This window comes from Rhinopithecus roxellana, chromosome 3 (assembly GCF_007565055.1).
Source record: "Rhinopithecus roxellana isolate Shanxi Qingling chromosome 3, ASM756505v1, whole genome shotgun sequence".
NCBI classification, from domain to species: domain Eukaryota; kingdom Metazoa; phylum Chordata; class Mammalia; order Primates; family Cercopithecidae; genus Rhinopithecus; species Rhinopithecus roxellana.
The window spans coordinates 121,048,232-121,120,320 of record NC_044551.1 but is presented as its reverse complement, the minus strand read 5'-3'; positions in this window follow the sequence as shown (position 1 = coordinate 121,120,320).

Below are 72,089 nucleotides of genomic sequence, written 5' to 3'. Positions count from 1 at the left end.
AATCCTTTCCCCATTTCTTGTTTCTCTCAGGTTTGTCAAAGATCAGATGGCTGTAGACGTGCGGTATTATTTCTGAGGACTCTGTTCTGTTCCATTGGTCTATATCTCTGTTTTGGTACCAGTACCATGCTGTTTTGGTTACTGTAGCCTTGTAGTATAGTTTGAAGTAAGGTAGCGTGACGCCTCCAGCTTTGTCCTTTTGACTTAGGATTGTCTTGGCAATGCGGGCTCTTTTTTGGTTCCATATGAACTTTAAAGCAGTTTTTTCCAATTCTGTGAAGAAAGTCATTGGTAGCTTGATGGGGATGGCATTGAATCTATAAATAACCTTGGGGAGTATGGCCATTTTCACGATATTGATTCTTCCTATCCATGAGCATGGTATGTTCTTCCATTTGTTTGTGTCCTCTTTGATTTCACTGAGCAGTGGTTTGTAGTTCTCCTTGAAGAGGTCCTTTACATCCCTTGTAAGCTGGATTCCTAGGTATTTGATTCTCTTTGAAGCAATTGTGAATGGAAGTTCATTCCTGATTTGGCTCTCTGCTTGTCTGTTGCTGGTGTATAAGAATGCTTGTGATTTTTGCACATTAATTTTGTATCCTGAGACTTTGCTGAAGTTGCTTATCAGCTTAAGGAGATTTTGGGCTGAGACGATGGGGTTTTCTAAATATACAATCATGTCATCTGCAAACAGGGACAATTTGACTTCTTCTTTTCCTAACTGGATACCCTTGATTTCTTTCTCTTGCCTGATTGCCCTAGCCAGAACTTCCAACACTATGTTGAATAGGAGTGGTGAGAGAGGGCATCCCTGTCTTGTGCCAGTTTTCAAAGGGAATTTTTCCAGTTTTTGCCCATTCAGTATGATATTAGCTGTGGGTTTGTCATAAATAGCTCTTATTATTTTGAGGTACGTTCCATCAATACCGAATTTATTGAGCGTTTTTAGCATGAAGGGCTGTTGAATTTTGTCAAAAGCCTTTTCTGCATCTATTGAGACAATCATGTGGTTCTTGTCTTTGGTTCTGTTTATATGCTGGATTACGTTTATTGATTTGCGAATGTTGAACCAGCCTTGCATCCCAGGGATGAAGCCCACTTGATCATGGTGGATAAGCTTTTTGATGTGCTGCTGAATCCGGTTTGCCAGTATTTTATTGAGGATTTTTGCATCAATGTTCATCAGGGATATTGGTCTAAAATTCTCTTTTTTTGTTGTGTCTCTGCCAGGCTTTGGTATCAGGATGATGTTGGCCTCATAAAATGAGTTAGGGAGGATTCCCTCTTTTTCTATTGATTGGAATAGTTTCAGAAGGAATGGTACCAGCTCCTCCTTGTACCTCTGGTAGAATTCAGCTGTGAATCCATCTGGTCCTGGACTTTTTTTGGTGGGTAGGCTATTAATTGTTGCCTCAATTTCAGAGCCTGCTATTGGTCTATTCAGGGATTCAACTTCTTCCTGGTTTAGCCTTGGGAGAGTGTAAGTGTCCAGGAAATTATCCATTTCTTCTAGATTTTCTAGTTGATTTGCGTAGAGGTGTTTATAGTATTCTCTGATGGTAGTTTGTATTTCTGTGGGGTCAGTGGTGATATCCCCTTTATCATTTTTTATTGCATCTATTTGATTCCTCTCTCTTTTTTTCTTTATTAGCCTTGCTAGCGGTCTGTCAATTTTGTTGATCTTTTCAAAAAACCAACTCCTGGATTCATTGATTTTTTGGAGGGTTTTTTGTGTCTCTATCTCCTTCAGTTCTGCTCTGATCTTAGTTATTTCTTGCCTTCTGCTAGCTTTTGAATGTGATTGCTCTTGCCTCTCTAGTTCTTTTAATTGTGATGTTAGAGTGTCAATTTTAGATCTTTCCTGCTTTCTCTTGTGGGCATTTAGTGCTATAAATTTCCCTCTACACACTGCTTTAAATGTGTCCCAGAGATTCTGGTATGTTGTATCTTTGTTCTCATTGGTATCAAAGAACATCTTTATTTCCGCTTTCATTTCGTTATGTACCCAATAGTCATTCAGGAGCAGGTTGTTCAGTTTCCATGTAGTTGAGCGGTTTTGATTGAGTTTCTTAGTCCTGAGTTCTAGTTTGATTGCACTGTGGTCTGAGAGACAGTTTGTTATAATTTCTGTTCTTTTACATTTGCTGAGGAGTGCTTTACTTCCAATTATGTGGTCAATTTTGGAATAAGTGCGATGTGGTGCTGAGAAGAATGTATATTCTGTTGATTTGGGGTGGAGAGTTCTATAGATGTCTATTAGGTCCGCTTGGTGCAGAGATGAGTTCAATTCCTGGATATCCTTGTTAACTTTCTGTCTCGTTGATCTGTCTAATGTTGACAGCGGAGTGTTGAAGTCCCCCATTATTATTGTATGGGAGTCTAAGTCTCTTTGTAAGTCTCTAAGGACTTGCTTTATGAATCTGGGTGCTCCTGTATTGGGTGCATATATATTTAGGAGAGTTAGCTCTTCCTGTTGAATTGATCCCTTTACCATTATGTAATGGCCTTCTTTGTCTCTTTTGATCTTTGATGGTTTAAAGTCTGTTTTATCAGAGACTAGGATTGCAACCCCTGCTTTTTTTTGTTCTCCATTTGCTTGGTAGATCTTCCTCCATCCCTTTATTTTGAGCCTATGTATGTCTCTGCATGTGAGATGGGTCTCCTGAATACAGCAGACTGATGGGTCTTGACTCTTTATCCAGTTTGCCAGTCTGTGTCTTTTAATTGGAGCATTTAGTCCATTAACATTTAAGGTTAATATTGTTATGTGTGAACTTGATCCTGCCATTATGATATTAACTGGTTATTTTGCTCGTTAGTTGATGCAGTTTCTTCCTAGCCTCGATGGTCTTTACATTTTGCCAAGTTTTTGCGATGGCTGGTACCGGTTGTTCCTTTCCATGTTTAGGGCTTCCTTCAGGGTCTCTTGTAAGGCAGGCCTGGTGGTGACAAAATCTCTAAGCATTTGCTTATCTGTAAAGGATTTTATTTCTCCTTCACTTATGAAACTTAGTTTGGCTGGATATGAAATTCTGGGTTGAAAATTCTTTTCTTTAAGAACGTTGAATATTGGCCCCCACTCTCTTCTGGCTTGTAGAGTTTCTGCCGAGAGATCTGCTGTTAGTCTGATGGGCTTCCCTTTGTGGGTGACCCGACCTTTCTCTCTGGCTGCCCTTAAGATTTTTTCCTTCATTTCAACTTTGGTGAATCTGGCAATGATGTGTCTTGGAGTTGCTCTTCTGGAGGAGTATCTTTGTGGCGTTCTCTGTATTTCCTGAATTTGAATGTTGGCCTGCCCTACTAGGTTGGGGAAGTTCTCCTGGATGATATCCTGAAGAGTGTTTTCCAACTTGGTTCCATTTTCCCCCTCACTTTCAGGCACCCCAATCAGACGTAGATTTGGTCTTTTTACGTAATCCCATACTTCTTGCAGGCTTTGCTCATTTCTTTTTCTTCTTTTTTCTTTTGGTTTCTCTTCTCGCTTCATTTCATTCATTTGATCTTCAATCGCTGATACTCTTTCTTCCAGTTGATCGAGTCGGTTACTGAAGCTTGTGCATTTGTCACGTATTTCTCGTGTCATGGTTTTCATCTCTGTCATTTCTTTTATGATCTTCTCTGCATTAATGAGTCTAGCTGTCAATTCTTCCACTCTTTTTTCAAGATTTTTAGTTTCTTTGCGCTGGGTACGTAATTCCTCCTTTAGCTCTGATAAGTTTGATGGACTGAAGCCTTCTTCTCTCCTCTCGTCCAAGTCATTCTCTGACCAGCTTTGATCCGTTGCTGGTGATGGGCTGCGCTCCTTTGCAGGGGGAGATGCGCTCTTATTTTTTGAATTTCCAGCTTTTCTGCCCTGCTTCTTCCCCATCTTTGTGGTTTTATCTGTCTCTGGTCTTTGATGGTGGTGACGAACTGATGGGGTTTTGGTATAGGTGTCCTTCCTGTTTGATAGTTTTCCTTCTGACAGTCAGAAGGACTCTCTGTTGGTCTGTTGGAGATTGCTTGAGGTCCACTCCAGACCCTGTTTGCCTGGGTATCAGCAGCAGAGGTTGCCGAAGATAGAATATTGCTGAACAGCGAGTGTACCTGTCTGATTCTTCCTTTGGAAGTGTCCTCTCAGGGGTGTACTCCACCCTGTGAGGTGTGGGGTGTCAGACTGCCCCTAGTGGGGGATTTCTCCCAGCTAGGCTACTCAGGGGTCAGGGACACACCTGAGCAGGCAGTCTGTCCGTTCTCAGATCTCAACCTCCGCGTTGGGAGATCCGCGGCTCTCCCCAAAGCTGTCAGACAGAGTCGTTCGCGTCTGCACCGGCTCCCGCTACTTCCCCTGTTGGTCTTCAGCTGTGCGCTGTCCCCAGAGGTGGAGACTCAGTTGAAAATGCAGAAATCACCGGTCTTCTGTGTCGCTCGCGCTGGGAGTTGGAGACTGGAGTTGTTCCTATTCGGCCATCTTGCTCCGCCCCCCGATATTTCCTTTTTAACCAGAGTCCAGAATGTGCTCCCGAAGGTCTCTTCATGGATCCGTCCATGACAGTTTCCAAGTTGCATAATGTAAAGAAAGCTTTATCTACATGAGATGATTACACTTATCACAGACTAGTTTCCTAGAAAGCTTCTTTCCAGTTTTTGTCTGAGGCTATTTCCCTTTTCAGCATCGGTATCAACATGCTCCTGAATATCACTTGGTACCTGTTTCTCCAAAATGGTTTCCCCGACGCTGTATGAGAAGAGAGGTATAACACTGTGACTGGAATGAACAGGTCACAAATCAGTTCTTTGGAAAGCTTCTCTTCATTTTCGGTCTGAACATATTTCCTTTTTCACCGTTAGCCTCAAAGTACTCCTGAATATCCCATCACACGCGAAACATACACAGGGTTAGGAAACTGCTCAAAGAATAGAGAGGCTTACCTGAGTGAGAGGAATTAAGATGACACAGAGTAGTTTCACAGAAAGCTTCCTTCTGGATTTTACCTGAAGATATTTCTTTCTCCATATTCTAAGGATCGTTCCCAAATTTCCTTCCTCAGACTTCACAAAAACAGTGATTTCAAGCTGCTACATCCAAAGAATGGTTTAACCTTATGAGACAAATCCACACATCACAAAGCAGTTGCTCAGAACGTTTCTCTGCAGGTTTCATCGGAAGACGTTTCCTCGCTCACCACCAGCCCTGGAGAGTCGCTAAATATCCCTTCACAGATTCTTCAAAGACAGAGATTCGAAATTGGGCAAGATAGAGTAAGCATTAACCCTGTGAAGTGAATGCACATATCAGAGAGCAAAATCTTGGAAAGCTTCTTCCTTGATTTTATTTCAGTATATATCACTATTTGCCATAGTCCTCGATGCGTTCCAAAATATCACTTTTTCAATTTCACAGGAACAGTGTTCAAACACTGCCTTGTGAGAAAAGAAGTTTAACTCCCTTAGTGGAATGCATACATCACAAAGTAGTTTCTCAGAAAGCTTCTGTCCAGTTTTTATCTGCAGATATCTCCTCTTTCACCGAAGGCCTGAATGTGCTCCCGAATGTCCCTTCGGGAATCTGTGCATGATGGGGTTTCCACACTGCATAATATAATTAAAGTTTTAACTATGTCAGACGAATAAATATATCTAACACAAAGGAGTTTCAGAGAAATCTACTTTCCAGTGTTTGTCTTAGGATATTTCCTTTTTCACCATAGTCGTCTCTATACTCCCGAATATCTCTTGGTAGCTTTTTCTCCAAAAGGGATTCCAGAATCCTCTAGGAGAAGAAAGGTATATTTCTGTGAGTGGAATACACACGTCACAAAGAAGCTCCTCAGTAAACTTTCCTCCAGTTTCTATCTGAAGACGTTTCCTTTCTCACCGTAAGCCTCAAAGTCCTCCAGAATATCCCTTCACAGACTAAACAAAAACAGTGTTATGATACAGCTCAATGTAAAGAGAAGCTTTACTGCGTGAGTGGAATTCACGTGACACAGGGCAGTTTCAAACCAAGCTTCCTTCAGGTTTCTCTCTGAGATTATTTCTTTTTCAGGATATTCTAAATTGCGTTTGCAAATGTCCTTTCTCGGATTCCACAGAAACAGTGATTTCAAACTGCTCAATCCAAAGAATGATTTAACTCTAGGAGATGAATACAAACATCACAAAAGAGTTGCTCAAAAAGCTTCTCCCTAATTTTCGTTGGGAAACAATTCCTTGCTTGACACAGGCCTCCGGTGACTTCTTACTATCCCTTCGCAGAACCCTCAGAGACCGACTTTCAAACTGGGAAATGGAGAGTAAGCTTTAACCCTGTGAAAACAATGGGCATGTCAGAGCGCAGTTTTTTCGAGTGCTTCTTTCTGCTTTTTATTGGACGACATTTCACTTTTTGCCATAGTCTTCAATATGCTCTGAATATCACTCTCTTCGTTTTCCAGGAACAGCATTCAAACTGTGTGTTATGAGAAGAATGTTAAACCTCCCTGAGTGGAATGCACACATCACTAAGCAGTTTCTCTGAAAGCTTCTCTCCAGTTTTTATCTGACTATATTTCCTATTTGAACATAGGCCCGATTATGATCCCAAATATCCCTACGTGGATCCATCCACGAGGGATTTTCCAAGCTGCATAATGTAAAGAAAGCTTCATCTATGTGTTAAGAATAAACATAGAAAAAAGCGCATTCACAGAAAGCTTCTTTCCGGCTTTTATCTGAAGATATTTCCTTTTTCAACATAGTCCTGAGTTTGCAACCAAAAGTCCCTTCGTTTATCCATCCATGACAGTTTTCAAGCTGTGTAATGTAAGGAAACCTTTAAATATGTGAGATGATTACACATATCACAGAGTAGTTTCCTAGAAAACTTCTTTCCAGGTTTTGTCTGAGGCTATTTTCCTTTTCATCATCAGCATCAACAGGCTCCCAAATATCACTTGGTACATGTTTCTCCAAAAGGTTTTCCCCGATGCTGTATGAGAAGAGAGGTATACCACTGTGAGTGGAATGCACACGTCACAAAGCAGTTCCTCGGAATGCTCCTCTCCAGTTTCGGTCTGAACATATTTCCTTTCTCACCATAAGCCTCAAAGTGCTCCCGAATGTCCCATCACACGCTAAACATACACAGGGTTAGAACACTACTCAACGTAAGGAGAGGCTTAACTAAGCAAGAGGAATTAAGATGACACAGAGTAGTTTCACAGAAAGCTTCCTTCTGGATTTTACCCGAGGATATTTCTTTCTCCATGTTCTAAGGATCATTCCCAAATGTCCTTCCTCAGATTGCACAAAAACAGTGATTTCAATCTGCTCAATCCAAAGAACGGTTTAAATACAGAAGACGAATACACACATCGCAAAGCAGTTGCTCAGGACGTTACTCTGCAGGTTTCCTCGCAAGATGTTTCCTTGCTCAACAAAAGCCCCCCGGCATCACTAAATATCCCTTCACAGATTCTTCAAGACAGAATTTCGAAAATGGGCAACATAGAGTAAGCATAAATTCTGTGAAGGGAATGCACACATCAGAGAGCAGATTCATGGGATGACTCCTTCTTGATTTAATGTCAGTATATTCCACTATTTGCCATAGTTCTCAGTGCGCTCCAAAATATCACTTTTTCGGTTTCACAGGAACAGTGTTCAAACCCTGCCTTGTGAGAAAAGAGGTATAACTCCCTGAGTGGAATGCATACATCACAACAGTAGTTTCTCAGAAAACTTCTTTCCAGTTTATATCTGAGGATATCTTGTCTTTCACCGAAGACCGGAATGCGCTCCCAAATATCCCTTCGTGGATACGTGCATGACGGAGATTTCCTAACTGCGTAATATAAGAAAGGTTTTAACTATGCGAGATGAATAGATATATCTAACGTGAAGCAGTTTCACAGAAATCTTCTTTCCAGTTTTGTCTGAAGATATTTCCTTTTTCACCATAGACATCCCCATACTCCCGAATGCCTCTTGGTAGCTTTTTCTCCAAAAGGGATTCCAGAATTGTCCAGGAGGAGAAAGGTATATTTCTGTGAGTGGAATGCACAAGTCACAAAGCAGCTCCTTAGAAAGCTTCTCTCCAGTTTCTATCTGAAGACGTTTCCTTTCTCACTGTAACCCTCATATCCCTCCTGAATATCCCTTCGCAGTCTAAACAAAAACACTGTTATGATACTGCTCAGTGAAAAGAGAAACTTAACTGCATGAGCGGAATTCACGTGACACAGAGGAGATTCACAGAATACTTCCTTCTGGTTTCTCTCTGAGGTTGTCAAAGTGCTCCCGAATTTTCCATCACAAGCTAAACATACACAGGGTTATAAAACTACTCAACGTAAGGAGAGGTTTAACTAAGTGAGAGGAATTAAGACGACACAGAGTAGTTTCACAGAAAGCTTCCTTGTGGATTTTATCTGAGGATATTTCTTTCTCCATGTTCTAAGGATCGTTCCCAATGTCCTTTCTCAGATTCCACAGAAACAGTGATTTTAATCTGCTCAATCCAAAGAATGATTTAACTCTTTGAGATGAACACAAACATCACAAAAGGGTTGTGCAGAAAGCTTTTCTCCAATTTTCGATGGGAGACATTTCCTTGCTCGACACAGGACTCCGGTTGCCACTTACTATCCCTTTGCAGAAACCTCAGAGGCCGACTTTCAAACTGGGAAATGTAGAGTAAGCTTTAACCCTGTGCAAAGAATGGGTATGTCAGAGAGCATTTTCTTTGAGTGCTTCTTTCTGTTCTTTTTTGGACTACATTTCACATTTTGCCATAGTCTTCAATGTGCTCCGAATATCTTTCTTTTGGGTTTCAGGAACAGGGTTCAAACTGTGACTTATGAGAGGAACATCAAATCTCCCTTAGTGGAATGCACACATCACCAAGCAGTTTCTCAGAAAGGTTCTCTCCAGTTTTTATCTGACTCTATTTCCCATATGACCATAGGACCGAAGGTGATCCCAAATTTCCCTTCCTGGATCCATCCACGAGGGAGTTTCCAAGCTGCGTAATGTAAAGAAAGCTTCTTCTATGTGAGAAGAATAAACATGGAAAAATGCAGATTCACAGAAAGCTTCTTTCCAGTTTTTATCTGAAGATATTTCCTTTTTCACCATAGTCCTGAGTGTGCTCCCCAAAGTACCTGTGTGCATCCGTCCATGACTGTTCTCAAGCTGTGTAATGTAAGGAAACATTTATCTCTGTGAGATGATTCCACATATCACAGAGTAGTTTCCTAGAAACATTCTTTGAAGGTTTTGTCTGAGGCTATTTCCCTTTTCATCATCGGTATCAACATGCTCCTGAATATCACTTTGAACCTGTTTCTGCAAAAGGCTTTCCTTGACGCTGTATGAGAAGAGAGGTATAACACTGTGAGTGGAATGCACACGTCAAAGAAGCAGCTCCTCGGAAAGCTTCTCCCCAGTTTCGTTCTGAACATATGTCCTTTTCCACCATAAGCCTCGAAGTGCTCCCGAATGTCCCATCATACGCTAAACATACACAGGGTTATAAAACTATTCAACGTAAAGAAAGGCTTAACTAAGCGAGAGGAATTAAGACAACACAGAGTAGTTTCACAGAAAGCTTCCTTCTGGAATTTACCTGAGGATATTTCTTTCTCCATGTTCTAAGGATCTTTCCCAAATGTCCTTCCTCAGATTCCACAAAAACAGTGATTTCAATCTGCTGAATCCAAAAAACGGTTTAAATCTAGGAGACGAATTCACACATGGCAAAGCAGTCGCTCAGAAAGTTACTCTGCAGATTTCATCGGAAGATGTTTCCTTACTCACCACAAACCTCCAGGCGGCACTAAATTTACCTTTACTGATTCTTCAAAGACAGAATTTCGATACTGGGCAACATAGAGTAAGCATAAATTCTGTGAAGTGAATGCACATATCAGACAGCAGATTCTTGGAACTCTTCTTTCTCGATTTTATTGCAGTATATTTCACTATTTGCCATAGTCCTCAATGCGCTCCAAAATATCACTTTTTCGGTTACACCGGAACAGTGTTTAAACACTGCCTTGTGAAAAAAGAGGTATAACTTCCTGAGCGGAATGCATACATCACAAGTAGTTTCTCAGAAATCTTCCATCCAGGTTTTATCTGAAGATATCTCCTCTTTCACCATAGGCCTTACAGTGCTCCCAAATGTCCCTTCGTGGATTCGTGCATGAAGGAGTTTCCAAGCTGCTTAATATAAGAAAGCTTAGCACTATGCGAGATGAATAGATATATGTAACATGAAGCAGTTTCACATAAATTTTCTGTGCTGTTTTTCTGAGGATATTTCCTTTTTCACCATAGCCGACCCTGTACTCCCGAATGACTCTTGGTAGCTTTTTCTCCAAAAGCGATTCCGGAATACTCTATGGGAAGAAAGGTATATTTCTGTGAGTGGAATGCACCCATCACAAAGCAGTTCCTCAAAAAGCTGCTCTCCAGTTTCGGTTTGAACATATTTCCTTTTTCACCGTAAGCCTCAAAGTGCTCCCGAATGTCCCATCACACGCTAAACATACACAGGGTTAGAAAACTATTCAACGTAAGGTGAGGGTTAACTAAGTGAGAGGAATTAAGACGACAGAGTAGTTTCACAGAACCCTTCCTTCTGAATTTTACCTGAGGATATTTCTTTCTCCATGTTCTAAGGACCGTTCTCAAATGTCCTTCCTCAGATTCCACAAAAACAGTGATTTCAAGCTACTTAATCCAAAGAATGGTTTAAATCTAGGAGACGAATATACACATTGCAAAATAGTTGCTCAGAAGGTTACTCTACAGGTTTCATTGGAAGATGTTTCCTTGCTCACCACAAGCTCCGGGTGTCATTTAATGTACCTTCACAGATTCTTCAAAGACAGAATTCCGAAATCGGGCAACATGGACTAAGCATAAATTCTATGAATTGAATGCACATATCAGAGAGCAGATTCTTGGAGCGCTTCTTTCTCGATTTTAGTGCAGTATAATTCACTTTTGCCATAGTCCTCAGTGCGCTCCAAAATATCACTTTTTCGGTTTCACAGGAACAGTGTTCAAACCCTGCCTTGTGAGAAAAGAGGTATAACTCCCTGAGTGGAATGCATACATCACAAAGTAGTTTCTCAGAAGGCTTCTTTCGAGTTTTTATCTGATGATATCTTCTCTTTCATCGTAGGCCTGAATGTGCTCCCCAAAGTCCCTTTGCGGATTCGTGCATGACAGAGTTTCCAAACCGCGTAATATAAGAAAAGTTTTAACTATGTGAGATGAATAGATATATCTAACGTGAAGTAGTTTCACAGAAATCTTCTTTCCAGTTTTGTCTGAGGATATTTCCTTTTTCACCATAGACATCCCTATACTCCCGAATGTCTCTTGGTAGCTTTTTCACCAAAAGGGATTATGTAATCCTCTAGGAGAAGAAAGGTATATTTCTGGGAGTGGAATGCACACGTCACAAAGCAGCTCCTCAGAATGCTTCTCTCCAATTTCTATCTGAAGACGATTCCTTTCTCACTGTAACACCCAAATCGCTCCTGAATACCCCTTGGCAGTCTAGACAAAAACAGTGCTATGATACCTCTCAATGAAAAGGGAAGCTTACCTGTGAGAGCAGAATTCACATGATACAGAGCAGATTCACAGAAAGCTTCCTTCTGGTTTCTGTCTGAAGTTATTTCTTTTTCCGGATATTCTAAAACTGTCTCCAAATGTCCTTACTCAGATTCCACAGAAACAGTGATTTCAAACTGCTCACTGCAAAGAATGATTTAACTCTTTGAGACGAATACAAAAATCACAACAGAGTTGCACAGAAAGCTTCTCTCCAATTTTCGTTGGGAGACATTTCCTTGCTCAACTCAGGCCTCCGGTTGCCCCTTATTATCCCTTCGCAGAACCTCAGAGGCCGATTTTCAAACTGGGAAATGTAGAGTAAGTTATAATCCTCTGAAAAGAATGGGCATGTCAGAGAGCAGTTTCTTCGAGTGCTTCTTTCTGTTTTTTATTCTACGACATTTCACTTTTTGCCATAGTCTTCAATTTGCTCTGAATATCAATCTTTTTGTTTTACAGGAACAATGTTCAAACTGTGCTTTATGAGAAGAGCATTAAAAATCCCTGAGTGGGCCGGGCGCGGTGGCTCAAGCCTGTAATCCCAGCACTTTGGGAGGCCGAGACGGGCGGATCATGAGGTCAGGAGATCGAGACCATCCTGGCTAATACGGTGAAACCCCGTCTCTACTAAAAAATACAAAAAACTAGCCGGGCGACGAGGTGGGCGCCTGTAGTCCCAGCTACTCGGGAGGCTGAGACAGGAGAATGGCGTGAACCCGGGAGGCGGAGCTTGCAGTGAGCTGAGAGCCGGCCACTGCACTCCAGACTGGGTGGCAGAGCAAGACTCCGTCTCAAAAAAAAAAAAAAAAAAATCCCTGAGTGGAATGCACACATCACCAAGCAGTTTCTCAGAAAGCTTCTCTCCAGTTTTTATCTGAGTCTACTTCCTATTTGACTCTAGGCCCGAATTTGATCCCAAATATCCCTTCGTGGATCCAACCACGAGGGAGTTTCCAAGCTGCGTAATGTAAAGAAAGCTTCATCTATGTGAGAAGAATAAATATAGAAAAATACAGATTCATAGAAAACTTCTTTCCACTTTTTTTCTGAAGATATTTCCTTTTTCACCATCGTCCTGAGTGTGCTCCCAAAAGTCCCTTCGTGCATCCGTCCATGACAGTTTTCAAGCTGTGTAATATAAGGAAACCTTTATCTATGTGAGATGATTACACATATCACAGAGTAGTTTCCTAGAAAGCTTCTTTCCAGGTTTTTTCTGGGGCTATTTCCCTTTTCATCATCGGCATCATCATGCTCCCGAATATCACTTGGTACCTGTTACTCCAAAAGGGTTTCCTCGACGCTGTATGAGAAGAGAGGTATAACACTGTGAGTGGAATGCACACGTCACAAAGCAGTTCATCGGAAAGCTTCTCCCCAGTTTCAGTCTGAACATATTTCCTTTTTCACCTCAAAATGCTCCCGAATGTCCCATCACACGCTAAACATACACATGGTTATAAAGCTACTCAATCTAAGGAGAGGCCTAACTAAGCGAGAGGAATTAAGAAAGCACAGAGTAGTTTCACAGAAAGCTCCCTTCTGGATTTTACCTGAGGATATTTCTTTCTCCATGTTCTAAGGACCGTTCTCAAATGTCCTTCCTCAGATTCCACAAAAACAGTGATTTCAAGCTGCTCCAATCCAAAGAACGGTTTAAATCTAGGAGACGAATACACACATCACAAAGCAGTTGCTCAGAAAGTTACAATGCAGGTTTCATCGGGAGATATTTCCTTGCTCACGAGAAGCTTCCGAGTGTCACTAAATATCCCTTCACAGATACTTCAAAGACAGAATTTCGAAACTGGGCAACATAGATTAAGCATAAATTCTGTGAAGTGATTGCATATATCAGAGAGCAGAATTTGGAAGGCTTCTTTTTGATTTTATTTCAGTTTATTTCACTATTTGCCATAGTCCTCAGTGCGCTGCAAATTATCACTTTTTCGATTACACAGGAACAGTGTTTGAACACTGCCTTGTGAGAAAAGAGGTATAACTTCCTGAGCGGAATGCATACATCACAAGTAGTTTCTCAGAAAGTTTCTATCCAGGTTTTATCTGAAGATAAGTCCTCTTTCACCATAGGCCTGAATGTGCTCCCAAATGTCTCTTCACACATTCGTGCATGTTGGAGTTTTCAAACTGCGTCAGAAAGTTTTGAACTATGTGAGATCAATAGATATATCTAACACGAAGCAGTTTCACAGAAATCTTCTTTCCAGTTTTGTCTGAGGATATTTCCTATTTCACCATAGCTGTCCCTATACTCCCGAACGTCTCTTGGTATCTTTTTCTCCAAAAGGGATTCCGGAATCCTCTTGGATAAGAAAGGTATATTTCTGTGAATGGAATATGCACGTCACAAAGGAGCTTCTAAGACAGCTTTTATCCAATTTCTATCTGAAGACTTTTCCTTTCTCACCATAATTCTGCTTAGTGAAACGAGAAACTTAACTGCGTCAGCGGAAGTCACGTGACACAGAGCAGTTTCACAGAAAGCTTCCTTCTGGTTTCTTTCTGAGGTTATTTTTTTTTCCAGGATATTCTAAAGAGCATCTCCAAATGTCCTTTCTCAGATTCCACAGAAACTGTCATTTCAAACTGCTCAATACAAAAAATAATTTAACCCTTTGAGATGAATACAAACATCACAAAAGAGTTGCGCAGAATGCTTGTCTCCAATTTTCGGTGGGAGATATTTCCTTGCTCAACACAGGACTCCCGTTGCCACTTACTATCCCTTCGCAGAACCCTAAGAGGCCGACTTTCAAACTCGGAAATGTAGAGTAAGCTTTAACCCTGTGAAAAGAGTGGGCATGTCAGAGAGCAGTTTCGTCGAATGCTTCTTTCTGTTTTTTATTGGGCGACATTTCACTTTTTGCCATAGTCTTCAATGTGCTCCGAATATCGCTCTTTTGGTTTTAAAGGAACAGTGTTAAAACTGTGCGTTATGAGAAGAACATTAAAACTCCCTGTGTGGAATGCACACATCACCAAGCAGTTTCTCAGAAAGCGTCTCTCCAGTTTTTGTCTGACTCTATTTCCTCTTTGACCATAGGACCGAAAATGATCCCAAATATATCTTCATGGATCCATCCACGAGGGAGTATTCAAGCTGTGTAATGTAAATAAAGCTTCATCTATGTGAGAGGAATAAACATAGAGAAAATCAGATTCACAGAAAGCTTCTTTCCAGTATTTATATGAAGATATTTCCTTTTTCCCCATAGACATGAACGTCCTCCCGAAAGTCCCTTCGTGGATCCGTCCATGACAGTTTTAAAGCTGTGTAATGTAAAGAAACGTTTACTACTGTGAGATGATTACGCATATCACAGAGTAGTTTAAAAGAAAGCTTCTTTCCAGGTTTTGTCTGAGGCTATTTCCCTTTTCATCATCGGCATCAACATGCTCCTGAATATCACTTGTTACCTGATTCTCCAAAAGGGTTTCCCCAATGCTGTATGAGAAGAGAGGTATAACAATGTGACTGTAATACACACTTCACAAAGCACTTCCTCGAAACCTTCTCTCAAGGTTCGTTTAGAACATATATCCTTTTTCACCGTAAGCCTCAAAGTGCTCCCGAATGTCCCATCACACGCTAAACATACACAGGGATATAAAACTAATCAACGTAAGGAGAGACTTAACTAAGCGAGCGGAATTAAGATGACACAGAGTAGTTTCACAGAAAGCTTCCTTCTGGATTTTACCTGAGGATACTTCTTTCTCCATGTTCTAAGGATCGCTCCCAAATGTCCTTCCTCACATTCCACAAAAACTGTGACTTCAATCTACACAATCCAAAGAACGGTTTAAATCTAGGAGACGAATACACACATTACAAAGGAGTTGCTCAGAAAGTTACCCTGCATGTTTCATCAGAAGATGTTTCCTTGCTCACCTTGCTCACAGAAATCGGAAAATGTTTCCTTGTTCACAGAAAACTCTGTTGGCAAACTGATCACTGAAGAGAAACGTGTAAGTCTGTGAGTTGCATTCACATGTCACGACGCAGTTTCTCAGAAGGCTTCTTTCCAGTTTTTATGTGAGGATATTTCCTTTTTCACCATAGCCTTCAGTGAGCTCCCAAATATCACTTTGCAGAAACCACGACAACAGTGTTAGCAAACTGTTCCAAGAAGGGAACAGTGGAACTCTGTGTGATGAAGTCACACATCAGAAGGTAATCTCTCAGAAAGCTTCTCTCTAGTTATTATCTGAGGATATTTCCTTTTTACCAACGGGCCACAATGGGCTCCCAAATATCACTTTGCAGATTCCACAAAAAGAGTGTTAGCAAACTGCTTCCTGAGGACAAAGTTGTAACTCCGTGAGCTGAATTCACAGATCACAAAGAAGTTTCTCAGAAAGCTTCTCTCACGTTTTGAAGTGATGATAGTTCATTTATCAGCATAGGTCTCGGTGCAGTCCAAAGTAGCCCTTCTCAGGTTCCACAAAGACAGTGTTAATGGACTGCTCCATGAAACATAAGTGTAACTCTGTGAGATGAATTCTCACAACACCAAGAAGTTTATAAGAAAGGTTTTTCTAGCTTTTATCTGAGGATATTTCCTTCATCACCGCAAACTTCATTGCATTAAGAAGTATCCCCTTGCAGATTTCAAGAAATCTGTGTTAACAAACTGATCACTGAAGAGAAACGGGAAACTCTCTGAGTTGCATTCACACATCGTAATGCAGTTTCTCAGAAGTCGCCTTTCCAGTTTTTATCTGAGGATATTTCCTTTTTCACCATATCCCTCAATGTACTCACAAATATCAATTTGCAGTATCCACGACAACAGTGTTAGCAAACTGTTCCAAGAAGGGAAGTGTGGAACTCTGTGTGATGAAGTCACACATCAGAAATCAGTTTCTCGGAAAGCATCTCGCTAGTTATTATCTGAGGATATTTCCTTTTTCCCAAAGGGCCCCCAAAGGGCTCCCAAATATCACTTTGCAGATTCCACAAAAAGAGTGTTAGCAAACTGCTTCCTGAGATCTAAGTTGTAACTCTGTGAGATGAATTCACAGATCACAAAGAAGTTTCTCAGAAAGCTTCTTTCACGTTTTGAACGGATGATATTTCCTTTATCAGCATAGGCCTCGATAAGGTCCAAAGTTGCCCTTCTCAGGTTCCTCAAAGACAGTGCTAATGGACTGCTCCATGAAAAATAAGTGTAAATCTGTGAGATGAATACACACAACACCAAGAAGTTTCAAAGAAAGCTAGTTTCTAGTTTTCATCTGAGGATATTTCTTTCATCACTGTAAGCTTCATTGTGCTAAGAAGTATCCCATTGCAGATTACAAGAAGACTATGTTAACAAACTGATCACTGAAGAGCAATGTTTAACTCTGTGAGTTGCATTCACACATCGCAATGAAGTTTCCCAGAAGGCTCCTTTCCAGTTTTTGTCTCAGGATATTTCCCTTTTTCACCATAGCCGTTAATAAGATCCCAAATATCACTTTGCAAAATCCACGACAACAGTTTTAGCAAACGGTTCCAAGAATGGAAGGGTGGAACTCCGTGTGATGAAGTCACACATCAGAAAGCAATCTCTCAGAAAGCATCCCTCTAGTTATTATCTCAGGATATTTCCTTTTTCACCATGGGAACATTTGGGTTCACAAATATCACTTTGCAGGTTCCATGAAAAAAGTGTTAGCAAACTGCTTCCTGAGGACTAAGTTGTAATTCTCTGAGATGAATTCACAGATCCCAAAGAAGTTTCTCAGAAGGCTTCTTTCACGTTTTGAACTGATGACATTTCCTTCATCAGCGTAAGCCTCAATGCCGTCCAAAGTACACTTCTCAGTTTCCTCAGAGACAGTGTTAATGGACTGCTCCGTGAAACGTAAGTGGAACTTGGTGAGATGATTTCACACATCTCCAAGAGTTTCCACGAAAGCTTCTTTCTAGTTTTCATCTGAGGATATTTCCTTTGTCACCGTAAGCTTCTTTGAGCTAAGAAGTATCCCATTGTAGATTGCAAGAAAACTGTGTAAGCACACTGATCACTGAAGAGAAACGTGTAAGTCTGTGAGTTGCATTCACACATTGCAATGCATGTTCTCAGAAGGCTTCTTTCCAGTTTTTATCTGAGGATATTTCCTTTTTCACCATAGCCATCACTGAGATCCTAAATATCACTTTGCAGAATCCACGACAACAGGGTTAGCAAACTGTTCCAAGAAGGGAAGGGTGGAACTCTGTGTGATGAAGTCACACATCAGAAGGCAGTCTCTCAGAAAGCTTCTCTCTAGTTATTATCTGAGGATATTTCCGTTTTCAAGACGGGCCCCAGTGGGCTCCCAAATATCACTTTGCACTTTCCAAAAAAGGGGGTTAGCAAACTGCTTCCTGAAGACTAAGTTGTAACTCTTTGAGCTGAATTCACAGATCACAAAGAAGTTTCTCAGAAAGCTTCTTTCACGTTTTGATCTAATGATATTTCCTTTATCAGCGTAGACCTCAATGCGGTCAAAATTAGTGGTTCTCAGGTTTCTCAAAGACAGTGTTAATTGACAGTTCCATGAAACATAAGTGTAACCCTGGGATATGAATTCACACATCACCAAGAAGTTTCAAAGAAAGCTTCTTTCTCGTTTTCATCTGAGGATATTTCTTTTGTCACTGTAAGCTCCATTGTGCTAAGAAGTATCCCATTGAAGATTTCAGGAAAACTGTGTTAGCAAACTGATCACTGAAGAGAAACGTGTAACTCTGTGAGTTGCATTGACATATCGTAATGCAAATTCTCAGAAGGCCTCTTTCCAGTTTTTATCTGAGGATATTTCCATTTTCACCATAGGCGTCAATGAGCTCCCAAATATCACTTTGCAGAAACCACGACAACAGTTTTGGCAAACTGTTCCAAGATGGGAGGGTGGAACTCTGTGTGATGAAGTCACACATCAGAAGGTAATCTGTAAGAAAGCTTCTCTCTAGTTATTATCTGAGGATATTTCCTTTTTCAAATGGGTCCCAGTGGCCTCCCAAATATCACTTTGCAGATTCCACGAAATGAGTGTTAGCTAACTGCTTCCTGAGGACTAAGTTGTAACACTATGAGATGAATTCACAGTTCACAAAGAATTTTCTCAGAAAACTTCTTTCACTTTTTGATCTGATGATATTTATCAGCGCAGGCCTCAAGGTGGTCCAATGTAGCCCTTCTCAGTTTCCTCAAAGACAGTGTTAATGGACTACTCCATGAAACATAAGTGTAACACTGTGAGATGAATGCACAGATCACAGAGAAGTTTCTCAGAAAGCTTCTTTCTTTTTTAAGATGAGGCTATTTGTGGTCTCGGAGTGGCACCGTGTCTCCTATTGCAGATTCTGCGAAAACTCCCCTGGCAAGCTTCTCGGGGAAAACAATGATGGAACTCTGTGGGCTGAATTCACCCACAACAAAGAAGTTTCTGAGAAGGCTTGTCTGCAGGTTTGTCTGAGGATACTTCCTTATTCACCATGGGATTCAAAGATATCCAAGACATCACTTCTGAGATTCCACGAAATGAGTGCTAGCAAACTCCCCAAGAAAGGGTGGTGTAACACTGTGAAATGAATTCACACATCTAAAAGCAGTGTCTCAGAAAGTTTCATTCCGCTTTATCTCGGAGGATATTTCCTTTCTCCTTCTACAATTCAAACACATCCAAAATATCACTTCTCAGAATCCCCGGAACCAGTCCTAGGAAAGGGCTCCAACAAATAGTGGTGTAACTCTGAGAGATGAAGTCACACATCAGAAAGCAATCTCTCAGAATGCTTCTATCTAGTTATTATCTGAGGATATTTCCTTTTTCAACATGGGCCCCAATTGGCTCGCAAATATCACATTGCAGATTCCACAAAAAGAATGTCAGCGAACTGCTTCCTGAGGACTAAGTTGTAACACTGTGAGATGAACTCAGAGATAACAAAGAAGTTTCTCAGAAAGTTTCTTTCACGTTTTAAACTATGATATTTCCTTTATCCGCGTAGACCTCAATGCGGTCCGAAGTAGCCCTTCTCAGGATCCTCAAAGAGAGTGTTAATGGACTGCTCCATGAAACATAGGTGTAATTCTGTGAGATGAATTCACACATCCCCAAGAAGTTTCTAAGAAAGTTTCTTTCTAGTTTTCATCTGAGGATATTTTCTTTTTCACCATAAGCTTCTTTGAGCTAAGAAGTATCCCATTGCAGATTTCCAGAAAACTTTGTTAGCAAACTGATCACTGAAGAGAAACGTGTAACTCTGTGAGTTGCATTCACACATGGCAACGCAGTTTCTCTGAAGGCTTCTTTCCAGTTTTGATCTTAGGATATTTCCTTTTTCACCATAGCCCTCAGTGAGCTCCCAAGTATCACGTTGCAGAATCCATGACAACAGTGTTAGCAAACTGTTCCAAGAAGGGAGGGTGGAACTCTGTGTGATGAAGTCACAAATCAGAAAGCAATCTCTCAGAAACTTTCTCTCTAGTTATTATCTGAGGATAATTCCTTTTTCACCATGGGCCCCAACGGGTCCCCAAATATCACTTTGCAGACTCCAAGAAAAGAGTGTTAGCAAACTGCTTCCTGAGGACTAACATGTAACTCTGTAAGCTGAATTCACAGATCACAAAGAAGTTTCTCAGAAAAGTTCTTTCACGTTTTGAACTGAAGATACTTCCTTTATCAGCATAGGCCTCCATGCGATCCAAAGAAGCCCTTCTCTAGTTCCTCAATGACAGTGTTAATGGACTGCTCCACGAAACATAAGTCTAACTCTGTGAGATGAATTCACACATCACCAAGAAGTTTCTATGAAATCTTCTTTCTATTTTTCATCTGAGGATATTTCGTTTTTCAGCATAATCTTCATTGCGCCAAGAAGTATCCCATTGCAGATTTCAAGAAAACTGTGTTGGCAGACTGATCACTGAAGAGAAACGTGTAATTCTGTGAGTTGCATTAACACATCGCAGTGCAATATCTCAGAAGGCTTCTTTCCAGTTTTTATATGAGGTTATTTCCTTTTTCACCATAGCCCTCTGTGAGCTCCCAAATATCACTTTGCAGAATCCACGAAAAGAGTGTTAGCAAACTGCTTCCTGAGGACTAAGTTGTAACTCTGTTAGATGAATGCACAGATCACAAAGAAGTTTCTCAGAAATATTCTTTCTTTTTTACGATGAGTTTATTTGTGGTCTCGGTTGGCAACGTGTCTCCTATTGCAGATTCTGCGAAAATTATGCTATCAAGCTTCTCAGGGAAAACAATGATGGAACTCTGTGGGCTGAATTCACCCACAACAAAGAGTTTCTGAGAAGGCTTGTCTGCAGGTTTCTCTGAGGATACTTCCTTATTAACCATGGGATTCAACGATATCCAAGACATCGCTTCTGAGATTCCATGAAATGAGTGCTAGCAAACTCCCCCAAGAAAGGGTGGTGTAACACTGTGAAATGAATTCACACATCAAAAAGCAGTTTCTCAGAAAGTTTCATTCCGCTTTATCTTGGAGGATATTTCCTTTCTCCTTCTACACTTCAAACCCATCTGAAATATCAATGCTCAGAATCGCCGGAAACAGTCCTACGAAAGGGCTCCAACAAATAGTGGTGTAATTCTGAGAGATGAAGTCACATATCAGAAAACAATCTCTCAGAAAGCTTCTCTCTAGTTATTATCTGAGGATATTTCCTTTTTAAACATGGGCCCCAAATGGCTCCCAAATATAACTTTGCAGATTTCACAAAAAGAACGTCAGCAAACTGCTTTCTGAGGACTAAGTTGTAACTCTGTGAGATGAATTGAGAGATCACAAAGAAGTTTCTCAGAAAGTTTCTTTCACGTTTTGAACTATGATATTTCCTTTATCAGTGTAAGCCTCAATGCGGTCCAAAGTAGCCCTTCTCAGGTTCCTCAAAGAGAGTGTTAATGGACTGTTCCATGGAACATAGGTGTAACTCTGTGAGATGAATTCACACATCACCAAGAAGTTTCTAAAAAAGCTTCTTCCTAGTGTTCACCTGAGGATATTTCCTTCGTCACCATAAGCTTCATTGCGCTAAGAATTATCCCATTGCAGATTTCAAGAAAACTGTGTTAGCAAACTGATCACTGAAGAGAAACGTGTAACTCTGTGAGTGGCATTCACACATCGAAATGCAGTTTCTCAGAAGGTCTTTTCAGTTTTTATCTGAGGATATTTCCTTTTTCACCATAGCCTTCAATGAGCTCCCAAATATAACTTTGCAGAATCCACAACAGTGTTAGCAAACTGTTCCAAGAAGGGAAGGGTGGAACTCTGTGTGATGAAGTCACACATCAGAAAGCAATCTCTCAGAAAGCTTCTCTCTAGTTATTATCAAAGGACATTTCTTTTTTCACCATGGGAACCAATGGGCTCCCAAGTATTACTTTGCAGATTCCACGAAAAGAGTATTAGCAATCTGCTTCCTGATGACTAAGTTGTAACTCTGTGAGATGAATTCACAGATCACAAAAAAGTTTCTCAGAAAGCTTCTTACATGTTTTGAACTGATGATATTTCCTTTATCAGCATAGGCCTCAATGCGGTCCAAAGTAGCCCCTCTCAGGTTCCTCAAAGATAGTGTTAATGGACTGCTCCATGAAACATAAGTGTAACTCTGTGAGTTGAATTCACACAACAACAAGAAGTTTCTCAGAAAGCTTCTTTCTCATTTTTATCGGTGGATATTTCCTTTGGCCCCATTGTCTTCAAAGGGATCCAAAATATCAGTTCTCAGATTCCACACAAACAGGGGTAGGGAACGGCCACACGAAATACAGGTGTAACTCAGTGGGTTGAATTCATACATCACAAAGAGTTTCTCAGAAAGCTTCTTTCTTTTTTCACATGAGGTTATTTGCGGTCTCGGTGCGCCACCGAGTGTCCTATTGCAGATTCTGCGAAAACTCTGCTAGCAAGCTTCTCAGTGAAAACAATGATGTAACTCTGTGGGCTGAATTCACCCACAACAAAGAAGTTTCTGAGAAGGTTCTCTGTAGGTTTGTCTGAGGATACTTCCTTATTCACCATGGGATTCCACGATATCCAAGACATCACTTCTGAGATTCCACAAAATGAGTGCTAGCAAACTCCCCCAAGAAAGGGTGGTGTAACACTGTGAAATGAATTCACACATCACAAAGCAGTTTCTCAGAAAGCTTCATTCTGCTTTATCTCGGAGGATACTTCCTTTGTCCTTCTACTCTTCAAACCCATCCGAAATATCACTTCTCAGAATCCCCGGAAACAGTCCTAGGAAACGGCTCCCACAAATAGTGATGTAACTCTGAGAGATGAAGTCACACATCAGAAAGCAATTTCTCAGAAAGCTTCTTTCAGTTTTTGATCTGAGGATATTTGCTTTGTCACCATCAGCTGAATAGCGCTAAGAAGTATTCCATTGCAGATTTCAAGAAAACTGTGTTACCAAACCGATCACTGAAGAGAAACGTGTAACTCTGTGAGTTGCGTTCACACATCGCAATGCAGTTTCTCAGAAGGCTTCTTTCCAGTTTTTATCTGAGGATATTTCCTTTTTCTCCATAGCTGATAATGAGCTCCCAAATATCACTTTGCAGAACACAAGATAACAGAGTTAGCAAACTGTTCCACGAAGGGAAGGGTGGAACTCTGTGTGATGAAGTCACACATCAGAAAGCAACCTCTCAGAAAGCTTCTCTCTAGTTATTATGTGAGGATATATCCTTTTTCACCATGGGCCTGAATGGGATAACAAACATCACTTTGCAAATTCCACGAAAAGAGTGTTAGCAAACTGCTTCCTGAGAACTAAGCAGTAACTCTGGGAGAGGAATTCAGAGATCACAAAGAAGTTTCTCAGAAAGCTTCTTTCACGATTTAAAATGATGATATTTCCTTTATCACCGCAGGCCTCAATTCGATTCAAAGAAGTCCTCCTAGGTTTCCTCAAAAACTCTGATATTGGACTGCTGCAAGAAACATAAGTGTAACTCTGAGAGATGAATTCACACATCAACAAGAAGTTTCTAACAAAGCTTCTGTCTAGTTTTCATCTGAGGATACTTCCTTTGTCACCGTAAGCTTCATTACGTTCAGAAGTATCCCATTGCCGATTTCAAGAAAACTGTGTTAGCAAGCTAATCACTGAAGAGGATCGTGTAACGCTGTGAGTTGTATTCACACGTCTCAATGCAGTTTCTCAGAAGGCTTCTTTCCAGTTTTCATCTGAGGATATTTCCTTTTTTACCATAGCCCTCAATGAGCTCCCAAATATCACTTTGCAGTATCCACGACAACAGTGTTAGCAAACTGTTCCAAGAAGGGAAGGGTGGAACTCTGGATAATGGAGTCACACATCGGAAAGCAATCTCTCAGAAAGCTTCTTTCTAGTTATTATCTGAGGATATTTCCTTTTTCACCATGGGCCCCAATGGGCTCCGAAATATCACATTGCAGTTTTCACAAAAAGAGTGTTATCAATCAGCTTCCTGAGGACTAAGTTGTAACTCTGTGAGATGAATTCACAGAACACAAAAAAGTTTTTCGGAAAGCTTCTTTCACGTTTTTAACTGATCATATTTCCTTAAACAGCATAGGCCTCAATGCGATCCAAGTTAGACCTTCTCAGGTTCCACAAAGAGAGTGTTAATGGACTGCTCGATGAATCATAAATGTAACTCTGTGAGACGAATTCACACATCTCCAAGAAGTTTCTACGAAAGCTTCTTTCTAGTTTTGATCTGAGGATATTTTCTTTGTCACCATAAGCTTCATTGCGCTAAGAAGTATCCCATTGCAGATTTCCAGAAAACTGTGTTAGCAAACTGATCACTGAAGAGAAACGTGTAACTCTGTGAGTTGTATTCACACATCACAATGCAGTTTCTCAGAAGGCTTCTTTCCAGTTTTTATCTGAGGATATTTCCCTTTTCACCATAGCCCATATTCAGCTCCCAAATATCACCTTGCAGAATCCACGACACCAGTGTAAGCAAACTGTTCCAAGCAGGGAAGGGTGGAACTCTGTGTGATGAAGTCACACATCAGAAGGCAATCTGTAGGAAAGATTCTCCCTAGTTATTATCTGAGGATATTTCCCTTTCAACCATGGGCCCCAATGGGCTCCCAAATATCACTTTGCAGATTTCACGAAAAGAGTGTTATCAAACAGCTTCCTGAGGACTAGTTGTAACTCTGTGAGATGAATTCACAGATCACAAAGAAGTTTCTCAGAAAGCTTCTTTCACGTTTTCAACTGATGATATTTCGTTTATCAACGTAGGCCTCAATGCGATCCAAAGAAGCCCTTCTCAGGTTCCTCAAAGACAGTGTTAATGGACTGTTCCACGAAACATAAGTGTAACTCTGTGAAATGAATTCACACATCACCAAGAAGTTTCTAAGAAAGCTTCTTTCTAGTTTTCGTCTGAAGACATTTCCATTGTCACCGTAAGCTTCATTGCACTAAGAGGTATCCCCTGGTAGATTTCAAGAAAACTGTTTTAGCAAACTGATCACTGAAGAGAAACGTGTAACGCTGTGAGTTGCATTCACACATTGCAATGCAGTTTCTCAGAAGGCTTCTTTCCAGTTTTGATCTGAGGTTATTTCCTTTTTCACCATAGCCCTCAGTGAGCTCCCAAATATCACTTTGCTGAATCCACGACAACAGTGTTAGCAAACTGTTCAAGAAGGGAAAGGTGGAACTCTGTATGATGAATTCACACATCAGAAAGCAATCTCTCAAAAAGCTTCTCCCTAGTTATTATCTGAGGATATTTCCTTTTTCACCATGGGCTCCAATGGGCTACCAAATATCACTTTGCAGATTCCACAAAAACACTGTTAGCAAACTGCTTCATTAAGACTAAGTTGTTATTCTATGAGATGAATTCACATATCATAGAGAAGTTTTTCACAAACATTCTTTCACGTTATTTATTGAGGATATTTCCTGTAACAGCGTAGGCCTCAATGCGATCCAAGGTAGCACCTCTCAGTTTCCTCAAAGACAGTGTTAATCGACTGCTCCAAGAAATGTAAGTGTAACTCTGTGACATGAATTGACACATCACAAAGAAGTTTCTAAGAAAGCCTCTTTGTAGTTTTTGTCTGAAGATATTTTTTCGCTGTAATCCTCATTGTGCTCAGAAGTATCCAATTGCAGATTTCAGGAAAACTGTGTTAGCAAACTGATCTCTGAAGAGAAAAGTGTAACTCTGTGAGTTGCATTCACATATCATAATGCCGTTTCTGAGAACCCTTCTTTCCAGTTTTTATCTGAGTATATTTCCTGTTTCACCATAGCCCTCAAGGAGCTCCCAAATATCACTTTGCAGATTCCACGACAACAGTGTTAGCAAACTGCTTCATGAAGACAAAGTTGTAACTCAGTGAGATGAATTCACATGTCACAAAGAAGTTTCTCAGAAAGCAACTTTCCAGTTTTTAATCTGAGGATATTTCCTTTGTCACCATGAGCTTCATTGCTCTAAGAAATATTCCAATGCAGATTTCAAGAAAAGAGTGTTAGCAAACGGATCAATGAAAAGGAAAGTATAATTCTGTGAGTTGTGTTCACAGGTCTCAGTGCAGTTTCCCTCAATGCTCCTTTCCGGTTTTTATGTGAGGAGATTTCCTTTTTCACCATTACCCTCACTGGGCTCCCAAATATCACTTTGTAAATTCCATGAGAACAGTCTCGACAAATGGCTTCATGAGGAGAAAGGTGTAACTCTGTGAGAAGAATTCACAGATCACGTTGAAGTTTCTCAGAAGGCTTTTTCTCATTTTTAACCGAGGATATTCCCTATGGCCCTGTAGTCTTCAAAGGGATCCGAAATATCAGTTCTCAGATTCCACAAAAACAGAGCTAGCCAACGACTCCATGAAACACAGGAGTAACTCGGTGAGTTGAATTCACACATCACAGCTTCTCAGAAAGCTTATTTCTTGTTTTAGCTAAGGTTATTTGTGGTCTCAGATCGCCACCGTGTGTGTTATTGCACTTTCTGTGAAAACACTGTTAGCAAGCTCCTGAATGAAAACAGTCATCTAACCCTGTGAGCTGAATTCACCCACAACAAAGAAGTTTCTGAGAAGGCTTCTCTGCAGATTTGTCTGAAGATATTTCATTATTCACCATGGGATTCAACGATATCCAAGACATCACTTCTGAGCTTCCACAAAGTCAGTACTAGCAGACTCCTCCGTGAAACAGTGGTGTAACGCTTTTAAATGAATTCACACATCACAAAGCAGTTTCTCAGAAAGCTTCATTCCGGTTTTTCTCGGAGGATATTTCCTTTTTCACCATAGCCCTCAATGAGCTCCCAAATATCACTTTGCAGATTCCATGACAACAGCGTTACCAAACTGCTTCATGAAGACAAAGTTGTGACTTGGTGAGATGAATTCACATGTCACAAAAAAGTTTTTCAGAACACCAGTTTCTAGTTTTTCTTTGAGGATATTTCCTTTCTCACCGTCAGCTTCATTGCACTTAGAGATATCCCAATGCAGATTGTAAGAAGAGAGTCTTAGCAATGGATCAATGAAAAGGAAAGTGTAACTCTGTGAGTTGCATCCACATGTCACAAGGCAGTTTCTAAGAACGCTTCTTTTCAGTTTTAATCTGAGGATATATCCTTTTTCCCCATAGCCCTCAATGAGCTCCCAAATATCACTTTGCAGATTTCACAACAACAGTGTTAGCAAACTGCTTCGTGAAGACAAATTTGTAACTCGGTGAGATGAATTCACATGTCACAAGGAAGTTTCTCAGAAAGCTATTGTCTAGTTTTTATCTGAGGATATCTCCTTTGTCACCGTCCGCTTCTTTGCTAAGAAATATCCCAATGCAGATTTCAAGAAAAGAGTCCTATCAAAGGTATGAATGAAATGGAAAGTGTAACTCTGTGAGTTGCATCCACATGTCATGATACAGTTTCTCAGAACGCTTTTTTCCAGTTTCTATCTGAGAATATTTCCTTTTTCACCACAGCCCTCAATGAGCTCCCAAATATCAGTTGGCAGGATCCATGACAACAGTGTTAGGAAACTGCTGCAAGAAGGGAAAAGTGAATCTCTGTGTTATGTGTTCACACAGCAGAAAGCAACTTCTGAGAAAGCTTCTGTCTAGTTATCTGAGGATATTTCCGTTTTCACCATAGGCCTCAATGCACTCCCAAATATCACTTTGCAGATTCCACGAAAACACTTAGCAAACTGCTACAAGAAGGGAAAGGTGAATGTCTTTGTGATGAATTCACAGATCACAAAGCAATTTATCCGAAAGCTTCTCTCTAGATTTTTTCTGAGGATATTTCCGTTTTCACCCTGGGCCTCCAAACGATCCAAAATATCACTTTGCAGATTCCATGACAACAGTGTTAGCAAACTGCTTCGTGAAGACAAAGTTGTAACTCGGTGAGATGATTTCACACGTCACAAAAAGTTTCTCAGAAAGTGACTTTCTAGTTTTTATTTGAGGATATTTCCTTTGTGTCCATCACTTCATTACGCTAAGAAATATCCCAATGCAGATTTCAAGAAAAGAGTGTTAGCAAATGGATCAATGAAAAGGAAAGTGTAACTCTGTGAGTTGTATTCACATGTCACAATGCAGTTTCTCAGAATGCTTCCTTCCAGTTTTTATCTGAGGAGATTTTCTTTTTCAACATAACCCTCACTGGGCTCCCAAATATCATCTTGCAAATTCCACGAGAACAGTCTCAGCGAACGGCTTCATGAGGAGAAATGTGTAACTCTGTGAGGTGAATTCACAGATCACATTGAAGTTTCTCAGAAAGCTTCTTTCTCATTTTTAATGGAGGATATTTCCTTTGGCCCTATAGTCTTCAAAGGGATCCGAAATATCTGTTCTCAGATTCCACAAAAACAGGGCCAGCCAATGGCTCCATGAAATACAGGAGTAACTCATTGAGTTGAATTCACACATCACAGAGCAGTTTCTCAGAAAGCTTCTTTCTTGTTTGAGCTGAGGTTATTTGTGGTCTCGGAGCGCCACTGTGTGTCTTATTGCAGTTTCTGCAGAAACTCTGTTAGCAAGCTTTTGAATGAAAACAATCATCTAACCCTGTGAGCTGAATTCACCCACAACAGAGAAGTTTCTGAGAAGGCTTCTCTGCAGATTTGTCTGAAGATATTTCATTATTCACTATGGGATTCAACGATATCGAAGACATCACTTCTGAGCTTCCACAAAGTCAGTGCTAGCAAACTCCTCCATGAAACAGTGGTGTAACACTTTGAAATGAATTCACACATCACAAAGCAGTTTCTCAGAAAGCTTCATTCCGGTTTTTCTCCGAGGATATTTCCTTTTTCACCATAGCCCTCAATGAGCTCCCAAATATCGCTTTACGGAATCCACGAAAACAGTGTTAGCACACAGCTACAAGAAGAAAAAGTTGAATCTCCGTGTGATGAATTCACATATCAGAAGGCAATTTCCCAGGAAACTTCTTCCTAGTTTCCACCAGAGGATATTTCCGTTTTCACCATGGGCCTCAGTGCGCTCCCAAATATCACTTTACAGATTCCAACGCAACAGTGTTAGCAAACTGCTTCGTGAAGACAAAGTTGTAACTCGGTGAGATGAATTCCCAGGTCACAAAGAAGTTTCTCAGAAAGCTACTTTCTAGTTTTTATTTGAGGAAATTTCGTTTATCACCATCAGCTTCATTGTGCTAAGAAATATCCCAATGCAGATTTGAAGACAAGAGTGTCAGCAAACGGATCAATGAAAAGGAAAGTGTAACTCTGTGAGTTGCATCCACAGGTCACAAAGCAGTTTCTCAGAACGCTTCATTCCAGTTTTTATCTGAGGATATTTCCTTTTTCACCATAGCCCTCAAAGAGCTCCGAAATATCACTTTGCACATTCCATAAGAAGAGTGTTAGCAAACTGCTGCAAGAAGGCAGTGGTGAATGTTTTTGTGATTAACTCACACATCAGAAAGCAATTTCTCAGAAAGATTTTTTCTAGTTTTTATCTGAGAATACTTCCCTTTTCACTATGGGCCTCAATGTGCTCCCAAATATCACTTTGCAGATTCCACGACAACAGTGTTAGCAAACTGCTTCGTGAAGACAAAGTTGTAACTCGGTGAGATGAATTCACATATCACAAAGAAGTTTCTCAGAAAGCTACTTTCTAGTTTTTATTTGAGGAAATCTCCTTTGTCTCCATCAGCTTCCTTGCACTAAGAAATATCCCAATGAAGATTTCAAGAAAAGAGTGTTAGCAAACGGATCAGTGAAAAGGAAAGTGTAACTCTGTGAGTTGTATTCACAGGTCACAATGCAATTTCACCATAGGCCCAAATGTGATCCCTAATATCCCTTCACGGATCCATCCACAAGGGACTTCCAAACCACGTAATGTAAAGAAAGCTTCCAATATGTGAGTTGAATGAATATAGGAAAATGCAGATTCACAGAAAGCTTCTTTCCAGTGTTTATCTGAAGATATTTCCTTTTTCACCATAGTCCTGAATGTGCTCCTAAAGGACCCTTCGTGGATCCGTCCATGACAGTTTTCAAGCTGCGCAATGTAAAGAAAACTTAATCTGGTGTGAGGTGATCACACATATCACAGAATAGTTTCCTAGAAAGCTTCTTTCCAGTCTTTTTTGAGGCTATTTCCCTTTTCACCATCAGCATCAACATGTTCCAGAATATCACTTGGTACCTATCTCTAAAAAAGGTTTTCCCGACGCTGTATGAGAAGAGAGGTATAACACTGTGAGTGGAAAGCACACTTCACAAAGCAGTTCCTCCGAAAGCTTCTCTCCAGTTTCGGTCTGAACATATTTCCTTTATCACCGTAAGCCTCAAAGTGCTCCCGAATATCCGATCACATGCTAAACATGCACAGGATGAGAAAACTGATCAATGAAAAGACAGGCTTAACTGAGTGAGAGGAATTAAGACGACACAGAGTACTTTCACAGAAAGCTTCCTTCTGGATTTTACCTGAGGATATTTCCTTTTCCGTATTCTAAGGATTGTTCCCAAATGTCCTTCCTCAGATGCCACAAAAACAGTGATTTCAAGCTGCTCAATCCAAAGAATGGGTTAACTCCATGAGACAAATACACACATCACAAAGCAGTTGCTGAGAAATTTTCTCTGCAGGTTTCTTCGGAAGACGTTTCCTTGCTCACCACAAGCCTCCAGGTGTCACTAAATATCCCTTCACAGATTCTTCAAAGACAGAGTTTCGAAACTGGGCAACATAGAGTAAGCATTAACTCTGGGAAGTGAATGCACATATCAGAGAGCAGATTCTTGGAACGCTTCTTACTCGATTTTTTTTCAGTATATTTCACTATTCGCCATAGTCCTCAATGCGCTCCAAAATATCACCTTTTCATTTTCACAGGAACAGTGTTCAAACACTGACTCGTGAGAAATGAGGTATAATTCCCTGAGTGGAATGCTTACATCACAAAGTAGTTTCTCAGAAAGCTTCTATCCACTTTTTATCTGAAGATATCTCCTCTTTCACCATAGGCCATAATGTGCCCCCGAATGTCCCTTTACGGATCCGCACATGACGGACTTTCCAAACTGCATAATATAAGAAAAGTTTTAACTATGCGAGTTGAATAAGTATGTCTAAACCAAGCAGTTTCAGGAAATCTTCTTTACTGTTTTTGTATGAGGATATTTCCTTATTCACCAGAGCCGTCCCTATACTCCCGAATGTCTCTTGGTAGCTTTTTCTCCAAAAGGGATTCTGGAATCCTTTTGGAGAAGAAAGGTATATTTCTGTCAGTAGACTGCACACGACACAATGCAGCTCCTCAGAACACTTCTCTCCAGTTTCAATCTGAAGGCGTTTCCTTTCTCACTGCGAGTCTCAAAGCACTACTGAATATCCCTTCTGAGACTAAACAAAAACAGTGTTTTGATACTGCTCAGTGAAAAGAGAATCTTAACTGTGTGAGCGGAATTCACGTGACACAGAGCAGTTTCACAGAAACCTTCCTTCTGTTTTCTCTGTGAGGTTATTTCTTTTGCAGGTTATTCAAAAAAGTGTTTCCAAATGTCCTTTCTCAGATTCCACAGAAAGAGTTATTTCCAACTGCTCAATCCAAAGAATGATTTAACTCTATGAGATGAATACAAACATCACAAAAGAGTTGCGCAGAAAGCTTCTTTCCACTTTTCGATGGAAGACATTTTCTTGCCTCACACAGGCCTCCAGTCGCCACTTATTATCCCTTCGCAGAACCCTCAAAGATCGACTTTCAAACTGGGAAATGTAGAGTAAGCTTTAACCCTGTGAAAGGAATTGACATGTCAGAAAGCAGTATCTACGAGTGCTTCTTTCTGTTTAACATTAGAAGACATTCCACTTTCTGCCATAGTCTTTAATGTGCTCTGAATATCACTGTTTTGATTTTACAGGAACTGTGTTTAAACTGTGCCTTATGAGAAGAAAGTTAAAACGCCCTGATTAAAATGCTCACATAACCAAGCAGTTTCACAGAAAGCTTCTCTCCAGTGTTTATCTGACTATATTTCCTAATTCACCCTAGGCCCGAATGTGATACCAAATATCCCTTCGTGGATCCATCCACGAGGGAGTTTCCAAGCTGTGTAATGTAAAGAAAGCTTCATCTATCTGAGATGAATAAACACAGCAAAAAGCAGATTCACAGAAAGCTTCTTTCCGGTTTTTATCGGAAGATATTTCCTTTTTCACCAGAGTCCATAATGTGTTCCCGAAGGTCCCTTCGTGGATCCGTGCATGACAGTTTCCAAGCTGCATAATATAGAGAAAGCTTTATCTATGTGAGATGATTACAGATTTCACAGAGTAGTTTTCTAGAAAGCTTATTTCCAGTTTTTGTCTTAGGCTATTTCCCTTTTCACATGCTCCCGAATATCACTTGGTACCTGTTTCTCCAAAATGGTTGCCCCAAGGCTGTATGAGAAGAGAGGTACAACGCTGTGATTTGAATGCACACGTCACAAAACCGTTCCTCGGAAACCTTCTCTCCAGTTTCGGTCAGAACATACTTCCTTTTTTACAATTAGCCTCAAAGTGCTCCTGAATAACCCATCACACGCTAAACATACACAGGGCTAGAAAACTGCTCAATGAAAAGAGAGGCTTACCTCAGTGAGAGGAATTATGTGACACAGAGCAGTTTCACAGAAAGCTTCCTTCTGGATTTTACCTGACGATATTTCTTTCTCCATACTCTAAGGATGTACTTCCTCAGATTCCACAGAAACAATGATTTCAAGCTACTCAATCCAAAGAATGGTTTAACTCTTTGAGATGAATACACACATTGCAAAGCAATTGCTCAGAACGTTTCTCTGCCAGTTTCATCGGAAGTCGTTTCCTCACTCACCACAAACCTCCGGGCGACACTAAATATCCCTTCACAGATTCTTCAAAGACAGAGTTTCGAAACTGGGCAACATAGAGTAATCATTAACTCTATGAAGTGAATGCACATATCAGAGAGCAGATTCTTTAAACGCTTCTTCCTCGATTTTATTTCCATATATTTCACTATTCGCCATTGTCCGCAATGCGTTCCAAAATACCACTTTTTCAGTTTCACAGGAACAGAGTTCAAACACTCCCGTGTGAGAAAAGAGGTATAACTCCCTGAGTGGAATGCATACATCAAAAAGTAGTTTCTCAGAAAGCTTCTATCCAGTTTTCATCTGAAGATATCTCGTCTTTCACCGTATGCCTGAATGTGCATCCGAACGTCCCTTCGCAGATCTGTGCATGACGAAGTTTTCAAACTGCGTAATGTAACTACAGTTTTAACTATGTGAGACGAATAAATATACCTAACCCAAAGAAGTTTCACAGAAATCTTCTTTCCAGTTGTTGTCTGAGGATATTTCCTTTTTCACCATAGTCATCACTATACTCCCGAATATCTCTTGGTAGCTTTTTCTCCAAAAGGGATTCCGGAATCCTCTAAAAGAAGAAAGGTATATTTCTGTGAGTGGAATGCACACGTCACAAAGCAGCTCCTCAGAAAGCTTCTCTCCAGTGGCTATCTGAAGACGTTTCCTTTCTGACCGTAAGCCTCAAAGCCCTCCAGAATATCCCTTCACAGACTAAACGAAAACAGAGTTATGGTACAGCTCAATGAAAAGAGAAGCTTAACTGTGTGAGTGGAATTCAGGTGACACAGAGCTGTTTCAAAGAAAGCTTCCTTCAGGTTTCTTTCTGAGATTATTTCTTTTTCAGGATATTCTAAAGAGTGTTTCCAAATGTCCCTTCTCATATTCCACTTGAACAGTTATTTCAAACTGCTCGATATAAAGAAAGATTTAACTCTATGAGATGAATACAAACATCACAAAAGAGTTGCGCAGAAAGCTTCTCTCCGATTTTCAATGGAACACATTAGCTTTCCTCACACAGGCCTCTGGTCTCCAATTACTATCCCTTCACAGAATCCTCAAAGACCGACTTTCAAACTGGGAAATGTAGAGTAAGATTTAACCCTGTGAAGAGAATGGACATGTCAGAGAGCATTTTATTAAATTGCTTCTTTCTGTTTTTTATTTAACGACATTTCACTTTTTGCCATAGTCTTTAATGTGCTCTGAATATCACTTTTTTGGTTTTACAAAAACAGTGTTCAAACTGTGCCTTATGAGAAGAAACCTATAAGTCCCCGAGTTGAATGCACACTTCAACCAACCGTTTCTCAGAAAGCTTCTCTCCAGTTTTTATCTGACTCTATTTCAGATTTCACCATAGGCCCGAATGTGATTCCAAATATCCCTTCGCAGATCCATCCACGAGGGAGGTTCCAAGCTGTGTAATGTAAAGAAAGCTTCATCTATGTGAGATGAATAAACATATCAAAAAGCATATTCACAGAAATCTTCTTTCCAGTTTTCATCTGAACATGTTTACTTTTTCACCATAGTCCAGAATGTGCTCGCAAATGTCCCTTCGTGGATCCACCCATGACAGTTTCCAAGCTGTGTAATGTAAAGAAAGCCTTATCTATGTGAGATGATTACACATATCACAGAGAAGTTTCCTAGAAAGTTTCTTTCCAGTTTTGGTCTTAGGTTATTTCCCTTTTCAACATCAGCATCAACATGCTCCTGAATGTCACTTGGTACCTGTTTCTCCAAAAGGGTTTCCCCGACGCTGTATGATAAGAGAGATATAACATGGTGACTGGAATGCACACGTCACAAAACAGTTCCTCGGAAAGCTTCCCTCCAGTTTTGGTCTGATCATATTTCCTTTTTCACCATTAGCCTCAATGTGCTCCAGAATATCCTATTGCACACTAAACATACACAAGGCTAGGAAACTGCTCAAAGAAAAGAGAGGCTCATCTGAGTGACAGGAATTAAGACAACAAAGAGCAGTTTCACAGAAAGCTTCCTTCTGGATTTTACCTGAGAATATTTCTTTCTCCATATTCTAAGGATGTCCTTCCTCAGATTCCACAAAAACAGTGATTTCAAGCTGCTCAATGCAAAGAATATTTTAACACTTTGAGACGAATACACACATTGCCAAGTAGTTGCTTAGAACGTTTCCCTGCTGGTTTCATTGGAAGATATTTCCTTGCTGACCACAAGGCCTCGGGCGTCACTAAATATCCCTTAACAGATTCTTCAAAGACAGAATTTCGAAACTGGGCAGCATAGAGTAAGCATTAACTCTGTGAAGTTAATGCACACATCAGAGAGCAGATTCTTGGAATGCTTATTCCTCGAATTTATTTCAGGATATTTCACTATTCGCCAGACACCTCAATGCGTTCCAAAATATCACTTTTTCGGTTTCACAGGAACAGTGTGCAAACACAGCCTTGTGAGAAAAGAGGTATAACTCCCGCAGTGGAATGCATACATCACTAAGTAGTTTCTCAGAAAGCTTCTATGCAGTTTTTGTCTGAAGATATCTCCTCGTTCACCGTAGGCCTGAATGTGCTCCCGAATGTCCCTTCGCAGATCTGTGCATGACGGAGTTTTCAAACTGCATAATATAATTAAAGTTTTAACAATGTGAGACGAATAAATATATCTCACACAATGGATTTTCACAGAAATCTTCTTTCCAGTTTTTGTCTGAGGGTATTTCCTTTTTCACCATAGTCGTCGCTCTTCTCCTGAATATCTCTTGGTAGCTTTTTCCCCAAAAGGGACTCCGGAATCCTCCAAGAGAAGAAAACTATATTTCTGTGAGTGGAATGCACATGTCACAAAGCACCTCCTCAGAAAGCTTCTCTCCAGTTTCTATCTGAAGACGTTTCCTTTCTCACCATAAGCCTCAAAGTCCTACAGAATATCCCTTCACAGACTAAACAAAAACAGTGTTATGATACAGCTCAATGAAAAGAGAAGCTTAACTGCATCAGCGGAATTCACGTGACAGAGAGCAGGTTCACAGAAAGCTTCCTTCTGGTTTCTCTCCAAGGTCATTTGTTTTTCAGGATATTCTAAAGAGTGTTTCCAAATGTCCTTTCTCAGATTCCACAGAAACAAGGATTTCAAGCTGCTCAATTCAAGAATGATTTAACACTATGAGATGAATACAAACATCACAAAAGAGTTGGGTAGAAAGCTTCTCTCCGATTTTCGAGGGAAGACATTTTCTTGCCTCACACAGGCCTTGGTCACCACCTAATATCACTTTGCTGAAATCCCAAAGACCGACTTTTAAACTGGGAAATGTAGAGTAATCTTTAACACTGTGAAAAGAATGGACATGTTAGAGAGCAGTTTCTTCAAGTGCTTCTTTCTGTTTTTTATTGGACGACATTTCACTTTTTGCCATAGTCTTCTATGTGCTCCGAATATCACTCTTTCGGTTTTACAGGAACAGTGTTCAAACTGTGCTTTAGGAGAAGAAAGCTATAACTCCCTGAGTGGAAAGCACACATCGCCAAGCAGTTTGTCAGAAAGCTTCTCTCCAGTTTTTATCTGACTATATTTCCGATTTCACCATGAGCCCGAATATGATCCCAAATATCCCTTCTCGGATCCATCCACGAGGGAGTTTCCAAGCTGCGTAATGTAAAGAAAGCTTCAACTACGTGAAATTAAGAAACATAACAAAAAGCAGATTCACAGAATTCTTCTTTCCAGTTTTTATCTGATGATATATCCTTTTTCAACATCGTCTAGAATGTGCTCATGTAGGTCCCTTCGTGGATCCGTCCAAGACAGCTTCCAAGCTGCGAAATGTAAAGAAAGCTTTATCTATGTGAGATGATTACACATATCACGGAGTAGTTTCCTAGAAAGCTTCTTTACAGTTTTTGTCTGAGGCTATCTCCCTTGTCACCATCGGCATCAACATGCTCCCGAATATTACTTGGTACCAGTTTCTCCAAAAGGACTTACCCGACGCTGTATGAGAAGAGAGGTATAACAATGTGACTGAAATGCATACGTCACAAAGCAGTTCCTCATAAAGCTTCTCTCCAGTTTCGGTCTGAACATATTTCCTATTTCTCCGTTAGCCTCAAAGTACTCCCGAATATCTCATCACACACTAAACATACACAGGTCTACAAAACTTTTCAGTGAAAAGAGAGGCTTATCAGAGTGAGAGAATTAAGACGACACAGAGCAGTTTCACAGATAGCTTCCTTCTGGATTTTACCTGAGGATATTTCTTTCTCCATATTCTAAGGATCGTTCCCAAATGTCCTTCCTCAGATTCCACAGAAACAGTGATTTCAAGGTGCTCAATCAAAAGAATGGTTTAACGGTATGAGACAAATACACAGATCCCAAAGCAGTTGCTCAGAATGTTTCTCTGCAGGTTTCATCGGAAGACGTTTCCTTGCTCACCACAAGCCTCCGGGCGTCACTAAATATCCCTTCACAGATTCTTTGAAGACAGAGTTTTGAAACTGGGCAACAAAGAGTAAGCATTAACACTGTGAAGTGAATGGACATATCAAAGAGCAGATTCTTGAAACGCTTCTTCCTCGATTTTATTTCAGTATATTTCACTATTCACCATAGTCCTCAATGCGTTCCAAAATATCACTTTTCCGGTTTCACAGGAACAGTGTTCAAACGCTGCCTTGTGAGAAAAGAGGTATAACTCCTAGAGTGGAATGCATACATCACAATGTAGTTTCTCAGAAAGCTTCTATCCAGTTTTATCTGAAGGTTTCTCCTCTTTTACCATTAGCCTCAATGTGCTCCCTAATGTCCCTTCGTGGATCCATGCATTATGGAGTTTCCAAACTGCGTAATAAAAGAAAAATTTTAACTATGCAAGATGAATAAATATATCTACCACAAAGCAGTTTCACAGAAATCTTTCCAGTTTTTGTCTGAGGATATTTCCTTTTTCACCATAGCCCACCCTATACCCCTGAATGTCTTTGGGTAGCTCTTTCTCCAAAAGGGATTCTGGAATCCTGTAGGAGAAGAAAGGTATATTTCTGACAGTGGAATGCACATGTCACAAAGCAGCTCTTCAGAAAGCTTCTCTCCAGTTTCTATTTGAAGAGGTTTCCTTTCTCCCCATAAGCCTCAAAGCGCTCCTGAATATCCCTTCGCAAACTAAACAAAAACAGTGTTATAATACTGCTCAATGAAAAGTGTACCTTAACTGTGTGAGTGGAATTCACGTGACACAGAGCAGTTTCACAGAAAGCCTCCTTCTCATTTCTCTCTGAGGTTATTTATTTTTCAGGATATTCTAAAGAGCCTTTCCAAATATCCTTTCTCAGATTCCACAGAAACAGTGATTTGAACCTCCTCATTCCAAAGAATGACTTAACTCTACAAGATGAATACAAACATCACAAAATAGGTGCGCAGAAAGCTTCTCTCCAATTTTCGATGGAAAACATTTCCTTGCTCAACACAGGATTCCGGTTGCCACATAGTATCTCTTCGCAGAACCCTCAAAGACCGACTTTCAAACGGGGAATGTAGAGGAAGCTTTAAACCTATGAAAAGAAGGGACATGTCAGAGAACAGTTTCTTCGAGTGCTTCTTTCTCTTTTTTATTAGACGACATTTCACTTTTTGTCGTAGTCTTCAATGTGCTCCAAATCCCACTCTTTTGGTTTTACTGGAACAGTGTTCAATCTGTGCCTTATGAGAAGAAAGTTACAACTCCCTGTGTTGAAAGCTCAGATCATGAAAAAGTTTCTCAGAAAGCTTCTCTCCAGTTTTTATCTCACTATGTTTCCTATTTCACCATAAGTCCGAATGTGATCCCAAATATCCTTTCACGGATCCATCCATGAGGGAGTTTCCAAGCTGTGCAATGTAAAGAAAGCTTCATATCTGTGAGATGAATAAGTATAACCAAAATCAGCTTCACAGAAAGCTTCTTTCCAGTTTTTATCTGAAGATATTTCCTTTTTCACCATAGTCCTGCATGTGTTCCCAAAGGTCAATTCGTGGATCTGTCCATGACAGTTTCCAAGGTGCGTAAGGTAAAGAAAGCTTTAGTATGTGAGATGATTACACATATCACAGAGTAGTTTCCTACAAAGCGTCTTTCCAGGTTTTGTCTGAAGCTATTTGCTGTTTTCACCATCGGCATGAACATGCTCCCGAATATCACTTGATACCTGTTTCTCCAAAAGGGTATCCCGGACACTGTATTAGAGGAGAGGCATAACATGGTGACTGGAATGCACATGTTACAAAGCAGTTCCTCGGAAAGCTTCTCTCCAGTTTCGGTCTGAACCTATTTCCTTTTTCACCATTAGCCTCAAAGTGCTCCCGAATATCCCATCACATGCTAAACATACACAGGGTTATAAAACTGCTCAATGAAAAGGAGGCGTAATTGAGTGAGAGGAATGAAGATGACGTGGGGCAGTTTCACAGAAAGCTTCCTACTGGATTTTTCCAGAGCATATTTCTTTCTCCATATTCTAAGGATCATTCCCAAATGTCTTTCCTCGGATGCCACAAAAAGAGTGCCTTCAAGTTGCTCAACCCAAAGAATTGTTTAACTCTTTAAGACGAATACACACACCCCAAAGCAGTTGCTCAGAAAGTTTCTCTGCAAGTTTCATCGGAAGACATTACCTCACTCACCACAAGCCTATGGGTGTCACTAAATATCCTTTCACAGATTCTTCAAAGACAGAGTTTCAAAACTCGGCAACATAGTGTAAGTGTTAACACTGTGAACTGAATGCACATATCGTAGAGCAGATTCTTGGAACGCTTCTTCCTCGATTTTAATTCAGTATATTTCACTATTCGCCATAGACCTCAATGTGAACCGAAATATCACTTTTTCGGCTTCACAGGAACAGTGTGGAAATACTGCCTGGTGAGAAAGGAGGTATTACTCCCTGAGTGGAATGCATACATCACAAAGTATTTTCTCAGAAAGCTTCTATCCAGTTTTTATCTGCAGATATCTCCTCTTTCACCATAGGGCTGAATGTTCTCCAGAATGTCCCATCGCGGAACCATGCATGAAGGAGTTTCCAAACTGCGTAATGTAAGAAAAGTTTTAACTATACAAGATGAATAAAAATATCTAACACAAAGCAGTTTCACAGAAATCTTCTTTCCAGTTTTCTCTGAAGATATTTCCTTTTTCACCAGAGCCCTCCCTATACTCCCGAATGTCTCTTGTTAGCCTTTTCTCGAAAAGGGATTCCGGAATCGTATATGAGAAGAAAGGTGTATCTCTGTGAGTGGAATGCACATGTCACAAAGCAGCACCTCAAAAAACTTCTTTCCAGTTTCTATTTAAAGACGTTTCCTTTCTCACTGTAAGCCTCAAAGGGTTCCAGAATATCCTTTTGCACACTAAACAAAAACAGTGTTATGATACAGCTCAATGAAAAGAGAAGCTTCACTGTTTGAGCGGAATTCATGTGACACAGAGCAATTTCACAAAAAGCTTCCTTGTGGTTTCTCTCTGAGGTTATTACTTTTTCAGGATATTCTAAAGAGTGTTTCCAAATGTCCTTTCTCAGATTCCATAGAAACAGTGATTTCAAACTGCTCCATCCAAAGAATGACTTAACTCTATGAGACGAATACAAACATCACAAAAAGTTGCGCAGAAAGTTTCTCTCCAATTTTCGATGGAAGACATTTCCTTGCCTCAGACAGGCCTCCGGTTGCCACTTACTATCCGTTCCCAGAACTCTCAAAGACCGACTTTGAAACTGGCAAATGTAGAGTAAGGTTTAACCTGTGAAAAGAATGGACATGTCAGAGAGCAGTTTCTTCAAGTGCTTCTTTCTTTTTTTTATTGGACGACATTTCACTTTTTCCCACAGTCTTCAATGTGCTCCGAATATCACTCTTTTGGTTTTACAAGAACAGGGTTCAAATTGTGCTTTATGAGAACTATGGTGAAAAAGGATATATCTTCAGATAAAATCTGGAAAGAACCATTCTGTGAATCTGCTTTTTGCTATGTTTATTCATCTCACATAGATGAAGCTTTCTTTATATTACACAGCTTGGAAACTCCCTCGTGGATGAATCCATGAGGAGATATATGGGATCACCTTCAGGCCTAGGGTGAAATAAGAAATATAGTCAGATAAATACCGGAGAGAAGCTTTCTGAGAAACTGCTTGGTGATGTGTGTATTCTACTCAAGTAGTTATAACTTTCTTCTCATAAGGCACAGTTTGAACACTGTTCCTGTAAAGCCAAAAGAGTGATACTTGGATCACATTGAAGACTAGGGCAAAAAGTGAAATGTCGTCCAATAAAAAACAGAAAGAAGCACTCGAAGAAACTGCTCTCTGACAAGTACATTCTTTTCACAGGGTTAAAGCTTACTCTACATTTCCCAGTTTAAAAGTCGGTCTTTGAGGGTTCTGTGAAGGAATAGTAAGTGGTGACTGGAGGCCTGTGTGTGGCAAGGAAAAGTCTTCCATCAAAAATTGGAGAGAAGCTTTCTGCACAACTCTTTCATGATGTTTGTGTTCATCTCATAGAGTTAAATCATTCTTTGGATTGAGCAGTTTTATATCACTGTTTCTGTGGAATCTGAGAAAGGACATTTGGAAACGCTCTTTAGAATATCCTGAGAAAGAAATAACCTCAGAGAGAACCCAGAAGGAAGCTTTCTATGAAACTTCTCTGTTTCACGTGAATTCTGCTCACACAGTTAAGCTTCTCTTTTCATTGCGCTGCATCATAACACTGTTTTTGCTTAGTCTGTGAAGGGATATTCTGGAGGGATTTGAGGCTTATGGTGAGAAAGGAAACGTCTTCAGATAGAAACTGGAAAGAAGCTTTCTGAGGAACTGCTTTGTGGTGAGTGCATTCCACTCACAGAAATCTACCTTTCTTCCTCTAGAGGATTCCGGAATCCCTGAGGGAGAATACGCTACGAAGAGATATAGGGGAGTAAGGAGACGACTATGGTGAAAAAGGAAATATCCTCAGTCAAATACTGGAAAGAAGATTTCTGTGAAACTGCTTTGTGTTAGATACATTTTTTCATCTCGCATAGTTATAACTTCAATTATATTACGCAGTTTGGAAACTCCGTCACGCACATATCCACGACGGGACGTTTGAGAGCACATTCAGGCCTATGGTGTAAGAGGAGATATCTTCAGACAAAAACTGGATAGAAGCTTTCTGAGAAACTACTTTTTAATGTATGCATTCCACTCAGGGAGTTATACCACTTTTCTCCAAGGCTGTGTTTGAATACAGTTCCTATGAGACCGAAAAAGTGATATTTTGGAACTCATTGAGGACTATGGCGAATAGTGAAATATACTGAAATAAAATCGAGGAGGAAGCATTCCAAGAATCTGCTCTCTGATGTGTGCATTCGCTTCACAGAGTTAATGCTTACTCTATGTTGCCCAGTTTCGAAACTCTGTCTTTGAAGAATCTGTGAAGGGATATTTAGTGACTCCTGGAGGCTTGTGGTGAGTGAGGAAACATCTTCCGATGAAACCTGCAGAGAAACATTCTGAGCAACTGCTTTGCGATGTGTGTATTCGTCTCATAGAGTGACCCATCCAGCGGGCTCATTAACACAGACCTTGAAGGAGGGCGTGGGAATTTAGAGAGACAAGAGACACAAGAAATGGAGACAAGACAGTATCCTGATCAAGTCTCATTTAATGGCGGTGGTGCAATGCCTTATATAGGCTGGCAGGGAAGAGGAAGGGCTCAGAGCAGTCAGGGAGGAGAATAATGAGAGACGTCACCAGGCGCATGCTCAGTAGACTTAGTCTTTCCCGGGCATGGGAGATTATCTAAGCGCGGGCGGGAAAAGTTCGCACGCGCGGGTAAAGTTGATGATGAAGAACCAGGAAGTGCGCCATCTTGTCTCCACAATGCGGAGCTTAAGCAACAGAGGCCGCGGCAATTTCCGGGCCTCATGGCTCTGGACAGGTCCTCCTTTTTTATATTATTAGTGACTAGAAGATAGTCCCTCGGGAACTGCACCTGTCTTAGGTTGGAGTGATACATCTCTTCACTGGTACCCGTCATGGGATTAGGCAGTAGCTATGACGACCCTCCTGTCTTAGGTTAGTGAGAGATGACACTCTCTTACCCATCATTGGCTGTCCAGCTCAGCGCACAGGGAAGGTGGTTTACGGCAAGCATAAGTATGGACCACCGTGATCTTCCTGTTCAAGGCGATGATAATGGACCTGTACGGGTTTGGCTTGGATGGCCTTGATTTGTTGCTTAATGAATGTCATGAGCTTATTGAAGATTATAGGCCCCAAAGAGAGTAAGAGCAATAGGGAAAGCAGGGGGCCCAATAACGGTATAATATAGGGGAGGAGTCCATGGAACCCAGTCCAAAATGGGTTATCAGTCATTTCTTTTCATCGTTTTTCTAGGTCTTCTTGTAGACGCTTGATTTTATCTCTGACAATCCCGGACTTGTTGGCATAGAAACAGCACTTTTCCTGTAGAGCTAAGCAGATACCTCCCTGTTCGGCAGTTAATAAATCTAGGCCTCTCCTATTTTGGAGCACTTCTTCTGCCAGGGAATCTACTTGATCTTGTAGATCCTGTATAGTACTTGAGATGGCCTGCATATCTGAGATCAATTGGCGAGACAATTTGGTATATTGAGTAACAGAGACCCCTAGGCTTGAAACCCCAGTTGTTACGGCAGTAGTGATGCCTAGTCCTACAAGTAAGGGGATAAATTGTATTGCCCTTATGGCTCTTCCCAAAAAGTGATCTATAGCTGGAATAGGTACAGGTTCATCTCCAGGGATAATGTCTATATCTGGCAGAAGAGTGGCTAGGATACAAAGTCCTGTCCAGTTTGTGGGCAAATATGTATATGCTCTATTGTTGCCGCATATAAAAACTGAACTGTTTGGGGCACACAGCGAATGAGAAACATTAGTGATAATCGAGCAATTAGTAAACTCAGCTATGCCTACGTCACTGTCGTAGGAATTGTTGAGAAGCGGAGAGTAGATGCAAGAGGAGTTAGAGAATTCGAGGGGCTGTACTCAAAGGGGAGGAATGATAGCGCAGGAAGCATTGGGTGTATAACTTGAGTCATTACTGGGTATGGCAAGAGGAACAGGATCTCCCAATGGTAAGCACAGCCAGCAAACATTGGCTAGACTAGAGTTGGAATTATTGAGCAGACTATGTCTAACAGTGAGGAGGTCAAAAGTCTGGGCATCAATTTTTTCTCTCCCTCGAGTTTTGGGCAAGGCCAAGGGGTGGTAGTAAATTTCCGGGTACAAGGACCTTTGCAACTCCTCAAGTTTTTTGTGTACCATAATCTCTCGGGCCTTGTCTTGTGGTCCTCCTCCATCAGAGATATGAAGAGGGGGGCGAATATTCCAGCAGACAGGCTGTCCTACCGTTCCAGTACAGCCAGCTGATATAATGTTGTTGGTATTTCCTAATACTGTAGGGACATTGCTGGCCCCTATAGTAGGGGTTCTAGATCTTGTTAAGATAGCAGTATAGTATGTTTTACCACCAGAGGTACATTTTTGATAAGCGGTGAAACAAGCTGTATAGAGTCACAAAATATGGTAAAAGGGCAGGTTATGTTATCCCCTCCACTAGATATTCTTGGGGTTAATACACACCTCCACTTAAGGGAATTAGACGGCAGGTATGCTGTGTGAGAGGAGCAAGATACAGTTGTGATGTAAGGATTAGGTGGGCTGGCGAAATATCCCCCAGCGCAATCACAAGGCTTACCATGCCGTTTTTGTAATATCGTAAGAGCTTCACATGGATCACCGAGACTGGCATGAGCCTAGAATGCCTTGTAACTCAGCACGAGGGTCCAGAGGAATCTGTAATTGGAGTTCATCTCTGCAATAGAGGAGAAGAGTATTCTCAGGGAGAAAATTACTCCCTGGATTGACTATTGTTAGGTACCTGTTTTACCAGTCGTTCTGGTAGCCATCTGGCTGCGTCTTGAATTTGGGAAAAAACACAAACTTAGCCTCTTCCCCAGATTAACACTGGGTCAGGACCATGCCATGTGTTGTCTAATGGGTCTCTCCACTTGACCATGGCAAATTGTTTTTTGGAGTCAGAATGCCAAAATCGATCAGCTGCTGATTTGTTTAGATCGTCTAGATTTAAAAAATTCAAAATAAAGAGTGTGTGATTAAGAATATTTCTAGGGGTGCCCTTAGTAGGGTACCATTCCCCCTTTTTTATCTTTTCAATGGTAGTTTTTAAGGATAGGTGAGCTCTTTCAACTATTCCTTGTCCTTGAGGATTATATGGAATACCGGTAGTATGTTTTATTTGTAATTTAAGACAAAAGTCTTGGAAAGCTTTAGATGTATAGCCAGGACCATTATCTGTCTTTAGTTGTTTAGGCTTCCCAATTACAGAAAAACAGTGTAATAAATGAGCTATTACATGTTTGGTAGCTTCACCTGTTTGTAGGGTGGCTAGTATAAATCCACTAAATGTATCTATACATACGTGAATATATTTTAAATTACCAAATTCTGAATAATGGGTGACATCCATTTGCCAGATCATATTGGGAACTAGCCCTCTTGGGTTCACTCCTAAGTGAGGGACTGGTAGGTAGGTTATACATGTCTGGCATTGTTTAACTATTTGTCTAGCTTGTTCCCTAGTTATTTTAAACATTAGTCTTAGAGTTCGAGCATTAAGGTGGTGTAAGGCGTGAGCAGTCTGTGCTTGATTTAGGTTTGTATTCGTAGTTATAGCTACAGTCTTGGTTGCCAAGTCAGCCATTTGGTTGCCTTGGGATAGCGGTCCTGGTAATCCTGAATGAGCTCTAATATGTCCAAGAAAAAAAGGTGTTGATCTGTTATGTATTAATTGTTGGCATTGTAAAAATAACTTGGCTGTGTCTGACACATGTTTGATTTGTGCTACGGTCTCAAGTAAAGTTATTGAGTGAGCTAAGTATGCACTGTCAGTATAAATATTGAGGGCCTGATTAGGGAAGGCTGCCAGCACTGCAATTAGGGCCTGCAATTCTACTAGCTGAGCTGAAGTATGGCTGGCTTTGAATTTAACAACAGTGTTTGCAAAGGTATATGCAGCAGTTCCTGTGGATGACCCATCAGTGAATATTAATAAGGCATTGTCTAAAGGTGTTTTACTGATGACATGAGGAAAGACAAAAGCATGTAGTTTACAAAATTGGATAAGCTTATTTGGCGGGTAATGGTTATCTAAGTTACCATCATAAGAGGCGCAAGCAATCGGCCATGTTTCAGTGTTTTGCATTAGCCAATGGATTTGTGGCTTAGAATAAGGTTGTATGATCATAGAGGGTTCAATTCCAAAATATTTTTTGCTATTGTCTCTCCCTAGAATAATTAAATCTGCTATGGCATCATAATAGGGGAGTAATATCTTTTTGGGTGATGAAGGCAAGTGGACCCACATAATAGGGGTATTTTGCCAGAATAAACCAGTAGGTGTTAGTGTTGTGTTAAATATTAAAAGGGTTAATGGCTGTGAATAGTCTATGTTAGTAACAAATTGCTCAGCAATGGCCGCCTCTACTTTATTAAGTGATAAAAGAGCTTCTTTTGATAACGACCTAAGGGACTTAGGGTTGGGGTCACCTCTCAGGATGTTGAATAAAGGTTTTAAGTCTCCCGTGGTGAGTTTTAAGTATGGCCGGAGCCAATTTATGTCTCCAAGGAGCTTTTGGAAATCATTGAGGGTTTGTAACTTATCTTTACGGATAACTGCCTTTTGATTAGTAATTTTAGGTCCATTTATTTGAAAACCTAAATATGTATAAGGGTCTTGTAGTTGTATTTTTTCTGGAGCTATTTGTAACCCCACTGTTGTTAGTTCTTGTCTGCATTGCACAAAACACTGTAAAACTTGTTCTCCCATTTTTCCTGCTATGAGGATATCATCCATGTAATGTATAATGTATATTTGTTTCCATGTCTCTCTAACTGAGTGTATGGCTGTAGCCACATATTTTTGACACAAGGTGGGACTGTTGGCCATACCTTGAGGTAACACTTTCCATTGGTATCACTTCATTGGTTCTTTAAAATTTATAGATGGTAAGCTAAAGGCAAATCGTTTTTGGTCAGTAGGATGAAGGGGAATTGTAAAAAAGCAATCTTTAAGGTCCATGATAATTTTAAAATATCCTTGCGGTATTGCTACCGGAGAGGGTAGTCCGGGCTGCAAGGCACCCATGAGGATCATAGTAGCGTTTACTGCCCTTAAATCTTGTAAGAGTCTCCACTTACCGGACCTTTTTCTGATAACAAATATGGGTGTATTCCAGGGAGAGTTACTCTCCGCAATATGCCCTGCCATTAGCTGTTCCTGCACTAACTGTTGGGCCGCAATTAGCTTTTCATTAACTAAAGGCCATTGATCAACCCAAACAGGCTCATCCGACTTCCATGTTATGGGGTCAGCGCACTTTTGGGGTGCAGGCATGTCAATGGCCGAAGCTAAAATTTCCAAACCCCTTTGTGTTAGATTGTCCTAAGGCTGGAATAGGCCGTTGAATACCATTTTCCCTTTTTCCCAGTCCTTTTCCGGGGCTATAACCTTGGGCTAGCATTTTGTGCAGTAACTATATCGTTAGGGCTGCACATCATAATTTTCATCTGGGAGAGTAGGTCTCGGCCCCAAAGATTAACAGGCAATTGAGGGATAACAAATGGTTTAATGAGACCTGAGTTATTTTCTTTGTCTTTCCAGGTGAGGTATTTAGAGCTTTGTCTGGGATTACTGCTTTGCCCAATTCCTCTTAAGTTAGTTAAAGTCTCTGTGGTAGGCCAGTGAGAGGGCCAGTCCTCTTGTTTGATGATGGTTACATCAGCCCCTGTATCTATTAATCCTGTAAACAACTTACCATCTAGCCACAAGGTCAGGGAGGGCTTTTGATTAGTGATTGGCTGTACCCAATATATATTTGAGGATCCAAAACTTCCCTTTCCTCTGTTAGAATGCTGGACTTTATTAGTTGTTTTAATTAGAGGCAGTAGGACTAATTGTGCTATTCTATCCCCTTGAGGGACAGTAATAATACTGTCAACAGCCCTGGCCATTATTTTAATTTCGCCAGTATAGTCGTTATCGATTACTCCTGGAAAAACTTGTAGACCCTTCACAGTGACACTACTTCTTCCCGGGATTAATCCAAAGGTATCAGGAGGCAAAGGCCCATATATTCCAGTGCCTAAAGCTTGTGCTCCCATCTCAGGTGTTAATACTGTGTGGGAGGTGGAACAGAGGTCCAGTCCTGCACTTCCTGGGGTTGCTCTACTAAGTCTTGAAATGGATTGTTGCTGCTGGCTGGAACAAAGCTGACCGCCCCATAAGCTTGTTTTGTGGCCTGGGGCTGGCCCCTCATCCCGTTTCCCTGTTGGGTTGGTAAAGGATTTCCCTGACTGTCAGCTTTTTAGATTTACATTCATTAGCCCAATATTTTCCTCTTTTACACCTTGGGCAAAGGCCTGGAACCTTTGCTTCGGAGTTTTTATTTGAATCCCCGCGGCAATCTTTTGCAAAATGTCCCCTTTTGCCACATTTAAAACACCCTCCTTTTTCTTTGTTCTTATTATTAAGGAAGTCTTTTACGGTTTGTCCACTGAAAGCTGCGGCCATTGCTAAACCCTGTTGATAGGAGGGCCCAATGTCTGAACAGAGACGGATATATCCAGTTAAGTCTGTTTTCTTTCTATAAGGTCGGAATGCCGCTTGACAAGCTGGATTGGCATTTTCATAAGCCAATTGTTTAACATAATCTACACCCGCCTCGGTATTACCAAAAATCCTTCCTGCGGTTGTTATGAGCCTATATACAAAATCTGCGAACGGCTCATCAGGTCCCTGCTTGACTCCAGTGAGCGAAGCTCCTGGGTCTCCTTTAACAGGGAGTTTCCTCCAGGCTTTTGTAGCGGCCGCCTGGATTTGTGAAAATAGTCCAGGGTCGTATTGCATCTGAGCATCAGTGTCGGTATAATTACCCGAGCCAGTAAACATATCAAAGTCCCAACCGTTTCCTGCCTGTTGGTTTCTTTTGGCTGTATCTCTGTAATTTTCAAAACCTCCGATTTCCAAATCAAATGATCTCCCCCTGAGAGGACTGCTCTGACTAGTGTGTTCCAATCTGTTGGAGTAAGCCAGTTATCGGCCACAGACTCTACTATAGCAAGAGTGTATGGAGCAGTAGCTCCATATTGAGAAACAGCAGTTTTTAATTCTTTTATGACAGTGAAATCAAATCCATTATGATGCCTCCAGGCCTGACCCTGTCCATCTACAGTTTCAGTTACCGGGAAGATATCTTTAGGGGAGGATTCCCTGTCTCGGCTAGTAGAAAATCTTCCTTTTGGGACATTTTGTCCGGGCCGCTGAGGTGGGCGAGGGAAGCCTCCCATATTCTCTGAATTAGTTACACTCTCATTTCCTGTTTTTAATTTTTGCAGCCTAGTGATTAGTGACTGACGTAACTCTTCTAGCTTAATTTGCTCTTCAAGCTGAGCGATTTTTTCTTTGAGTTCCTCTTTTGGATTGACTACTGCCATTACGATGGGTGCAGAAGTGCCACGTGTCCCGTTATAGGGAGGCGGACGCGAGAAAAAGGGGGCCCAGTTAGGATTATGATATCTAGCTGACTCTTCCTTTAAGTCATCCCAATTTACATCTGAAAGATCAGGATTGTCGCCACTTTTATCTTTTTGTGATGTTTGCAGAATTGGGTATTTTTGGGGCCTTTTCTTGCCTAGCATCACTTTGTCTTTTACAGAAGGAGCCTTGGCCCTCTCATCACTTTCAAGAGAAATAAGATCTACTTCTTTGTCTGGCGGGGGGCTCCCGAGGTCGGTCTGAGAACTGACCTTTAAAATCTCCTCAGTCTGGGCGACCGCAGCCATTACTTGTGGATCGGCCTCCTTTTTATCTATTAGATCCTTGATTAAATTCCAATAAGAAAAGGCGGTTACAGGAATTTTTTCTGGCCCAAAGGTATTATAATAATCTTGAAAGGCGTCTCCCACCCTCCGCCATCTTTTTATATCAATGGTTCCTTCCTGTGGGAACCAAGGGCAGGTATCTTTCACAAAATCAAAAAATCTAAAAAAGTCACCACTTTTAACCTTTACTCCCCGTGTCTTTAAAGCCTCTTTTAATTGCCCTACGTAGATTTGATGCTGGCTTAATTCTTATCCCATTTCGGGGGCGTAACTTACCCTCAACTCTGACGCAGCAGGCTCCCATGACGGTCAGAGGGATTTTTCTTTCACTTTAGTCGCTGGCCTTTCTATGCACCCTCTTCCTCACGCAGTTCCCTCGTATCCAAGCCCCGCGTTTGGGTGCCACGTGACCCGTCCAGCGGGATCATTAACACAGACCTTGAAGGAGGGGGTGGGAATTTAGAGAGACAAGAGACACAAGAAATGGAGACAAGACAGTATCCTGATCAAGTCTCGTTTAATGGCGGTGGTGCAATGCCTTATATAGGCTGGCAGGGAAGAGGAAGGGCTCAGAGCAGGCAGGGAGGAGAATAATGAGAGACATCACCAGGCGCATGCTCGGTAGACTTAGTCTTTCCCGGGTATGGGAGGTTATCTAAGCACGGGCGGGAAAAGTTCACGTGCGTGGGTAAAGTTGATGATGAAGAACCAGCAAGTGTGCCATCTTGTCTCCACAATGCGGAGCTTAAGGAAGAGAGGCCGCGGCAATTTCCAGGCCTCACAGCTCCAGACAATAGAATTAAACCATTGTTTCAATTGACCAGCTTGAAATCACTTTTTTTGTGGAATCTGAGGAAGGACATTTGGGAACGATACTTAGAACATGGGGAAAGAAATATCCTCAGGTAAAATCCAGAAGGAAGCTTTCTGTGAAACTGCTCTGTGTCGTCTTAATTCCAATTGCTCAGTTAAGCCTCTCTTTCATTGAGCAGTTTTTTAACCCTGTGTATGTGTAGCGTGCGATGTGATATTCAGGAGCACTTTGAGGCTTACAGGGAAAAGAAAATATGTTCAGACCGTAAATCGAGAGAAGCTTTCCGATGAACTGCTTTGTGACGTGCGCATTCCAATCACAGTGCTATACCTCTCTTCTCACACAGCCTCAGGGAAACTCTTTTGGAGAAACAGGTACCAGGAGATATTTGGGAGCACGTTGATGCCGATGGTGGAAAGGGAAATAGCCTCAGACAACAACTGGAAAGAAGCTTTCTAAGAAACTACTCTGTGATATGTGTAATCACCTCACATAGATAAAGCTTTCTTTACATTACGCAGCTGGGAAACTGTCATGGACGGATCCACGAAGGGACCTTCGGGAGCACATTCTAGACTCTGGTGAAAAAGGAAATATCTTCAGATAAAAACTGGAAAGAAGCTTTCTGTAAATCTGCTTTTTGCTATGTTTATTCATCTCACATACATGAAGCTTTCTTTACATTACGCAGCTTGGAAACAGCCTCGTAGGTGGATCTGTGAAGGGATATTTGGGATCACATTCAGGCCTATTGTGAAATAGGAAATATAGCTAGATAAAAACTGGAGAGAAGCTTTATGAGAAATTGGTTGGTGATCTGTGCATTCTGCACAGAGAGTTATAACTTTCTTCTCATAAGGCACAGTTTGAACACTGTTCCTGTAAAACCAAGAGAGTGATATTCTGAGCACATTGAAGACTATGTCCAAAAGTCACATGTCGTCCAATAAAAAACAGAAAGAAGTACTCGAAAACACTGCTCTCAGACATGTCCATTCTTTTCACAGGGTTAAAGCTTACTCTATATTTCACAGTTTGAAAGTCGGTCTTTGAGGGTCCGGAGAAGGGATAGTAATTGGTGACTGGAGGCCTGTGTGAGTCAAGAAAATGTCTTCCATCGAAAATCAGAGAGAAGTGGATTCTGGAATCCCTTTTGGAGAAAAAGCTACCAAGAGATATTCGGGAGTAAAATGATGACTGCGGTGAAAAAGGAAATATCCTCAGACAAAAACTGGAAAGAATATTTGTGTGAAACTGCTTTGTGTTAGATATATTTATTCGTCTCACATAGTTAAAACTTTAATTATATTACACAGTTTGGAAACTCCGTCATGCACAGATCCGTGAAGGGATATTCCGGAGCACATTCAGGCAAATGGTGAAAGAGGAGATATCTTCAGAGAAAAACTGGATCGATGCTTTCTGAAAAACTACTTTGTGTTGTATGCATTCCACTCAGAGAGTTACACCTCTTTGCTCACAAGGCAGTGTTTGAACACTGTTCCTGTGAAACTGAAAAAGGGATATTTTGAAATGCCTTGATGACTATGGCGAGCAGTGAATTATACTGAAATAAAATCGGGGAAGAAGCGTTCCAAGAATCTGCTCTTTGATATGTGCATTCACTTCACAGAGTTAATGCTTACTCTATGTTGCCCAGTTTCGAAACTCTGTTTTTGAAGAATCTGTGAAGTGATATTAGTGACGCCCGGAGGCTTGTGATCAGTGAGGAAATCATTCTTTGGATCCAGCAGCTTGAAATCACTGTTTTTGTGGAATCTGAGGAAGGAAATATGGGAACGATCCTTAGAATATGAAGAAAGAAATATCTTCAGGAAAAATCCAGAAGGACGCTTTCTGTGAAACTACTCTGTGTTGTCTTAATTCCTCTCACTCAGATAAGCCTCTCTTTTCATTGAGCAGTTTTCTAGCACTGTGTATGTTTAGTGTGTGATGGGATAGTCGCAAGCACATTGAGGCTAACGGTGAAAGAGGAAATATGTTCAGGCTGAAACTGGAGAGAAGCTTACCGAGGAACTGCTTTGTGACGTGTGCATTCCATTCACAGTGTTATACCTCTCTTCTCATACAGACTCAGGGAAACCCTTTTGGAGAAACAGATACCAGGAGATATTCGGGAGCATGTTGATGCTGATGGTGAAAAGGGCAATAGCCTCAGACAAAAACTGGAAAGAAGCTTTCTAGAAAACAACTCTGTGAAATCTCTAATCATCTCACATAGATAAAGCTTTCTTTACATTACGCATCTTGGAAACTGTCATGGACGGATCCACGAAGGGACGTTCGTGAGCACATTCTGGACTATGGTGAAAAAGGAAAAATCTTTAAATAAAAACTGGAAAGAAGCTTTCTGTGAATCTGCTTTTTGCTATGTTTATTCATCTCACATATATGAAGCTTTCTTTACATTACGCAGCTTGGAAACTCCCTCGTGAATGGATCTGTGAAGGGTTATTTGGATCACCTTCGGACCTATGGTGAAAGGGGAAATATAGTCAGATAAAAACTGGAGAGAAGCTTTCTGAGAAACGGCTTGGTGATGTGTGCATTCCAATCAGGGTGTTATAACTTTCTTTTCATAAGGCACAGTTTGAACACTGTTCCTCTAAAACCAAAAAGTGATATTCGGAGCACATTGAAGACTAGGGCAAAAAGTGAAATGTCGTCCAATAAAAAACAGAAAGAAGTGCTCGAAGAGACTGCACTCTGACATGTCCATTCTTTTCACAGTGTTAAAGCTTACTCTACACTTCCAGTTTGAAAGTTGGTCTTTGAGGGTTCTGCGTAGGGATTGTATGTGGCGACCGGAGGCCTGTATTAGGCAAGGAAATGTCTTCCATCGAAAATCGGAGAGAAGCTTCCGGCACAACTCTTTTGAGATATTTGTTTTCATCCCATAGAGTTAAATCATTCTTTGGATTGAGCAGTTAGAAATCAGTGTTTCTGTGGAATCTGAGAAAGGACATTTGGAAATGCTCTTTAGAATATCCTGAAAAAGAAATAACCTCAAAGAGAAATCAGAAGGAATCTTTCTGTGAAACTGTTTTGCATCACGTGAATTCTGCTCACACAGTTAAGCTTCTTTTTTCATTGACCTGTATCATAACACTGTTTCTGTTTTTTTTGCAAAGGGATATTCAGGAGCACTCTGAGGCTTATGGTGAGATAGGAAACGACTTCAGAGAGAAACTGGAGAGAAAAATTCTGAGGAACTGCTTTGTGACGTGTGCATTCTACTCACAGAAATATACCTTTCTTCTCCTAGAGGATTCTGGAATCCTTTTTGGAGAAAAAGCTACCAAGAGATATTTGGGGGGAGTATATCTATGACCATGGTGAAAAGGAAATATCCTCAGAGAAAAACTGGAAAGAAGATTTCTGTGAAACTACTTTGTGATAGATATATTTATTCGTCTCGCATAGTAAAAACTTTAATTATATTACACAGTTTGTAAACTCAGTCAGGCACAGATCTGTGAAGGGAAATACAGGAGCACATTGAGGCCTACGGTTAAAGAGGAGATATCTTCAGATAAAAACTCGATAGAAGCTTTCTGAGAAACTACTTTGTGATGTATGCATTCCACTCAGAGAGTTACACCTATTTCTCACAAGGCGGTGCTTGAACACTGTTCTTGTGAAACCGAAAAAGTGATATTATGGAACGCCTTGAGGACTATCGCGAATAGTGCAATATACTGAAATAAAATCGAGGAAGAAGAATGCCAAATATCTGCTCTCTGATATGTGCATTCACTTCACAGAGTTAATGCTTACTCTATGTTGCCCAGTTTCGAATCTCTGTCTTTGAAGAATCTGTGAAGGGATATTTATTGATGCCCGGAGGCTTGTGGTGAGCGAGGAAACGTCCTTCAATGAAACCTGCATACAATCTTTTGAGCAACTGCTTTTGATGTGTGTATTCATCTCAAGGAGTTAAACCATTCTTTGGATTGAGCAGCTTGAAGTCACTGTTTTTGTAGCCTCAGACAAAAACTGGAAAGAAGCTTTCTAGGATACTACTCTGTGATATGTGTAATCATCTCACATAGGTAAAGCTTTCTTTACATTAGGCAGCTTGGAAACTGTCATGGACGGATCCACGAAGGGACCTTCGGGAGCACATTCTGCACTATGGTGAAAAAGGAAATATCTTCAGATAAAAACTGAAAAGAAGCTTTCTGTGAATCTGCTTTTTGCTATATTCATTCTTCTCACATAGACGAAGCTTTTTTACATTACACAGCATGGAAACTCCCTCGTAGTTGGATCTGGGAAGGGATATTTGGGATCACCTTCGGGCCCATGGTGAAATAGGAAATACAGCCAGATAAAAACTGGAGAGAAGCTTTATGAGAAACTGCTTGGTGATATGTGCATTCTGCACAGGGAGTTATAACTTTCTTCTCATAAGGCACAGTTTGAACACTGTTCCTCTAAAAGCAAAAGAGTGATACTCAGAGCACATTGAAGTCTATGGCAAAAAGTGAAATGTCGTCCAATAAAAATAAAATCGAGGAAGAAGCGTTCCAAGAATCTGCTCTCTGATATGTGCATTCACTTCACAGAGTTAATGCTCACTCTATGTTGTTCAGTTTCGAAACTCTCTCTTTCAAGAATCTGTGAAGGGATATTTAGTGATGCCTGGAGGCTTGTGGTGAGCGAGGAAACGCTTTCCAATGAAATCTGCAGAGAAAAGTCCTGAGCAACTGCTTTGCGATGTGTGTATTCGTCTCATAGTGCCAAACCATTATTTGGATTGAGCAGATTTAAATCACTGTTTTTGTGGAATCTGAGGAAGGACATTTGGGAACGATTCTTAGAGTATGGAGAAAGACATATCCTCAGGTAAAATCCAGAAGGAAGCTTTCTGTGAAACTGCTCTGTGTTGTCTTAATTCCTCTCACTCAGATAAGCCTCTCTTTTCATTGAGCAGTTTTCTAGCCCTGTGTATGTTTAGCGTGTGATGGAATATAAGGGAGCACTTTGAGGCTAATGGTGAAAAAGGAAATATGTTCAGACCGAAACTGGAGAGAAGCTTTCCAAGGAACAGCTTTGTGCCGTGTGCATTCCATTCACAATGTTTTACCTCTCTTATCATACAGGGTCGGGGAAACCCTTTTGGAGAAACAGCTACCAATTGATATTCGGGAGCATGTTGATGCCAATGGTCAAAAGGGAAATAGCCTCAGGAAAAAATGGAAAGAAGCTTTCTAGGAAAATACTCTGTGACATGTGTAATCATCTCACACAGATAAAGCTTTCTTTACATTACGCAGCTTGGAACTGTCATGCACGGATCCACGAAAGGACGTTTGGGAGTACATTCTGGACTACGGGAAAAATATCTTCAGATAAAACCTGGAAAGAAGCTTTCTGTGAATCTGCTTTTTGCTGTGTTTATTCATCTCACATAGATGAAGCTTTCTTTACATTATGCAGCTTGGAAACTCCCTCGTGGATGGATTCACGAAGGGATATATGGGATCACCTTCGGGCCTATGGTGAAATAGAAACATAGTCAGATAAAAACTGGAGACAAGCTTTCTGAGAAACTGCTTGGTGATGTGTGCATTCCACTCAGGGCGTTATAACTTTCTCCTCATAATGCACAGTTTGAACACTGTTTCTGTAAAACCAAAAGAGTGATATTTGGAGTACATTGAAGACTAGGGCAAAAAGTAAAATGTCGTCCAATAAACAACAGAAAGAAGCACTCGAAGAAACTGCTCTCTGATATGTCCATTCTTTTCATAGGGTTAAAACTTACTCTACATTTTCCAGTTTGAAAGTCGGTCTTTGAGGGTTCTGTGAAGGGATAGTAAGTGGCGACAGGAGGCCTGAGTCAAGCAAGGAAATGTCTTCCATCGAAAATCAGAGAGAAGCTTTCTACGCAACTCTTTTGTGATGTTTGTATTCATCTCATAACATTAAATCATTCTTTGGATTGAGAAGTTTGAAAGCACTGTTTCTGTGGAATCTGAGAAAGGAGATTTAAAATGCTCTTTAGAATATCCTAAAAAAGAAATAACCTCAGAGAGAAACCAAAAGGAAGCTTTATGTGAAACTGCTCTGTTTCCCATGATTTCCGCTCACACATTTAAGCTTCTCTTTTCATTGTACTGTATATAACACTGTTTTTGCCTAGTCTGCGAAGGGATACTCTGGAGTTCTTTGATGCTTATGGTGAGACAGGAAACGTCTTCAGATAGAAACTGGAGAGAAGCTTTCTGAGGAGCTGCTTTGTGACATATACATTCCACTCAGAGAAATATACCTGTCTTCTCCTAGCAGATTCCGGAATCCCTGTGGGAGAATTAGCTACTAAGAGATATTCGGGAGTATAGCGACGACTATGGTGAAAAAGGAAATATCCCCAAACAAAAACTGGAAAGAAGATTTCTGTGAAACTACTTTGTGTTAGATATATTTCATTGTCTTGCATAGTTCAAACTTTAATTATATTACACAGTTTGGAACCTCCATCACGCACATATCCGTGAAAGGACGTTCGGGACCACATTCAGGCCTATGGTGAAAGAGGAGATATCTTCAGATAAAAACTGGATAGAAGCTTTCTGAGAAACTACTTAGTGATGTATGCATTCCACTCAGGGAGGTGTACCTCATTTCTCACAAGGCAGTGTTTGAACACTGTTCCTGTGAATCCGAAAAAGTGATATTTCGGAACGCCTTGAGGACTATGTCGAATACTAAAACATACTGAAATAAAAATGAAGAAGAAGCATTCCAAGCATCTGCTCTCTGATATGTGCATTCACTGCAGAGAGTTAATGCTTACTCTATGTTGCCCAGTTTCAAAACTCTGTCTTTGAAGAATCTGTGAAGGGATATTTAGTGACGCCCAGAGGCTTCCGGTGAGCGAGGAAACGTGTTCCGATGAAACCTGCAGAGAAACGTTCTAAGCAACTTCTTTGCGATGTGTGTATTCGTCTCATAGAGTTAAACCATTATTTGGATTGACCAGCGTGAAATCACTGTCTTTGTGTAATCTGAGGAAGGACATTTGGGAACGATATTTAGAAGATGGGGAAAGAAATATCCTCAGGTAAAATCCAGAAGGAAGCTTTCTGGGAAACTACTCTGTGTTGTCATAATTCCTCACGCTCAGTTAAGCCTCTCTTTTCATTTAACTCTTTTCTAACCGTGTGTATGTTTAGTGAGTGATGTGATATTCGGGAGCACTTTGAGGCTTACAGTGAAAAGGAAAATATGTTCAGACCGAAACTGGAGAGAAGCTTTCCAGGGAACTACTTTGTGACGTGTGCATTCCAGTCACAGTGTTATACCTCTCTTCTCATACAGACTCAGGGAAACCCTTTTGGAGAAACAGATACCAGGAGATATTCGGGAGCATGTTGATGCGGATGGTGGAAAGGGAAATAGCCTCAGACAAAAAATGGAAAGAAGCTTTCTAGGAAACTACTCTGCGATACGTGTAATCATCTCACACAGATAAAGCTTTCTTTACATTACGCAGCTTGGAAACTCCCTCGTGGATGGATCCGTGAAGGGATATTTGGGATCACATTCAGGCCTATGGTGAAATAGGAAATATAGTCAGATAAAAACTGGAGAGAAGCTTTCTGAGAAAATTCTTGCCTGATATGTGCATTCCCCCAGGGAGATATAACTTTCTTCTCATAAGTCACAGTTTGAACACTGTTCCTGTAAAACCGAAAGTGTGATATTCCAAGCACATTGAAGAATATGGTAAGAAGTGAAATGTCGTCAAATAAAAAGCAGAAAGAAGCACACGAAGAAACTGTTCTTTGACATGTCCATTCTTTTCACAGGGTTAAACCTTACCCCATATTTCTCAGTTTGAAATTCGGTCTTTGAGGTTTCTGCAAAGGCATAATAAGTGGTGATAAGAGGCCTGTGTGAGGCAAGGAAATGTCTTAAATCGAAAATCGGAGAGAAGTTTTCTGCACAACTCTTTTGTGATGTTTGTATTCATATCATGGAGTTAAATTGTTGTTTGGATTTAGCAGTTTGGAATCACTGTGCCTGTGGAATCTGAGAAAGGACATTTGGAAACGCTCCTTAGAATATCCTGAAAAAGAAATAACCTCAGAGAGAAACCAGAAGGAAGCTTTGTCTGAAACTGCCTTGTGTCACGTGAATTCCGCTCATGTATTTAACCTTCTCTTTTCATTGAGCTGTATCATAACACTGTTTTTGTTTAGTCTGCAAAGGGATATTCTGGAGGGCTTTGAGGCTTATGGTGAGAAATGAAACATCTTCAGATAGAAACTGGAGAGAAGCTTTCTGAGCAGCTGCTTTGTGACGTGTGCATTCCACTCACAGAAATCTCCTTTCTACTCCCAGAGGATTCCGGAATCTCTTTTGGAGAAAAAGCCACGAGAGATATTCAGGAGTATAGCGATGACTATGGTGAAAAAGAAAATATCCCCAGACAAAAACTGGAAAGTAGATTTCTGTGAAACTGCTTTGTGTTAGACATATTTATTCATCTCTCATAGTTAAAACTTTATTTATATTACACAGTTTGGAAACTCCGTCATGCAGAGATCCATGAATGGACATTCGGGAGAACATTCACACCGACAGTGAAAGAGGAGATATCTTCAGATAAAAACTGGATAGAAGCTTTCTGAGAAATAACTTTGTGATGTATGCATTCCACTCAGGGAGTTATACCTCTTTTCTCACAATGCAGTGTTTGAACACTATTCCTGTGAAACCGAAAAAGTGATAATTCAAAAAGCCTTGAGGACTATGGCAAGTAGTGAAATATTCTGAAATAAAATCGAGAAAGAAGCGTTCCAAGGATCTGCTCTCTGATATGTGCATTCACTTGACAGTGTTAATGCTTACTCTATGTTGCCCAGTTTCGAAACTCTGCTTTGAAGAATCTGTGAAGGGATATTTAGTGACGCTCGGAGGGTTGTGGTGAGCGAGGAAATGTCTTCCGATGAAACCTGCAGTGAAACGTTCCGAGCAAATGCTTTGCGATGTGTGTATTTGTATCATAGAATTAAACCATTCTTTGCATTGAGGAGCTTGAAATCACTGTTTTTGTGGAATCTGAGGAAGAAAATTTGGGAATGATCCTTAGAATATGGAGAAAGAAATATCCTCTGGTAAAATCCAGAAGGAAGCTTTCTGTGAAACTACTCTGTGTCGTCTTAATTTTTCTCACTCAGGCAAGCCTCTCTATTCATTGAGCAGTTTCCTAGCCCTGTGTATGTTTAGCGTGTGACGAGATATTCAAAAGCACTTTGAGGCTAATGGTGAAAAAGGAAATATTTTCAGACTGAAACTGGAGAGAAGCTTTGAGAAGAACTGCTTTGTGACGTGTGCATTTCAGTCACAGTGTTATACCTCTCTTCTCATACAGGGTAAGGGAAACCCTTTTGGATTAACAGGTTCGAAGCGATATTCGGGAGCATGTTGACGCCGATGCTGAAAAGGGAAATAGCCTCAGACAAAACCTGGAAAGAAGTTTTCTAGGAAACTATTCTGTGATATGGGTAATCATCTCACATAGATAGTTTTCTTTACATTATGCAGTTTGGAACCTGTTATGAACGGATCCACGAAGGGACCTTCAGGAGCACATTCTGGACTCTGGTGAAAAAGGAAATATCTTCAGATAAAAACTGGAAAGGAGCTTTCTGTGAAACTGCTTTTTACTGTGCTTATTCATCTCACATAGATGAAGCTTTCTTTTTTTTTTTTTTTTTTTTTTTTAAATTTTATAGATTTTTAATATTTATTATTTGCACATAATAATTATACATATTTGTGGGGTACAGTGTGATGTTCCAATACATGTATGCATAACAAAGTGATACAACCGAGGTAGCTAGCATGTTCATCACCTCAAAGTTTTATCATTTTTTGTGGTGATAACTTTCAAGATCTTCTGTTTTAGCTGTTTTGAAATATACAATGCAAATGCCCATTAATCAACAAGTGGATAAAGAAACTATGATGGATAAAGTATGATGGAATACTACTCAGCCATAAAAAGGAATGAATTATTGGCATTTGCAGCAACCTGTATGGGATTGGAGACTACTATTCTAAGTGAAGTAACTAAAAATGGAAAACCAAGCATTGTGTGTTCTCACTCATAAGTGGGAGCTAAGCTGTGAGGATGCAAAGGTGTAAAAATGACACAATGGACTCAGGGAGAAAGGGTGGAAAGGAGGTAAGGGATAAAAGACTACAAATTGGGTTCAGTGTATGCTGCTCGGGAGATGGGTGCCCCAAAAGCTCACAAATTACCACTAAAGAATTTATTTATGCAACCAAATACCACCTGTTCCCCAAAAACCTATGGAAATAAAATTTAAAAAAAAGAAATATACAGTGCGTTGTTATTTGCTATAGTCACCTTACTCTGCAATAGAAATCTAGAACTCTTTCTTCCTATGTATCTGTAAACTTTCCCCATTCTCTTAACCGCCTCCCCTCCTTGGACTCTGGTAACCACTATTCTACTCTCTAATTCTGCAAGGTCAACTTTTTTTAGATTCCACCTTTGCATCAAATCATGTGGTATTTGTCTTTCTGTGCCTGGCTTATTCCCCTTAACATTATGTCCTCCAGGTGCATCCATGTTGCCACAAGTGACAGGATTTCATTCGTTTTTTTTTTTTTTCTAAAGATTTTCCATGTTTTATTTTTTTTTTTTTTTTTTTTTATTATACTTTAAGTTCTAGGGTACATGTGCATAACGTGCAGGTTTGTTACATATGTATACTTATGCCATGTTGGTGTGCTGCACCCATCAACTCGTCAGCACCCATCAATTCATCATTTATATCATGTATAACTCCCCAATGCAATCCCACCCTCCTCCCCCCTCCCCATGATAGACCCCAGTGTGTGATGTTAACCTTCCCGAGTCCAAGTGATCTCATTGTTCAGTTCCCACCTATGAGTGAGAACATGCGGTGTTTGGTTTTCTCTTCTTGTGATAGTTTGCTAAGAATGATGGTTTCCAGCTGCATCCATGTCCCTACAAAGGACGCAAACTCATCCTTTTTTATGGCTGCATAGCATTCCATGGTGTATATGTGCCACATTTTCTTAATCCAGTCTGTCACAGATGGACATTTGGGTTGATTCCAAGTCTTTGCTATTGTGAATAGTGCCGCAATAAACATACGTGTGCATGTGTCTTTGTAGTAGACTAATTTATAATCCTTTGGGTATATACCCAGTAGTGGGATGGCTGGGTCATATGGTACATCTAGTTCTAGATCCTTGAGGAATTGCCATACTGTTTTCCATAATGGTTGAACTAGTTTACAATCCCACCAACAGTGTAAAAGTGTTCCTATTTCTCCACATCCTCTCCAACACCTGTTGTTTCCTGACTTCTTAATGATTGCCATTCTAACTGGTGTGAGATGGTATCTCATTGTGGTTTTGATTTGCATTTCTCTGATGGCCAGTGATGATGAGCATTTTTTCATGTGTCTGTTGGCTGTATGAATATCTTCTTTTGAGAAATGTCTGTTCATATCCTTTCCCCACTTTTTGATGGGGTTGTTTGTTTTTTTCTCGTATATTTGTTTGAGTTCTTTGTAGATTCTGGATATTAGCCCTTTGTCAGATGAGTAGGTTGCAAAAATTTTCTCCCATTCTGTAGGTTGCCTGTTCACTCTGATGGTAGTTTCTTTTGCTGTGCAAAAGCTCTTTAGTTTAATTAGATCCCATTTGTCAATTTTGGCTTTTGCTGCCGTTGCTTTTGGTGTTTTAGACATGAAGTCCTTGCCCATGCCTATGTCCTGAATGGTACTACCTAGATTTTCTTCTAGGGTTTTGATGGTATTAGGTCTAACATTTAAGTCTCTAATCCATCTTGAATTAATCTTCGTATAAGGGGTAAGGAAAGGATCCAGTTTCAGCTTTCTACTTATGGCTAGCCAATTTTCCCAGCACCATTTATTAAATAGGGAATCCTTTCCCCATTTCTTGTTTCTCTCAGGTTTGTCAAAGATCAGATGGCTGTAGATGTGCGGTATTATTTCTGAGGACTCTGTTCTGTTCCATTGGTCTATATCTCTGTTTTGGTACCAGTACCATGTTGTTTTGGTTACTGTAGCCTTGTAGTATAGTTTGAAGTCAGGTAGCGTGACGCCTCCAGCTTTGTCCTTTTGACTTAGGATTGTCTTGGCAATGCGGGCTCTTTTTTGGTTCCATATGAACTTTAAAGCAGTTTTTTCCAATTCTGTGAAGAAAGTCATTGGTAGCTTGATGGGGATGGCATTGAATCTATAAATAACCTTGGGGAGTATGGCCATTTTCACGATATTGATTCTTCCTATCCATGAGCATGGTATGTTCTTCCATTTGTTTGTGTCCTCTTTGATTTCACTGAGCAGTGGTTTGTAGTTCTCCTTGAAGAGGTCCTTTACATCCCTTGTAAGCTGGATTCCTAGGTATTTTATTCTCTTTGAGGCAATTGTGAATGGAAGTTCATTCCTGATTTGGCTCTCTGCTTGTCTGTTGCTGGTGTATAAGAATGCTTGTGATTTTTGCACATTAATTTTGTATCCTGAGACTTTGCTGAAGTTGCTTATCAGCTTAAGGAGATTTTGGGCTGAGACGATGGGGTTTTCTAAATATACAATCATGTCATCTGCAAACAGGGACAATTTGACTTCTTCTTTTCCTAACTGGATACCCTTGATTTCTTTCTCTTGCCTGATTGCCCTAGCCAGAACTTCCAACACTATGTTGAATAGGAGTGGTGAGAGAGGGCATCCCTGTCTTGTGCCAGTTTTCAAAGGGAATTTTTCCAGTTTTTGCCCATTCAGTATGATATTAGCTGTGGGTTTGTCATAAATAGCTCTTATTATTTTGAGGTACGTTCCATCAATACCGAATTTATTGAGCGTTTTTAGCATGAAGGGCTGTTGAATTTTGTCAAAAGCCTTTTCTGCATCTATTGAGACAATCATGTGGTTCTTGTCTTTGGTTCTGTTTATATGCTGGATTACGTTTATTGATTTGCGAATGTTGAACCAGCCTTGCATCCCAGGGATGAAGCCCACTTGATCATGGTGGATAAGCTTTTTGATGTGCTGCTGAATCCGGTTTGCCAGTATTTTATTGAGGATTTTTGCATCAATGTTCATCAGGGATATTGGTCTAAAATTCTCTTTTTTTGTTGTGTCTCTGCCAGGCTTTGGTATGAGGATGATGTTGGCCTCATAAAATGAGTTAAGGAGGATTCCCTCTTTTTCTATTGATTGGAATAGTTTCAGAAGGAATGGTACCAGCTCCTCCTTGTACCTCTGGTAGAATTCAGCTGTGAATCCATCTGGTCCTGGACTTTTTTTGGTGGGTAGGCTATTAATTGTTGCCTCAATTTCAGAGCCTGCTATTGGTCTATTCAGGGATTCAACTTCTTCCTGGTTTAGCCTTGGGAGAGTGTAAGTGTCCAGGAAATTATCCATTTCTTCTAGATTTTCTAGTTGATTTGCGTAGAGGCGTTTATAGTATTCTCTGATGGTAGTTTGTATTTCTGTGGGGTCAGTGGTGATATCCCCTTTATCATTTTTTATTGCATCTATTTGATTCCTCTCTCTTTTTTTCTTTATTAGCCTTGCTAGCGGTCTGTCAATTTTGTTGATCTTTTCAAAAAACCAACTCCTGGATTCATTGATTTTTTGGAGGGTTTTTTGTGTCTCTATCTCCTTCAGTTCTGCTCTGATCTTAGTTATTTCTTGCCTTCTGCTAGCTTTTGAATGTGATTGCTCTTGCCTCTCTAGTTCTTTTAATTGTGATGTTAGAGTGTCCATTTTAGATCTTTCCTGCTTTCTCTTGTGGGCATTTAGTGCTATAAATTTCCCTCTACACACTGCTTTAAATGTGTCCCAGAGATTCTGGTATGTTGTATCTTTGTTCTCATTGGTTTCAAAGAACATCTTTATTTCCGCTTTCATTTCGTTATGTACCCAGTAGTCATTCAGGAGCAGGTTGTTCAGTTTCCATGTAGTTGAGCGGTTTTGATTGAGTTTCTTAGTCCTGAGTTCTAGTTTGATTGCACTGTGGTCTGAGAGACAGTTTGTTATAATTTCTGTTCTTTTACATTTGCTGAGGAGTACTTTACTTCCAATTATGTGGTCAATTTTGGAATAAGTGCGATGTGGTGCTGAGAAGAATGTATATTCTGTTGATTTGGGGTGGAGAGTTCTATAGATGTCTATTAGGTCCGCTTGGTGCAGAGATGAGTTCAATTCCTGGATATCCTTGTTAACTTTCTGTCTCGTTGATCTGTCTAATGTTGACAGCGGAGTGTTGAAGTCTCCCATTATTATTGTATGGGAGTCTAAGTCTCTTTGTAAGTCTCTAAGGACTTGCTTTATGAATCTGGGTGCTCCTGTATTGGGTGCATATATATTTAGGAGAGTTAGCTCTTCCTGTTGAATTGATCCCTTTACCATTATGTAATGGCCTTCTTTGTCTCTTTTGATCTTTGATGGTTTAAAGTCTGTTTTATCAGAGACTAGGATTGCAACCCCTGCTTTTTTTTGTTCTCCATTTGCTTGGTAGATCTTCCTCCATCCCTTTATTTTGAGCCTATGTATGTCTCTGCATGTGAGATGGGTCTCCTGAATACAGCAGACTGATGGGTCTTGACTCTTTATCCAGTTTGCCAGTCTGTGTCTTTTAATTGGAGCATTTAGTCCATTAACATTTAAGGTTAATATTGTTATGTGTGAACTTGATCCTGCCATTATGATATTAACTGGTTATTTTGCTCGTTAGTTGATGCAGTTTCTTCCTAGCCTCGATGGTCTTTACATTTTGCCAAGTTTTTGCGATGGCTGGTACTGGTTGTTCCTTTCCATGTTTAGGGCTTCCTTCAGGGTCTCTTGTAAGGCAGGCCTGGTGGTGACAAAATCTCTAAGCATTTGCTTATCTGTAAAGGATTTTATTTCTCCTTCACTTATGAAACTTAGTTTGGCTGGATATGAAATTCTGGGTTTAAAATTCTTTTCTTTAAGAACGTTGAATATTGGCCCCCACTCTCTTCTGGCTTGTAGAGTTTCTGCCGAGAGATCTGCTGTTAGTCTGATGGGCTTCCCTTTGTGGGTGACCCGACCTTTCTCTCTGGCTGCCCTTAAGATTTTTTCCTTCATTTCAACTTTGGTGAATCTGGCAATTATGTGTCTTGGAGTTGCTCTTCTGGAGGAGTATCTTTGTGGCGTTCTCTGTATTTCCTGAATTTGAATGTTGGCCTGCCCTACTAGGTTGGGGAAGTTCTCCTGGATGATATCCTGAAGAGTGTTTTCCAACTTGGTTCCATTTTCCCCCTCACTTTCAGGCACCCCAATCAGACGTAGATTTGGTCTTTTTACGTAATCCCATACTTCTTGCAGGCTTTGCTCATTTCTTTTTCTTCTTTTTTCTTTTGGTTTCTCTTCTCGCTTCATTTCATTCATTTGATCTTCAATCGCTGATACTCTTTCTTCCAGTTGATCGAGTCGGTTACTGAAGCTTGTGCATTTGTCACGTATTTCTCGTGTCATGGTTTTCATCTCTGTCATTTCGTTTATGATCTTCTCTGCATTAATGAGTCTAGCTGTCAATTCTTCCACTCTTTTTTCAAGATTTTTAGTTTCTTTGCGCTGGGTACGTAATTCCTCCTTTAGCTCTGATAAGTTTGATGGACTGAAGCCTTCTTCTCTCCTCTCGTCCAAGTCATTCTCTGACCAGCTTTGATCCGTTGCTGGTGATGGGCTGCGCTCCTTTGCAGGGGGAGATGCGCTCTTATTTTTTGAATTTCCAGCTTTTCTGCCCTGCTTCTTCCCCATCTTTGTGGTTTTATCTGTCTCTGGTCTTTGATGGTGGTGACGAACTGATGGGGTTTTGGTATAGGTGTCCTTCCTGTTTGATAGTTTTCCTTCTGACAGTCAGAAGGACTCTCTGTTGGTCTGTTCGAGATTGCTTGAGGTCCACTCCAGACCCTGTTTGCCTGGGTATCAGCAGCAGAGGTTGCCGAAGATAGAATATTGCTGAACAGCGAGTGTACCTGTCTGATTCTTCCTTTGGAAGTGTCCTCTCAGGGGTGTACTCCACCCTGTGAGGTGTGGGGTGTCAGACTGCCCCTAGTGGGGGATTTCTCCCAGCTAGGCTACTCAGGGGTCAGGGACACACCTGAGCAGGCAGTCTGTCCGTTCTCAGATCTCAACCTCCGCGTTGGGAGATCCGCGGCTCTCCCCAAAGCTGTCAGACAGAGTCGTTCGCGTCTGCACCGGCTCCCGCTACTTCCCCTGTTGGTCTTCAGCTGTGCGCTGTCCCCAGAGGTGGAGACTACAGAGACAGGCAGGCTTCCTTGAGCTGCTGTGAGCTCCACCCAGTTCGAGCTTCCCAGCGGCTTTGTTTACCTACTTAAGCCTCAGCAATGGCGGGCGCCCCTCCCCCAGCCTCGCTGCTGCCTTGCGGATAGATCGCGGCAGACTGCTGTGTTAGCAGTGAGGGAGGCTTCGTGGGCGTGGGACCCTCCCGGCCAGGTGTGGGATATATTCTCCTGGAATGCCTGTATGCTTACAGCGCAGTATTGGGGTGGGAGTTACCCGATTTTCCAGGTGTTGTGTGTCTCAGTTCCCCTGGCTAGGAAAACGGATCCCCTTCCCCCTTGCGCTTCCAGGTGAGGCGATGCCTCACCCTGCTTCAGCTCTCGCTGGTCAGGCTGCAGCAGCTGACCAGCACCGATTGTCCGGCACTCCCTAGTGAGATGACCCCAGTACCTCAGTTGAAAATGCAGAAATCACCGGTCTTCTGTGTCGCTCGCGCTGGGAGTTGGAGACTGGAGTTGTTCCTATTCGGCCATCTTGCTCCGCCCCCCAGATGAAGCTTTCTTTACATTACGCAGCTTGGAAACTCCCTCGTGGATGGATCCGTGAAAAGATATTTGGGATCACATTCGGGCCTATGGTGAAAGTGGAAATATAGTAAGATAAAAACTGGAGAGAAGATTTCTGTGAAACTGCTTGGTGATGTGTGCATTCCACTCAGGTAGTTATAACTTTCTTCTCATAAGGCACAGTTTGAACACTTTTCGTGTAAAACCAAAAGACTGATATTTGGAGCACTTTGAAGACTATGGCAAAAAGTGAAATGTCGTCCAATAGAAAACAGAAAGAAGCACTCGAAGAAACAGCTCTCTGACATGTCCATTCTTTTCACAGGGTTAAAGCTTACTCTACATTTCCCAGTGTGAAAGTCAGTCTTTCAGGGTTCTGCGAAGGGATAGTAAGTGGCAACCGGAGGTCTGTGTGAGGCCAAAAAATGACTTCCATCGAAAATCGGAGAGGAGCTTTCTGTGCAACTCTTTTGTGATGTTTGTAGTCATCTCATAGAGTTAAATCATTCTTTGGATTGAGCAGTTTGAAATCACTGTTTCTGTTAAATCTGAGAAAGGACATTTGGAAATGCTCTTTAGAATATCCTGAGAAAGAAATAACCTCAAAGAGAAAACAGAAGGAAGCTTTCTGTGCAACTGCTCTGTCACGTGAATTCCACTCACACAGTTAAGCTTCTCTTTTCATTGAGCTGTTTCATATCACTGTTTTTGTTTAGTCTGTGAAGGGATATCCTGGAGGGCTTTGAGGCTTACGGTTTGAAAGGAAACATCTTCAGGTAGAAACTAGAGAGAAGGTTTCTGAGGAGCTGCTTTGTGACGTGTGCACTCCACTCACAGAAATATACCTTTCTTCTCCTAGAGGATTCCGGAATCCCTTTTGGGGGAAAAGCTACCAAGAGATATTTTGGAGTATAGCGACAACTATGGTGAAAAAGGAAATATCCTCAGACAAAAACTAGAAAGAAGTTTTCTGTGAAAATGCTTTGTGTTAGATATATTTCTTCGTCTCACATAGTTAAAACTTTAATTACATTACACAGTTTGGAAACTCCGTCAGGTACAGATCTCTGAAGGGACATTCGGGAGCACATTGAGGCCTACGGTGAAAGAGGAGATATCTTCAGATAAAAACTGGATAGAAGCTTTCTGAGAAACAACTTGTGATGTATGCATTCCACTCAAGGAGTTGTGTCTCTTTTCTCACAAGACAATGTTTGAACACTTTTCCTGTGAAACCGAAAAACTGATATTTTGGAACGCATTGCAGACTATGGCGAATCGTGAAATATACTGAAAGAAAATCGAGGAAGAAGCGTTCCAAGAATCTGCTCTCCGATATGTGCATTCACTTCACAGTGTTAATGCTTACTCTATGTTGCCCAGTTTCAAAACTCTGTCTTTGAAGAATCTGTGAAGGGACATTTACTGACGCCTGGAGGCTTGTGGTGAGCGAGGAAACGTCTTCTGATGAAACCAGCAGAGAAATGTTCTGAGCATCTGCTTTGCGATGTGTGTATCCGTCTCATAGAATTAAACCATTCTTTGGATTGAGCAGCTTGAAATCACTGTTTTTGTGGAATCTGAGGAAGGACATTTGGGAACGATCCTTAGAATATGGAGAAAGAGATATCCTCAAGAAAAATCCAGTAGGAAGCTTTCTGTGAAACTGCTGTGTGTCATCTCAATTGCTCTCACTAAGTTAAGCCTCTCTTTTCATTGAGCAGTTTTCTCACCCTTTGTATGTTTAGCGTGTGATGGGATATTCGGGAGGACTTTGAGACCAACTGTGGATAAGGAAATATGTCCCTACCGAAACTGGAGAGAAACTTCCGAGGAACTGCTTTGTGACATGTGCATTCCAGTCACAGTGTTATACCTCTCTTCTCATACAGCGCCAGGGATACCCTTTTGGAAAAACAGGTACCAATTGGTATATGGGAGCATGTGGATTCCGATGATGAAAAGGGAAAGAGACTCAGACAAAAACTGGAAAGAAGCTTTCTAGGAAAGTACTGTGTGATATGTGTAATCATCTCTCATAGATAAAGCTTTCTTTACATTACGGAGCTTGGAAACAGTCATGGACGGATCCATGAAGGGACCTTCGTGAGCACACTCTGGGCTATGGTGAAAAAGGAAATATCTTCAGATAAAAACTGGAAAGAAGCTTTCTGTGAATCTGTGTCTTGCTATGTTTATTCATCTCACATACATGAAGCTTTCTTTACATTACGCAGCTTGGAAACTCCCTCATGGATGGATCTGCAAAGGGATATTTGGAATCACATTCGGGCCTAGGGAGAAATAGGAAATACAGTCAGATAAAAAGTGGGGAGAAGCTTTCTGAGAAACTGCTTGGTGATGTGTGCATTTCACTCAGGGTGTTATAACTTTCTTCTCATAAGGCACAGTTTGAACACTGTTCATGTAACACCATAAGAGTGATATTGGGAGCACATTGAAGATTATCACAAAAAGTGAAATATCGTCCATTAAAAAACAGAAAGAAGCAGTCCAAGAAAGTGCTCTGTGACATGTCGATTCTTATCACAGGGTTAAAGCTTACCCTACAGTTCCCATTTTGAAAGTCAGTCTTGAGGGTTCTGCAAAGGGATAGTAAGTGGCGACCGGAGGTCTGTATGAGGCAAGGAAATGTCTTCCATCGAAAATCGGAGAGAAGCTTTCTGCACAACTCTTTTGTGTTGTTTTTATTCATCTCATAGAGTTAAATCATTCTTTTGATTGAGCAGTTTGAAATCACTGTTTCTCTGGAATCTGAGAAATTACATTTGGAAACGTTCTTTAGAATATCCTGAAAAACAAAAAACCTCAGATAGAAAACAGAAGGAAGCTTTCTGTGAAACTGCTCTGTGTCACGTGAGTTTTGCTCACACAGTTAAGCTTCTCTTTTCATTGAACTGTATCATAACACTGTTTTTTGCTTAGTCTGCAAAGGGATATTCTGGAGGGCTTTGAGGCTTATGGTGAGAAAAGAAACGTCTTCAGGTAGAAACTGGAGAGAAGCTTTCTGAGGAGCTGCTTTGTGACATGTGCATTCCACTCGCAGAAATACACTGTTCTTCTCCTAGAATATTCCGTAATCCCTTTTGGAGAAAAAGCTACCAAGAGATGTTCTGGAGTCGACTAAGTTTAAAAATTAAATATCCTCAGACAAAAACTGGAAAGAAGATTTCTGTGAAACTGCCTTGTGTTAGATATATTTATTCATCTCACATAGTTAAAACTTAAATGTGATCCCGAATGTCATCCCAAATATCCCTATGCGGATCCATCCAGGAGGGAATTCACGAAATATAGAGTCGTTTCACAGAAAGCATCCTTCTGGTTTCTCTCTGAGGTTATTTTATTTCACGATATTCTAAAGAGGGTTTCCAAATGTCCTTTCTCAGATTCCACAAAAACAGTGATTTCAAGCTGCTTCATCCAAAGAATGGTTTAACTCTATGAGACGAATGCACACATCACAAAGCAGTTGCTCAGAACGTTTCTCTACAGGTTTCATTGGAAGACGTTTCCTCACTCACCACAAGCCTCTCGGTGTCACTAAATATCCCTTCACAGATTCTTCAAAGACAGAGTTTCGAAACTGGGCTACAAAGAGTAAGCATTAACACTGTGAAGTGAATACACATATCAGAGAGCAGATTGTTGAAATGCTTCTTCCTCAATTTTATTTCAGTATATTTTACTATTCGCCATAGTCCTCAATGCATTCCAAAATATCACATTTTCGGTTTCACAGGAACAGTGTTCAAACGCTGCCTTGTGAGTAAAGAGGTATAACCCCCTGAGTGGAATGCATACATCACAAAGTAGTTTCTCAGAATGTTTCTATGCAATTTTATCTGAAGATTTATCCCTTTCACTGTCGGCCTCAATGTCCTCCCTAATGTCCCTTCGTGAATCCGTGCATGACGGAGTTTCCAAACTGCATAATAAAAGAAAACTTTTAACTATGCAAGAGGAATAAATATATCTAACACAAAACAGTTTCACAGAAGTCTTTTTTTCCAGTTTTTGTCTGAGGATATTTCCTTTTTCACCATATCCCTCCCTATACTCCCGAGTGTCTTTTGGTAGCTCTTCCTCCAAAAGGGATTCTGGAATCCTCTAGGAGAACAAAGGTATATTACTGTGAGTGGAATGCACACGTCACAAAGGAGCTCCTCAGGAAGCTTCTCTCCAGTTTCTACCTGAAGACGTTTCCTTTCTCACCATAAGCCTCAAAGCACTCCTGAATTTCCCATCGCAGACTAAACAAAAGCAGTGTTATAATACTGCTCAATGAAAAGAGTAGCTCAACTGTGTCAGTGGAATTCCCGTGACACAAAGCAGTTTCACAGAAAGCTTCCTTCTGGTTTCTCTCTGAGATTATTT